Here is a 70,210-nt window from a genome sequence, read left to right on the forward strand (position 1 = left end):
TATCTTTTCTATAAATCCCACATACTGTTGCTGCATTTCAGGTTTTCTCTTCAGGGTCCGTTGCAGGCATGTGAAACGATTAACAACTTGTTCCTTATTGTTTGGCAAGGGCTGGCGTGGTTCTCTGAATGGTAAAGGAGCTACCCAGCTTTTGGGTAGATTGGTGCTACCGCATTCAGAGCATTTCACAGAAGACTTGCATTCCTTGGCAAGGTGAGAAACAGTACAACATTTGAAACCTATTCTTTTCTCCTTGAGGAAAGCCTTTCTGTCATTGAGGAGTTTGTTTCTGAATGTTCTGCATTTTTTCTGCATTTTTCATATTTTGTTAGGGTCATCACTGGTTGCACACACATCTGTTTTTTGAACTGTGATGGGTTTGTTGGTTTGGAAACTCTTTACCATGGATCTTTCTGGTTTCATAGTTGTCATAACACTGCTTTGATGCATAAAGCTAGGGTCATTTCGCTTCTTTGCTTCGCAGCACACAAAGTTAAAGAAATACTCAAAGGGAGGAAAGCGACCATGACTTTCTTCCTTGTACCATGACCCAGAAGTCACCCACATGTCCTAAAGCCCATATGGAAGGTTATCTACAATTGGTGCGATTCCACATGAAGTGTCAAGGTATGACAGACCTGTTAGATAACAGTCTTCTTAAGCACCTTGGATTTCCATAAGCTAATCCACGAGTAATTTAATGTGGTCTTTAGCTGAAATCCTTGGAAAACTGTCCAATAGCTGAAACAGTGACCTTTCAATGATTTCCGGTACAGCATAGCACTCACGTAGTCTTTCCCATGCTTTGTGTAAAGCAAGATTGGGGTTACTGACATGCACGGAGCGGGTCCACTTTCCGTTTCGCCAGATTCCTTTCCAAGGCCATTTAGTCATGAGGTCTAATTTCTGGGTTGCTGTGAGGTGAACTTCATGAGCTGCACTGGTGAATGAGGAATACCATGACCGATAATTTTCAGGCTTATCGTCAATTTGGTATAGTCCTGAACTAACGAGGTCTCGTCGAGCTAAATACTGTGTGTCAAAGGCTCTGCCTGAGGTGGTGTGCTAGCTGGAGGAATGTATTGAGCAAAGTAAGGCTTATCAGGTGTATTCATGATGGGGGTGGTCCTCCCAACTTCTGATTTAATCACACATCACGGGGAAGTCGTGGCCTAATGGTTAGAGGGTTGGACTCCCAATCGAAGGGTTGTGGGTTCTAGTCTCGGGCCGGACGGAATTGTGGGTGGGGGGAGTGCATGAACAGCTCTCTCTCCACCTTCAATACCACGACTTAGGTGCCCTTGAGCAAGGCATCGAACCCCCAACTGCTCCCCGGGCGCCGCAGCATAAATGGCTGCCCACTGCTCTGGGTGTGTGCGCACAGTGTGTGTGTGTGTTCACTGCTCTGTGTGTGTGCATTTCGGATGGGTTAAATGCAGAGCACAAATTCTGAGTATGGGTCACCATACTTGGCTGAATGTCACTTCACTCACACTTCACTCACACCTGAAGACATATCAGATACGTTTTTGCAGCTATGTGCATTTCACCATTTTCAGACTTTGGTTCATTTTTGATAGAATATGCTTGTGAAGTGTCTTTCGCAGCTGGACTCCATGTTACGAAGCTGGTATCAGAGTCAGCATGAAATGGAGGAGCGGCGGGTAAGGCTGATAAGAGTGGAGGGGGAGCACGATCCTGTAGGTTAATTTGAGAAATGACAAATTCACTGGTACGTTCAATTTTAACGTACTAGGGAAGTCGTGGCCTAATGGTTAGAGGGTTGGACTCCCAATCGAAGGGTTGTAGGTTCTAGCCTCGAGCCGGACGGAATTGTGGGTGGGGGTAGTGCATGTACAGTTCTCTCTCCACCTTCAATACCACGACTTAGGTGCCCTTGAGCAAGCATAAATGGCTGCCCACTGCTCCGGGTGTGTGCTCACAGTGTGTGTGTGTTCACTGCTCTGTTTGTGTGCATTTCGGATGGGTTAAATGTTCTGAGTATGGGTCACCTTACTTGGCTGAATGTCACTTCACTTTAACTTTCTCTGATTCAGATCCTCCTCTTTCAACTGCAGCATGCTTTGCTAATTCAGCATCTTCCAACACTTGTCAATCAATCAATCACCTTTATTTATATAGTGCTTTAAACAAAATACATTGCGTCAAAGCACTGAACAACATTCATTTGGAAAACAGTGTCTCAATAATGCAAAATGATAGTTAAAGGCAGTTCATCACTGAATTCAGTTATGTCATCTCTGTTCAGTTTAAATAGTGTCTGTTTTTATTTGCAATCAAGTCAATGATATCGCTCTAGATGAAGTGACCCCAACTAAGCAAGCCAGAGACGACAGCGGCAAGGAACCGAAACTCCATCGGTGACAGAATGGAGAAAAAAACCTTGGGAGAAACCAGGCTCAGTTGGGGGGCCAGTTCTCCTCTGACCAGACGAAACCAGTAGTTCAATTCCAGGCTGCAGCAAAGTCAGATTGTGCAGAAGAATCATCTGGTTTCTCTGGATAATGTTATATGAAGCACCATTACCTCAAACGAGTTATACTTGAAGTCTGCCCTCTGAGAGATCCTGAAAACGTTGTTATAAATTGAAGCAACTCCTCCCCCTTTGCCTTTTAGACGCGGCTCGTGTTTATAACAATAATCTTGGGGGGTGGACTCATTTAAAATAATGTAATCATCAGGTTTTAGCCAAGTTTCTGTCAAACAGAGCACATCTATATTATGATCAGTTATCATATTATTTACAAAAAGTGTTTTCGTAGAAATGGATCTGATATTCAATTAGCCAAGCTTTATCATTTGTTTATCCATATTGCATTTGTTTTTTATTTGTTGAACCTCAATTAAATTGTTAACCTTAACTTGGTTTGGATGTTTTTTGTATTTTCTAGTTTGGGGAACAGACACAGTCTCTATAGTGTGATATCTAGGTGAAAGAGTCTATGTGCTGAGAATTAACTGACCTCTGTGACGGGAGGCAGCTAGCAGACGGTCGGTTTAGCCAGTCTGTCTGCTTCCTGACCTGGGCCCCAGTTAGTCAAGTATAAACACTAAGACTATTTGCCATATTTCTAGACAGAAGAGTGGCGCCACCCCAGGAGGGATGAAGACCATCTCTTTTAAACAGGTCAGGTCTGCCCCAAAAGCTTGTCCAATTGTCTATGAAACCTATGTTATTCTGTGGGCACCACTTAGACATCCAGCCATTGAGTGATGACAATCTGCTATGCATCTCGTCACCACGGTAAGCAGGGAGGGGACCAGAGCATATTACAGTGTCTGACATCGTGCTTGCAAGTTCACACACCTCTTTAAAGTTATTTTTAGTGATCTCCGACTGGCGAAGTCGAACATCATTAGCGCCGGCATGAATAACAATCTTACTGTATTTACATTCAGCATTAGCCAGCATTTTTACATTTGCCAAGATGTCAAGTGCTCTGGCTCCCGGTAAACATTTGACTATGGTGGCTGGTGTCTCTATATTCACGTTCCGTACAATAGAATCACCAATAACTAGAGCACTTTCATCAGGTTTCTCAGTGGGTGCATCACTGAGTGGGGAGAACCTGTTTAATGTTTTGATCGGAACAGAAGAGCAGTGTTTTGACCCACGACTACGCTGCCTCACCGTCACCCAGTTGCCCTGCTGCAAGGGCTCTGCTGGAACCGGACAATGTACAGGAGTCCCTGAGCTAGACGCATCCAAAGCCGTATCTAGAGCCCTAACATTCTTACTGTCCTCAATTAAAGTTTGGATGCGTGTCTCTAATTCTGAAATCTTCTCTGTCAGCCTAACTATTTCCCTGCATTTATCACATGTGAATCCCTCATCAGCGACAGAGATAGATAAACTGTACATGTGGCAAGAGGTGAAATAACAATTGCAGGAGAAGCCATTACTCACCGTGCTTGATGAAATATTCTTACTGCGGTTGTTTGATGAACTTGTGAAAAACTGCAACGTGAGAGAGGAGAGGAGAAAAGAAAACGCTAATGACAAGCTAACGAGTGCTAACGCTTTGCAGGTGTACTGCAGTCACGGAAGAGTGAAGATCAAAGTTAATCTGAAAAGATTGATCGATAATATCAGAAATATGGTGTGAATTAAGTTATATTTTACAACTTAAAAAACAAACAAACAGACAGTGATAGTAAGAAAGATTATAGAGAAAAAATATAAAATAAAAACAGCTACACGGAGCTATGATTAGCTACAGAAGGCCAACAGGAAGTAGAGAAAACAGTAGAGAAAAACACTGTCCAACAGCGACACCAACCTTGTGCCTCCACAGCGGCTGCATCAGCTTCCCGTTGTAGTGTTAACACTTCCAACTCCGTGTCTATTCTTACTGTTTCCAGCTGATTTTGAGCTTCTCTTGTGGCCTTTCCCATTTTCAGTTTAGCCTCTTAGCTGGCATAAGATGCTCCCACTTTGGCGGCTTCAGCTCTGGCTCAGGCCCGGGCTGCTCTCGCCGATGACGCAGATGACTTGCCACTTCTTGCACTGCACACAGATGACTTGCTGCTTGTGGCCATCTTAACCACTTAACCATCAAATTATGCCTTTTCACTGTAGTGTTCTCATGCAGTGTGTTGAAACTCTGCCTAAACACCAAGTTAAACTGTAGCCAATTAAGACAAGAGTCGTAGTAAGGTTGATAATTTACGGTCACTCTTCCTCATTAACATTTGTGGTGAAAACTGTAATAAAACAATACAGCAATATTCAGTGTCCAGTGTCTTGACTAACATAGCATTATAAATGACTTTAACATAAGCATAAACTGCTGTTCTCTTTGTAGCAGCGATTTCAATGGCTATAACATTGCTGAGATCTTGTACACAATGGTAAACAACAATTTTTAGTAACTTATCAAAACATCTTTTTAACAAAATCATCACTAATATGTGATCCTCTGCCTTTCTAGTGTCATATTAATGAACTTACGGCATTGCCTCTATGATTCTTTTAAGTGGATGCAACGGATTATCAGAGAGAGCACACCATGTCTGTCTCATTGTTTTTCATGCAGAACTAACAGGAAGTGACTAAACAGGAAGTGACTTCATCACAAGAAGCAAAAAATATAATTTTTACAAATGAGTTAGACAAAGAAAAAGTAAATATGAACTTCACATTTTCACTTTAAAATATTTACCAAAAATAATTAAAGCTGATATTTGAAACTTAAATTTCTTAAAGGGCAACACAATTACTTTTTTTGAAGTAGCAGCCCAGACAGCAAGCAATTTCGGCCCAGAACCGGCCCACACGCAGGCCAAATGTGGACCACATCTGGGCCGAAATTGCTTGCTGTATGGCGGCCTATATGGTAGCCATGGAAAATTTATTAAAAAGGTAATTTTCCTAGATTATATTTCACATTTCTGATAAGAAAAATCAACTCATCATTCTCTCTTTTCCCCTCGACTCAGAATCATGAATTTATATCCAACACTTGGCTTTTTACCCCTCTCAGAATTGACACAACTGCAATCGTTGAGTTAAATTGAGTTGTGCAAAACAAGAGATATAAAGTTGCATTTGTGAGAAAAAAAAAGTCAGAATTGTGAGATAAAATAGGTTGCCTTAATGTTATAGGTTTAAATAGTCCATTTCATGCTGTAACTGCAGGGCTAATACAATATGTTCCCTATGAACTGCATGTGAATATTACTGTATAGCCCCTTTCACACTGCACGTCGGACCCGCAATATTCCCGTAACATTGCCTGGTCGCCTTCTGTGTGAAAGCAACCACGTCCCGGAATTGATAACCGAATTGAACCCGGGTCGGGGACCTAGTAACATTGCGGTAATCGATCCAGAACGAGCGCTGTGTGAACAAAAGCCAGATCTAATTCCGTATCGAAGTGATGACGCGCGTTATCGCGCGACTCTTTTACCGGCAGTTTTGAAGGAAGATCAACATTCGCGACGAAAACATATGTGCAAACTGTGATGAAGCAGAGATCAGTTAGTTCCTCACTTTCTGCGCTGACACCGAGATCGTTTGCTTGCTTCAGTTAAAGTATAACGTGCCAAGCATTGTCGACTCGTACATTACACGTCACGCGCTGATGTCACGTGTCGTTACAAGATCTTCAAGGGTTGTGTGTGAAAGCACGCACATATACCGGGTCATCACTGGCAGTGTGAAAGTGCCACATCTAGCGACCAATTACAAGAACACTTTACCCCTGTATTTGCCGGAATGGCAGTGTGAAAGGGGCTTAAGTAGGACGATTGTTTTAATCAAATTCATTATCTTACAATTACAAATTCATTATCTTCAAATGGCATCTTTGACAACAGTATTCTATAAAAAATATTTGCATTCTGATTCTGACATTCAAACTATGGACAGTATAGAAATAACTACAAATCAAGCTGCAATACCAAACAAGACCCCACGGAGACACAAACAGACCACTATACCAGTCACCTTAACCTGACTTTTTATACACCGATCCATTCCAAATTATTAAACGGAGCACAAAAATAAAAAAAACCTAATTTGTCAAACATTCTGATCTGAAGGCAGCTTGTCATCAACAGTGACCAGTACTCTATCAGAGCTAGTGTTATTGCTCATATGTATATAAACACCACTGACTGCAGCCAACTCCTATAATAGCACACTTCTTCAGGGAGTGTCCATTATAAAACACTTGCCAGACACACGACCATAATCAACTATACCCCCATTACAACCATCATCCATCTGAACTTTACTGGTTTGCTTTATTCAGCCTGTGCAAAAGGCTCATGACACTGATTTATAATGCAGATGCACAAAAGCATGCTCTTCTCCATCACTGGGAGTTTTAATTCAGAATTAATGAGATCCTGACCTCAGGCATTCATAGGCTTGTTTTAAGACAAAAAAAGGTTTGCAGAAGGTGCAGAAAACAGCTGGTGCCATTTGAGCCCCCATGACATGTGGTATATTTTGTCAAAAATTGTCTAATACTGCAAATGTCCAGGTCTCATGGAGAGGAACTTACACAAAGCACTGATGCCAGAACTGGGTTATGTGAGAAAGTCAAACACCACAACTTTCAAATAAAGCAATTTTCTTTTTATTTAAGGGAAGGAGACAGAGATAGACTTTCTGAAATGTTAGAGCAAAAAGGGAAAAATCCTTATGAACATAGCACTGAATTTCCCTGACCACATCACAGACCGCTTCCCTGACCAACTCCCTGTCCACTACCAGATCCCTGGCCATAGCCGCTTCCCTGACCGTAGCCACTTCCCTGACCAACTCCCTGTCCACTACCAGATCCCTGGCCGAAGCCACTTCCCTGACCAACTCCCTGTCCACTACCAGATCCCTGGCCATAGCCGCTTCCCTGACCGTAGCCGCTTCCCTGACCAACTCCCTGTCCACTACCAGATCCCTGGCCATAGCCACTTCCCTGACCGTAGCCGCTTCCCTGACCACTACCAGATCCCTGGCCGTAGCCGCTTCCCTGACCGTAGCCGCTTCCCTGACCACTACCAGATCCCTGGCCGTAGCCACTTCCCTGACCGTAGCCACTTCCCTGACCACTACCAGATCCCTGGCCGTAGCCGCTTCCCTGACCGTAGCCGCTTCCCTGACCACTACCAGATCCCTGGCCGAAGCCACTTCCCTGACCAACTCCCTGTCCACTACCAGATCCCTGGCCATAGCCGCTTCCCTGACCGTAGCCGCTTCCCTGACCAACTCCCTGTCCACTACCAGATCCCTGGCCATAGCCGCTTCCCTGACCGTAGCCGCTTCCCTGACCAACTCCCTGTCCACTACCAGATCCCTGGCCATAGCCGCTTCCCTGACCAAAACCAGTCCCCTGTCCGCTTCCCTGGCCGGCACCCTGGCCCTGTCCGCTTCCCTGGCCCTGTCCGGTGCCCTGTCCAGCACCCTGTCCGCTTCCCTTGCCCTGTCCTGCACCCTGTCCTGCACCCTGTCCGCTTCCCTGGCCCTGTCCAGCACCCTGTCCGCTTCCCTGGCCCTGTCCTGCACCCTGTCCGCTTCCCTGGCCCTGTCCGGCGCCCTGTCCGCTTCCCTGGCCCTGTCCTGCACCCTGGCCGCTTCCCTGGCCGGCACCCTGGCCCTGTCCGCTTCCCTGGCCCTGTCCGCTTCCCTGTCCTGCACCCTGTCCGCTTCCCTGGCCCTGTCCGGCGCCCTGTCCGCTTCCCTGGCCCTGTCCGGCGCCCTGTCCGCTTCCCTGGCCCTGTCCGGCGCCCTGTCCGCTTCCCTGGCCCTGTCCGGCGCCCTGTCCGCTTCCCTGGCCCTGTCCGGCGCCCTGTCCGCTTCCCTGGCCCTGTCCGCTTCCCTGGCCCTGTCCGGCACCCTGGCCCTGTCCGGCACCCTGGCCCTGTCCGGCGCCTTGTCCAGCACCCTGTCCGCTTCCCTGGCCCTGTCCTGCACCCGGTCCGCTTCCCTGGCCCTGTCCTGCACCCTGTCCGCTTCCCTGACCGGCGCCCTGTCCGGCACCCTGTCCGCTTCCCTGGCCCTGTCCTGCACCCTGTCCGCTTCCCTGACCGGCGCCCTGTCCGGCACCCTGTCCGCTTCCCTGACCGGCGCCCTGTCCGGCACCCTGTCCGCTTCCCTGGCCCTGTCCTGCACCCTGTCCGCTTCCCTGACCGGCGCCCTGTCCTGCACCCTGTCCGCTTCCCTGGCCCTGTCCTGCACCCTGTCCGCTTCCCTGACCGGCGCCCTGTCCGCTTCCCTGGCCCTGTCCGGCGCCCTGGCCCTGTCCTGCACCCTGTCCGCTTCCCTGGCCGGCACCCTGGCCCTGTCCGCTTCCCTGGCCCTGTCCGGCGCCTTGTCCAGCACCCTGTCCGCTTCCCTGGCCCTGTCCTGCACCCTGTCCGCTTCCCTGGCCCTGTCCTGCACCCTGTCCTGCACCCTGTCCTGCACCCTGTCCGCTTCCCTGGCCGGCACCCTGGCCCTGTCCGCTTCCCTGGCCCTGTCCGGCGCCCTGTCCTGCACCCTGTCCGCTTCCCTGGCCCTGTCCGGCGCCCTGTCCTGCGCCCTGTCCGCTTCCCTGACCGGCGCCCTGTCCGGCGCCCTGTCCGCTTCCCTGACCGGCGCCCTGTCCGGCGCCCTGTCCGCTTCCCTGACCGGCACCCTGTCCGCTTCCCTGGCCCTGTCCGGCGCCCTGTCCTGCACCCTGTCCGCTTCCCTGGCCGGCACCCTGGCCGGCACCCTGGCCGGCACCCTGGCCGGCACCCTGTCCTGCACCCTGTCCGCTTCCCTGGCCCTGTCCGGCACCCTGTCCGCTTCCCTGACCGGCGCCCTGTCCGGCACCCTGTCCGCTGCCCTGGCCGCTTCCCTTGCCCTGTCCGGCGCCCTGGCCCGTGTTCTGACAGCTTCCCTGGCCCTGTCGGCTTGGTTCACTGCATCCATGGCCACTGGTGGTTGGGCAACACTTCTGTGTGGCAGGACACTGACCATCATGGACACAGTTTTTAGCAGACAGTGGAATGTTCTTTGGGTCAGGACATTGACCGGGTTTCACTGCATGGACAAAGACAGTCAGCTTTAGTTCATGAGCATGGACTGTATGCCATGTCAATATACAGCAAAAGACTTATGCCACAGAGTGAATTTTATTCCAAGAATTATTCCAGTGTATTTTGTAAAGCCATCCAGGGTTTTAAACCATCCTAAAAAGGAGAAATTCAAACCTAAATCTAGACAAGAGTAACAGAAGGCAAAAATGTAACTTTCTAATCAAAAAAAAAAAAAAAAAACCCACACATGCATTAGATTTTTATTTATTTTTTTGGAGGACCCCTAGCATCGATTATAAACGGTAACTCACTTGAACCAGGCTGACTGGAAACAGGATCACATTGAAATCGAGAGCAGCCAGGTCTTTCAGAGCAGTATTGTCTTCCAGAGCAGGGTCTATCAGAAGAACATCCTCGATGGGATAGCAAGTCTTTCAGCCTCAGACCGCCAATACCTTAATACAACATTACATATTTATCTGCTTCAAATCAAGCATTTCAAAAGATCTACTACCCATTCCTTATCCTACACACAAGAAGGGTCACTTATTTTTTGGGTTTCTTCAGGCTGCGTAATGAAGTCAACAGATCACTCACCTAGAGTAGCATCTGTTATGTTCAAGTTTCCAAACAGACACAATAAAACCGCACCAAACGAGCAATACATTCGAGCGGTCATCCTCCCAGCCTACAATCTCACAATGGCCTCTGCTGGAAAATTGAATTGCTGAATTGGCGTGTCAGAAGAAGCAGATAGCTAAATACAGCCAAAGGGCATAAAACTAAAACAAATAAATGTGTTGTTGTTGTAACAGCCACTTCTGTAAATGGGGTTTTAAAGATCCAAGGAGATAAGGTCAACTCCAACCCTGATCAAACTCACCTGCCAGTAGCTTTCTAGTAACTGAATGGAAGGCCTTGATTAGCTTGTTCAGGTGTGTTTGATTGCGGTTGTATGAGGTGAGCTGCATTCAAACCATTCACGTTTTTGGTGTCTCTCTTATCTGATGCACACATTTGATGTCTTGGAGTTTTCACCAATGAGTTGATGAGTTAAATCAGGTGCATTTGAATAGAGAGACATCTAAAATGTGCAGTGTTGGAGGTTCTCCGGGACCAGAATTGGGAACCACTGGTATATAGCATGGAAAGAGCCCTCCCTTTAAATGTATTAAAAAAGGTCACTCTTTCATCACAACCTCACAAAGTTAACCAATGTGTCTACACAATGTGTTTTTACTCACTTAAAATGTCTACACATTGAAAGTTCTTTTTAATTCATTTTTTATGAAGTTATGAGCATGATTTAACTCAGGTTTCCAACCTAAATACAATGCTTTGTAGAAGTAAACAAACATGTCTGTGATTGGCTACTTTGCTGCCCTCTGTGAAAATGCTTCATAAAATCATATGACGCTTTCCAAAACAGAAGGGCAGATACACTGGATTAATTTCCAAATAGATTTCGTCATGCTATTATTACTAAGAAAACAGATCCTAGACCAGGAGTTATGGGCAGCTAAAAACAATCAGTTAGACTATTTTACACTATGAGTTAGACCAGTGGTCACCAACCTTTTCAAGCCCAAGATTACATCCAAAGTCCAAATGTAATCCGATCTACCACTTGCAAAAAATTATGAAAAAACAAGGCCACAATGTAAGTTCTACTTTGAGATTCTTTGTTGCCTGTTAGCACTAGCAAAATATTTAACTACACAAACTATCAACTATAATTGAACATTTTCAACAGTAAAATAACATTAAGTATTTCCACAGGCTTATTATTCATATATAAATTCAATAATCAGTCCATTACAGGCCTAAGCCAATAATGTACTGTTGCACATTCCCTTTTAAAACATATTTCATACACTTTAAAATGGAAATACTCAGGTTAGTGCAACTAACATACACAATATTATGACTCTTTAGTCCGGATGACATCGCGTCGCATTTTTCCAAAAAGAACTTCAAATTTTGATTCGTCTGACCACAGAACAGTTTTCCACTTGCCACAGTCCATTTTAAATGAGCCTTGGCCCAGAGAAAACAACTGCGCTTTTGGATCATGTTTAGATATTGCTTCTTTTTTGACCTATAGAGTTTTAGCTGGCAACGGTGAATGGCACGGTGGATTGTGTTCACCGACAATGTTTTCTGGAAGTATTCCTGAGCCCATGTTGTGATCTCCATTACAGTAGCGTTCCTGTATGTGATGCAGTGCTGTGTAAGGGCCCGAAGATCACGGGCATCCAGTCTGGTTTTCCGGCCTTGACCCTTACGCACAGAGATTGTTTCAGATTCTCTGAATCTTTGGATGATATTATGCACTCTAGATGATGATAACTTCAAATTCTTTGCAATTTTCTCTGAGAAACTCCTTTCTGATATTGCTCCACTATATTTCTCTGCAGCATTGGGGGAATTGGTGATCCTCTGCCTTTCTAGTGTCATATTAATGAATTTACGGCATTGCCTCTATGATTCTTTTAAGTGTATGCAACGGATTATCAGAGAGAGCACACCTGAGCTGTGTCCAAATTCAGGGTCTACATCCTTCAGAGGACGCATTTGAAGGATGTTACGTCACAGCGCCGCGACGAAGGCTGTCCAAATTCGTAGGATCCTTCAAATGCGGCCCACAAATGCGTCCTCCTTTTCCCCGAATTGGAAGGATGGGTGTGGTGGATCCTTTCACGTCCTACCTATCCCATGATTCTTTTCGGCAGGACGAAGCGAGCTGTAGCGGAGTGGGGAGGAGTATTATTTTCGATGTTTTTTAAAAACTGGCTTTTCAAAAATATATATTTTCAGTGGTTTTCTAGTTATTCAAATTATTAAACAGAGCGCAAAAATAAAAAACCCTAATTTGTCGAACATGCTGATCTGAAGGCAGCTTGTCATCAACAGTGACCAGTACTCTGTCAGAGCTAGTGTTATTGCTCATATGTATATAAACACCACTGACTGCAGCCAACTCCTATAATAGCACACTTCTTCAGGGAGTGTCCATTATAAAACACTTGCCAGACACACGACCATAATCAACTATACCCCCATTACAACCATCATCCATCTGAACTTTACTGGTTTGCTTTATTCAGCCTGTGCAAAAGGCTCATGACACTGATTTATAATGCAGATGCACAAAAGCATGCTCTTCTCCATCACTGGGAGTTTTAATTCAGAATTAATGAGATCCTGACCTCAGGCATTCATAGGCTTGTTTTAAGACAAAAAAAAAAAAAAAAAAAAGTTTGCAGAAGGTGCAGAAAACAGCTGGTGCCATTTGAGCCCCCATGACATGTGGTATATTTGGTCTCAAAAATTGTCTAATACTGCAAATATCCAGGTCTCATGGAGAGGAACTTACACAAAGCACTGACGCCAGAACTGGGTTATGTGAGAAAGTCAAACACCACAACTTTCAAATAAAGCAATTTTCTTTTTATTTAAGGGAAGGAGGCAGAGATGGTCTTTCTGAAATGTTAGAGCAAAAAGGGAAAAATCCTTATGAACATAGCACTGAATTTCCCTGACCACATCACAGACCGCTTCCCTGACCAACTCCCTGTCCACTACCAGATCCCTGGCCATAGCCGCTTCCCTGACCAACTCCCTGTCCACTACCAGATCCCTGGCCGAAGCCACTTCCCTGACCAACTCCCTGTCCACTACCAGATCCCTGGCCGAAGCCACTTCCCTGACCAACTCCCTGTCCACTACCAGATCCCTGGCCATAGCCGCTTCCCTGACCAACTCCCTGTCCACTACCAGATCCCTGGCCGTAGCCACTTCCCTGACCGTAGCCGCTTCCCTGTCCACTACCAGATCCCTGGCCGTAGCCACTTCCCTGACCGTAGCCGCTTCCCTGACCACTACCAGATCCCTGGCCGTAGCCGCTTCCCTGACCGTAGCCGCTTCCCTGACCACTACCAGATCCCTGGCCGTAGCCACTTCCCTGACCGTAGCCGCTTCCCTGACCACTACCAGATCCCTGGCCGTAGCCGCTTCCCTGACCGTAGCCGCTTCCCTGACCACTACCAGATCCCTGGCCGAAGCCACTTCCCTGACCAACTCCCTGTCCACTACCAGATCCCTGGCCATAGCCGCTTCCCTGACCGTAGCCGCTTCCCTGACCAACTCCCTGTCCACTACCAGATCCCTGGCCATAGCCGCTTCCCTGGCCGTAGCCGCTTCCTTGGCCAACTCCCTGTCCACTACCAGATCCCTGGCCATAGCCGCTTCCCTGACCAAAACCAGTCCCCTGTCCGCTTCCCTGGCCGGCACCCTGGCCCTGTCCGCTTCCCTGGCCCTGTCCTGCACCCTGTCCTGCACCCTGTCCGCTTCCCTGGCCCTGTCCTGCACCCTGTCCTGCACCCTGTCCGCTTCCCTGGCCCTGTCCTGCACCCTGTCCGCTTCCCTGGCCCTGTCCGGCGCCCTGTCCGCTTCCCTGGCCCTGTCCTGCACCCTGGCCGCTTCCCAGGCCGGCACCCTGGCCCTGTCCGCTTCCCTGGCCCTGTCCGGCGCCCTGTCCAGCACCCTGTCCGCTTCCCTGGCCCTGTCCTGCACCCTGTCCGCTTCCCTGGCCCCGTCCTGCACCCTGTCCGCTTCCCTGGCCCCGTCCTGCACCCTGTCCGCTTCCCTGGCCCTGTCCTGCACCCTGGCCCTGTCCGCTTCCCTGGCCCTGTCCGGCGCCTTGTCCAGCACCCTGTCCGCTTCCCTGGCCCTGTCCTGCACCCTGTCCGCTTCCCTGGCCCTGTCCTGCACCCTGGCCCTGTCCGCTTCCCTGGCCCTGTCCGGCGCCCTGTCCAGCACCCTGTCCGCTTCCCTGGCCCTGTCCTGCACCCTGTCCAGCACCCTGTCCGCTTCCCTGGCCCTGTCCTGCACCCTGTCCAGCACCCTGTCCGCTTCCCTGGCCCTGTCCTGCACCCTGTCCGCTTCCCTGTCCCTGTCCTGCACCCTGTCCGCTTCCCTGGCCCTGTCCTGCACCCTGTCCGCTTCCCAGGCCGGCACCCTGGCCCTGTCCGCTTCCCTGGCCCTGTCCGGCGCCTTGTCCAGCACCCTGTCCGCTTCCCTGGCCCTGTCCTGCACCCTGTCCGCTTCCCTGGCCCTGTCCGGCACCCTGTCCGCTTCCCTGGCCCTGTCCGGCGCCCTGGCCGCTTCCCTGGCCCTGTCCGGCGCCCTGGCCGCTTCCCTGGCCCTGTCCGGCGCCCTGGCCGCTTCCCTGGCCCTGTCCGGCGCCCTGGCCGCTTCCCTGGCCCTGTCCGGCGCCCTGGCCGCTTCCCTGGCCCTGTCCGGCGCCCTGGCCGCTTCCCTGGCCCTGTCCGGCGCCCTGGCCCTGTCCGCTTCCCTGGCCCTGTCCGGCGCCCTGGCCGCTTCCCTGGCCCTGTCCGGCGCCCTGGCCGCTTCCCTGGCCCTGTCCTGCACCCTGGCCGCTTCCCTGGCCGGCACCCTGGCCCTGTCCGCTTCCCTGGCCCTGTCCGCTTCCCTGGCCCTGTCCGGCGCCCTGTCCAGCACCCTGTCCGCTTCCCTGGCCCTGTCCGCTTCCCTGGCCCTGTCCGCTTCCCTGGCCCTGTCCGCTTCCCTGGCCCTGTCCGCTTCCCTGGCCCTGTCCGCTTCCCTGGCCCTGTCCGGCGCCTTGTCCAGCACCCTGTCCGCTTCCCTGGCCCTGTCCGGCACCCTGTCCGCTTCCCTGACCGGCGCCCTGTCCGGCACCCTGTCCTCTTCCCTGGCCCTGTCCGGCACCCTGTCCGCTTCCCTGACCGGCGCCCTGTCCGGCACCCTGTCCTCTTCCCTGGCCCTGTCCTGCACCCTGTCCGCTTCCCTGACCGGCGCCCTGTCCGGCACCCTGTCCGCTTCCCTGTCCGGCGCCCTGTCCGCTTCCCTGTCCGGCGCCCTGTCCGGCACCCTGTCCGCTTCCCTGACCGGCGCCCTGTCCGGCACCCTGTCCGCTTCCCTGACCGGCGCCCTGTCCGGCACCCTGTCCGCTTCCCTGACCGGCGCCCTGTCCGGCACCCTGTCCGCTGCCCTGGCCGCTTCCCTTGCCCTGTCCGGCGCCCTGGCCCGTGTTCTGACAGCTTCCCTGGCCCTGTCGGCTTGGTTCACTGCATCCATGGCCACTGGTGGTTGGGCAACACTTCTGTGTGGCAGGACACTGACCATCATGGACACAGTTTTTAGCAGACAGTGGAATGTTCTTTGGGTCAGGACATTGACCGGGTTTCACTGCATGGACAAAGACAGTCAGCTTTAGTTCATGAGCATGGACTGTATGCCATGTCAATATACAGCAAAAGACTTATGCCACAGAGTGAATTTTATTCCAAGAATTATTCCAGTGTATTTTGTAAAGCCATCCAGGGTTTTAAACCATCCTAAAAAGGAGAAATTCAAACCTAAATCTAGACAAGAGTAACAGAAGGCAAAAATGTAACTTTCTAATCAAAAAAAAAAAAAAAAACCCACACATGCATTAGATTTTTATTTATTTTTTTGGAGGACCCCTAGCATCGATTATAAACGGTAACTCACTTGAACCAGGCTGACTGGAAACAGGATCACATTGAAATCGAGAGCAGCCAGGTCTTTCAGAGCAGTATTGTCTTCCAGAGCAGGGTCTATCAGAAGAACATCCTCGATGGGATAGCAAGTCTTTCAGCCTCAGACCGCCAATACCTTAATACAACATTACATATTTATCTGCTTCAAATCAAGCATTTCAAAAGATCTACTACCCATTCCTTATCCTACACACAAAGATGAAGGGTCACTTATTTTTTGGGTTTCTTCAGGCTGCGTAATGAAGTCAACAGATCACTCACCTAGAGTAGCATCTGTTATGTTCAAGTTTCCAAACAGACACAATACAACCGCACCAAACGAGCAATACATTCGAGCGGTCATCCTCCCAGCCTACAATCTCACAATGGCCTCTGCTGGAAAATTGAATTGCTGAATTGGCGTGTCAGAAGAAGCAGATAGCTAAATACAGCCAAAGCGCATAAAACTAAAACAAATAAATGTGTTGTTGTTGTAACAGCCACTTCTGTAAATGGGGTTTTAAAGATCCAAGGAGATAAGGTCAACTCCAACCCTGATCAAACTCACCTGCCAGTAGCTTTCTAGTAACTAAATGGAAGGCCTTGATTAGCTTGTTCAGGTGTGTTTGATTGCGGTTGTATGAGGTGAGCTGCATTCAAACCATTCACGTTTTTGGTGTCTCTCTTATCTGATGCACACATTTGAGGTCTTGGAGTTTTCACCAATGAGTTGATGAGTTAAATCAGGTGCATTTGAATAGGGAGACATCTAAAATGTGCAGTGTTGGAGGTTCTCCGGGACCAGAATTGGGAACCACTGGTATATAGCATGGAAAGAGCGCTCCCTTTAAATGTATTAAAAAAGGTCACTCTTTCATCACAACCTCACAAAGTTAACCAATGTGTCTACACAATGTGTTTTTACTCACTTAAAATGTCTACACAATGAAAGTTTTTTTTTAATTCATTTTTTATGAAGTTATGAGCATGATTTAACTCAGGTTTCCAACCTAAATACAATGCTTTGTAGAAGTAAACAAACATGTCTGTGATTGGCTACTTTGCTGCCCTCTGTGAAAATGCTTCATAAAATCATATGACGCTTTCCAAAACAGAAGGGCAGATACACTGGATTAATTTCCAAATAGATTTCGTCATGCTATTATTACTAAGAAAACAGATCCTAGACCAGGAGTTATGGGCAGCTAAAAACAATCAGTTAGACTATTTTACACTATGAGTTAGACCAGTGGTCACCAACCTTTTCAAGCCCAAGATTACATCCAAAGTCCAAATGTAATCCGATCTACCACTTGCAAAAAATTATGAAAAAACAAGGCCACAATGTAAGTTCTACTTTGAGATTCTTTGTTGCCTGTTAGCACTAGCAAAATATTTAACTACACAAACTATCAACTATAATTCAACATTTTCAACAGTAAAATAACATTAAGTATTTCCACAGGCTTATTATTCATATATAAATTCAATAATCAGTCAATTACAGGCCTAAGCCAATAATGTACTGTTGCACATTCCCTTTTAAAACATATTTCAAACACTTCAAAATGGAAATACTCAGGTTAGTGCAACTAACATACACAATATTATGACTCTTTAGTCCGGATGACATCGCGTCGCATTTTTCCAAAAAGAACTTCAAATTTTGATTCGTCTGACCACAGAACAGCTTTCCACTTCGCCACAGTCCATTTTAAATGAGCCTTGGCCCAGAGAAAACACCTGCGCTTTTGGATCATGTTTAGATATTGCTTCTTTTTTGACCTATAGAGTTTTAGCTGGCAACGGTGAATGGCACGGTGGATTGTGTTCACCGACAATGTTTTCTGGAAGTATTCCTGAGCCCATGTTGTGATCTCCATTACAGTAGCGTTCCTGTATGTGATGCAGTGCTGTGTAAGGGCCCGAAGATCACGGGCATCCAGTCTGGTTTTCCGGCCTTGACCCTTATGCACAGAGATTGTTTCAGATTCTCTGAATCTTTGGATGATATTATGCACTCTAGATGATGATAACTTCAAATTCTTTGCAATTTTTCTCTGAGAAACTCCTTTCTGATATTGCTCCACTATATTTCTCTGCAGCATTGGGGGAATTGGTGATCCTCTGCCTTTCTAGTGTCATATTAATGAATTTACGGCATTGCCTCTAAGATTCTTTTAAGTGGATGCAACGGATTATCAGAGAGAGCACACCTGAGCTGTGTCCAAATTCAGGGTCTACATCCTTCGGAGGACGCATTTGAAGGATGTTACGTCACAGCGCCGCGACGAAGGCTGTCCAAATTCGTAGGATCCTTCAAATGCGGCCCACAAATGCGTCCTCCTTTTCCCCGAATTGGAAGGATGGGTGTGGTGGATCCTTTCACGTCCTACCTATCCCATGATTCTTTTCGGCAGGACGAAGCGAGCTGTAGCGGAGTGGGGGAGGAGTATTATTTTCGATGTTTTTTTAAAAACTGGCTTTTCAAAAATATATATTTTCAGTGGTTTTCTAGTTAGGCATTTTGTTTTAGCGTTAAGCTTTTTTTTTTTTTTTTTTACATTTGTACGTGTATATGTAAAAAAAAAAAAAGTTTACTTTCGTAAATTAGCTTCTTCCTTACTGCCTGTGTGAATATCCCCTTACACACAGCTTATTTGTTAGTGATTGAAGCTGTTTTTAACGCTTCTAAGGACGAAAGAGCAGACAGAAGTGTTTATAAAGCTCTGGGGAGAGTACGATGAGCTCTTCACCCGCGTCTTGCTTGGCGCTGTCACGGTTGCTAGGCGACGGAATATGAGCAACGGTTAAGGGAGGGAACTGAAAGAAGGGTAGGCTGTCCAAATTCACAAACACCGACTTCCGGTTTTTGCGTTCGTCGGAGGACCCATCCTCCTTCAACCGGGTAGGAAGGATCCTAAGGAGGATGCAGACCCTGAATTTGGACACAGCCCATGTCTGTCTCATTGTTTTAACTAACAGGAAGTGACTAAACAGGAAGTGACTTCATCACAAGAAACAAAAGATATAATTTTTACAAATGAGTTAGACAAAGAAAAGTAAATATGAACTTCACATTTTCACTTTAAAATATTTACCAAAAATAATTAAAGCTGATATTTGAAACTTACATTTCTTAAAGGGCAACACAAAGCCTTTTTTTTTGAAGTAGCAGCCCAGACAGCAAGCAATTTCGGCCCAGAACCGGCCCACACGCAGGCCAAATGTGGAACAGATCTGGGCCAAAATTGCTTGCTGTATGGCGGTCTATATGGTAGCCATGGAAAAAAAATTTAAAAAGGTAATTTTCCTAGATTATATTTCACATTTCTGATAAAATCAACTCATCATTCTCTCTTTTCCCCTCGACTCAGAATCTTGAATTTATATCCAACACTTGGCTTTTTACCCCTCTGAGAATTGACACAATTGCAATCGTTGAGTTAAATTGAGTTGTGCAAAACAAGAGATATAAACTTGCATTTGTGAGAAAAAAAAGTGTCAGAATTGTGAGATAAAATAGGTTGCCTTAATGTTATAGGTTTAAATAGTAGTCCATTTCATGCTGTAACTGCAGGGCTAATACAATATGTCCCCTATGAACTGCATGTGAATATTACAGTATGTAGGACGATTGTTTAAATCAAATTCATTAGCTTCTAATGGCATCTTTGACAACAGTATTCTATTAAAAAAATATTTGCATTCTGATTCTGACATTCAAACTATGGACAGTATAGAAATAACTACAAATCAAGCTGCAATACCAAACAAGACCACACAGAGACGCAAACAGACCACTATACCAGTCACCTTAACCTGACTTTTTATACACCGAGCCATTGCAAATTATTAAACAGAGCGCAAAAATAAAAAACCCTAATTTGTCGAACATGCTGATCTGAAGGCAGCTTGTCATCAACAGTGACCAGTACTCTGTCAGAGCTAGTGTTATTGCTCATATGTATATAAACACCACTGACTGCAGCCAACTCCTATCATAGCACACTTCTTCAGGGAGTGTCCATTATAAAACACTTGCCAGACACACGACCATAATCAACTATACCCCCATTACAACCATCATCCATCTGAACTTTACTGGTTTGCTTTATTCAGCCTGTGCAAAAGGCTCATGACACTGATTTATAATGCAGATGCACAAAAGCATGCTCTTCTCCATCACTGGGAGTTTTAATTCAGAATTAATGAGATCCTGACCTCAGGCATTCATAGGCTTGTTTTAAGACCAAAAAAAAAAAAAAAAAAAAAAAAAAAAAAGCTGTTTGCAGAAGGTGCAGAAAACAGCTGGTGCCATTTGAGCCCCAATGATATGTGGTATATTTTGGGTCAAAAATTGTCTAATACTGCAAATATCCAGGTCTCATGGAGAGGAACTTACACAAAGCACTGATGCCAGAACTGGGTTATGTGAGAAAGTCAAACACCACAACTTTCAAATAAAGCAATTTTCTTTTTATTTAAGGGAAGGAGGCAGAGATGGTCTTTCTGAAATGTTAGAGCAAAAAGGGAAAAATCCTTATGAACATAACACTGAATTTCCCTGACCACATCACAGACCGCTTCCCTGACCAACTCCCTGTCCACTACCAGATCCCTGGCCGAAGCCACTTCCCTGACCAACTCCCTGTCCACTACCAGATCCCTGGCCATAGCCGCTTCCCTGACCAACTCCCTGTCCACTACCAGATCCCTGGCCGAAGCCACTTCCCTGACCAACTCCCTGTCCACTACCAGATCCCTGGCCGTAGCCACTTCCCTGACCGTAGCCGCTTCCCTGACCACTACCAGATCCCTGGCCATAGCCGCTTCCCTGACCGTAGCCGCTTCCCTGACCAACTCCCTGTCCACTACCAGATCCCTGGCCGAAGCCACTTCCCTGACCAACTCCCTGTCCACTACCAGATCCCTGGCCGTAGCCACTTCCCTGACCGTAGCCGCTTCCCTGACCACTACCAGATCCCTGGCCGTAGCCACTTCCCTGACCGTAGCCGCTTCCCTGACCACTACCAGATCCCTGGCCATAGCCGCTTCCCTGACCGTAGCCGCTTCCCTGACCACTACCAGATCCCTGGCCGTAGCCACTTCCCTGACCGTAGCCGCTTCCCTGACCACTACCAGATCCCTGGCCATAGCCGCTTCCCTGACCGTAGCCGCTTCCCTGACCACTACCAGATCCCTGGCCGAAGCCACTTCCCTGACCAACTCCCTGTCCACTACCAGATCCCTGGCCATAGCCGCTTCCCTGACCGTAGCCGCTTCCCTGACCAACTCCCTGTCCACTACCAGATCCCTGGCCATAGCCGCTTCCCTGGCCGTAGCCGCTTCCTTGGCCAACTCCCTGTCCACTACCAGATCCCTGGCCATAGCCGCTTCCCTGACCAAAACCAGTCCCCTGTCCTGCACCCTGTCCGCTTCCCTGGCCCTGTCCTGCACCCTGTCCGCTTCCCTGACCAGCACCCTGTCCGCTTCCCTGGCCCTGTCCGGCGCCCTGTCCGCTTCCCTGGGCCCTGTCCGGCGCCCTGTCCGCTTCCCTGGCCGGCACCCTGGCCCTGTCCGCTTCCCTGGCCCTGTCCGGCGCCTTGTCCAGCACCCTGTCCGCTTCCCTGGCCCTGTCCTGCACCCTGTCCGCTTCCCTGACCAGCACCCTGTCCGCTTCCCTGGCCCTGTCCGGCGCCCTGTCCGCTTCCCTGGCCCTGTCCTGCACCCTGTCCGCTTCCCTGGCCGGCACCCTGGCCCTGTCCGCTTCCCTGGCCCTGTCCGGCGCCTTGTCCAGCACCCTGTCCGCTTCCCTGGCCCTGTCCTGCACCCTGTCCGCTTCCCTGGCCCTGTCCTGCACCCTGTCCTGCACCCTGTCCTGCACCCTGGCCCTGTCCGCTTCCCTGGCCCTGTCCTGCACCCTGTCCGCTTCCCTGGCCCTGTCCGCTTCCCTGGCCCTGTCCGGCGCCTTGTCCAGCACCCTGTCCGGTTCCCTGGCCCTGTCCTGCGCCCTGTCCGCTTCCCTGGCCGGCACCCTGGCCGGCACCCTGTCCGCTTCCCTGGCCGGCACCCTGTCCTGCACCCTGTCCGCTTCCCTGGCCCTGTCCGGCACCCTGTCCGCTTCCCTGACCGGCGCCCTGTCCGGCACCCTGTCCGCTGCCCTGGCCGCTTCCCTTGCCCTGTCCGGCGCCCTGGCCCGTGTTCTGACAGCTTCCCTGGCCCTGTCGGCTTGGTTCACTGCATCCATGGCCACTGGTGGTTGGGCAACACTTCTGTGTGGCAGGACACTGACCATCATGGACACAGTTTTTAGCAGACAGTGGAATGTTCTTTGGGTCAGGACATTGACCGGGTTTCACTGCATGGACAAAGACAGTCAGCTTTAGTTCATGAGCATGGACTGTATGCCATGTCAATATACAGCAAAAGACTTATGCCACAGAGTGAATTTTATTCCAAGAATTATTCCAGTGTATTTTGTAAAGCCATCCAGGGTTTTAAACCATCCTAAAAAGGAGAAATTCAAACCTAAATCTAGACAAGAGTAACAGAAGGCAAAAATGTAACTTTCTAATCAAAAAAAAAAAAAAAAAAAACCCACACATGCATTAGATTTTTATTTATTTTTTTGGAGGACCCCTAGCATCGATTATAAACGGTAACTCACTTGAACCAGGCTGACTGGAAACAGGATCACATTGAAATCGAGAGCAGCCAGGTCTTTCAGAGCAGTATTGTCTTCCAGAGCAGGGTCTATCAGAAGAACATCCTCGATGGGATAGCAAGTCTTTCAGCCTCAGACCGCCAATACCTTAATACAACATTACATATTTATCTGCTTCAAATCAAGCATTTCAAAAGATCTACTACCCATTCCTTATCCTACACACAAAGATGAAGGGTCACTTATTTTTTGGGTTTCTTCAGGCTGCGTAATGAAGTCAACAGATCACTCACCTAGAGTAGCATCTGTTATGTTCAAGTTTCCAAACAGACACAATAAAACCGCACCAAACGAGCAATACATTCGAGCGGTCATCCTCCCAGCCTACAATCTCACAATGGCCTCTGCTGGAAAATTGAATTGCTGAATTGGCGTGTCAGAAGAAGCAGATAGCTAAATACAGCCAAAGCGCATAAAACTAAAACAAATAAATGTGTTGTTGTTGTAACAGCCACTTCTGTAAATGGGGTTTTAAAGATCCAAGGAGATAAGGTCAACTCCAACCCTGATCAAACTCACCTGCCAGTAGCTTTCTAGTAACTAAATGGAAGGCCTTGATTAGCTTGTTCAGGTGTGTTTGATTGCGGTTGTATGAGGTGAGCTGCATTCAAACCATTCACGTTTTTGGTGTCTCTCTTATCTGATGCACACATTTGATGTCTTGGAGTTTTCACCAATGAGTTGATGAGTTAAATCAGGTGCATTTGAATAGGGAGACATCTAAAATGTGCAGTGTTGGAGGTTCTCCGGGACCAGAATTGGGAACCACTGGTATATAGCATGGAAAGAGCGCTCCCTTTAAATGTATTAAAAAAGGTCACTCTTTCATCACAACCTCACAAAGTTAACCAATGTGTCTACACAATGTGTTTTTACTCACTTAAAATGTCTACACAATGAAATTTTTTTTTAATTCATTTTTTATGAAGTTATGAGCATGATTTAACTCAGGTTTCCAACCTAAATACAATGCTTTGTAGAAGTAAACAAACATGTCTGTGATTGGCTACTTTGCTGCCCTCTGTGAAAATGCTTCATAAAATCATATGACGCTTTCCAAAACAGAAGGGCAGATACACTGGATTAATTTCCAAATAGATTTCGTCATGCTATTATTACTAAGAAAACAGATCCTAGACCAGGAGTTATGGGCAGCTAAAAACAATCAGTTAGACTATTTTACACTATGAGTTAGACCAGTGGTCACCAACCTTTTCAAGCCCAAGATTACATCCAAAGTCCAAATGTAATCCGATCTACCACTTGCAAAAAATTATGAAAAAACAAGGCCACAATGTAAGTTCTACTTTGAGATTCTTTGTTGCCTGTTAGCACTAGCAAAATATTTAACTACACAAACTATCAACTATAATTGAACATTTTCAACAGTAAAATAACATTAAGTATTTCCACAGGCTTATTATTCATATATAAATTCAATAATCAGTCAATTACAGGCCTAAGCCAATAATGTACTGTTGCACATTCCCTTTTAAAACATATTTCATACACTTCAAAATGGAAATACTCAGGTTAGTGCAACTAACATACACAATATTATGACTCTTTAGTCCGGATGACATCGCGTCGCATTTTTCCAAAAAGAACTTCAAATTTTGATTCGTCTGACCACAGAACAGTTTTCCACTTCGCCACAGTCCATTTTAAATGAGCCTTGGCCCAGAGAAAACAACTGCGCTTTTGGATCATGTTTAGATATTGCTTCTTTTTTGACCTATAGAGTTTTAGCTGGCAACGGTGAATGGCACGGTGGATTGTGTTCACCGACAATGTTTTCTGGAAGTATTCCTGAGCCCATGTTGTGATCTCCATTACAGTAGCGTTCCTGTATGTGATGCAGTGCTGTGTAAGGGCCCGAAGATCACGGGCATCCAGTCTGGTTTTCCGGCCTTGACCCTTACGCACAGAGATTGTTTCAGATTCTCTGAATCTTTGGATGATATTATGCACTCTAGATGATGATAACATCAAACATCGTATAGATTTTAAAATATTGCTTATTACTTATAAAGCCCTGAATGGTTTAGCACCTCAGTATTTGAATGAGCTCCTTTTACATTATACTCCTCTACGTCCGCTACGTTCTCAAAACTCAGGCAATTTGATAATACCTAGAATATCAAAATCAACTGCGGGCGGCAGATCCTTTTCCTATTTGGCGCCTAAACTCTGGAATAACCTACCTAACATTGTTCGGGAGGCAGACACACTCTTGCAGTTTAAATCTAGATTAAAGACCCATCTCTTTAACCTGGCATACACATAACATACTAATATGCTTTTAATATCCAAATCCGTTAAAGGATTTTTAGGCTGCATTAATTAGGTAAACTGGAACCGGAACACTTCACATAACACCGTACTTTCTACATCATTAGAAGAATGGCATCTACGCTAATATTTGTCTGTTTCTCTCTTATTCCGAGGTCACCGTGGCCACCAGATCCAGTCTGTGTCCAGATCAGAGGGTCACTGCAGTCACCCAGATCCAGTACGTATCCAGACCAGATGGTGGATCAGCACCTAGAAAGGACCTCTACTGCCCTGAAAGACAGCGGAGACCAGGACAACTAGAGCCCAGATACAGATCCCCTGTAAAGACCTTGTCTCAGAGGAGCACCAGGACAAGACCACAGGAAACAAATGATTATTCTGCACAATCTGACTTTGCTGCAGTCTGGAATTGAACTACTGGTTTCGTCTGGTCAGAGGAGAACTGGCCCCCCAACTGAGCCTGGTTTCTCCCAAGGTTTTTTTCTCCATTCTGTCACCGATGGAGTTTCGGTTCCTTGCCGCTGTCGCCTCTGGCTTGCTTAGTTGGGGTCACTTCATCTACAGCGATATCGTTGACTTGATTGCAAATAAATGCACAGACACTATTTCAACTGAACAGAGATGACATCAATGAATTCAATGATGAACTGCCTTTAACTATCATTTTGCATTATTGAGACACTGTTTTCCAAATGAATGTTGTTCAGTGCTTTGGCGCAATGTATTTTGTTTAAAGCACTATATAAATAAAGGTGATTGATTGATTGATGATAACTTCAAATTCTTTGCAATTGTTCTCTGAGAAACTCCTTTCTGATATTGCTCCACTATATTTCTCTGCAGCATTGGGGGAATTGGAGATCCTCTGCCTTTCTAGTGTCATATTAATGAATTTACGGCATTGCCTCTATGATTCTTTTAAGTGGATGCAACGGATTATCAGAGAGAGCACACCATGTCTGTCTCATTGTTTTAACTAACAGGAAGTGACTAAACAGGAAGTGACTTCATCACAAGAAACAAAAGATATAATTTTTACAAATGAGTTAGACAAAGAAAAAGTAAATATGAACTTCACATTTTCACTTTAAAATATTTACCAAAAATAATTAAAGCTGATATTTGAAACTTACATTTCTTAAAGGGCAACACAAAGCCTTTTTTTTTTGAAGTAGCAGCCCAGACAGCAAGCAATTTCGGCCCAGAACCGGCCCACACGCGGGCCAAATGTGGACCAGATCTGGGCCAAAATTGCTTGCTGTATGGCGGTCTATATGGTAGCCATGGAAAAAAAATTTAAAAAGGTAATTTTCCTAGATTATATTTCACATTTCTGATAAAATCAACTCATCATTCTCTCTTTTCCCCTCGACTCAGAATCATGAATTTATATCCAACACTTGGCTTTTTACCCCTCTGAGAATTGACACAATTGCAATCGTTGAGTTAAATTGAGTTGTGCAAAACAAGAGATATAAACTTGCATTTGTGAGAAAAAAAAGTGTCAGAATTGTGAGATAAAATAGGTTGCCTTAATGTTATAGGTTTAAATAGTAGTCCATTTCATGCTGTAACTGCAGGGCTAATACAATATGTCCCATATGAACTGCATGTGAATATTACAGTATGTAGGACGATTGTTTAAATCAAATTCATTAGCTTCTAATGGCATCTTTGACAACAGTATTCTATTAAAAAAATATTTGCATTCTGATTCTGACATTCAAACTATGGACAGTATAGAAATAACTACAAATCAAGCTGCAATACCAAACAAGACCACACAGAGACGCAAACAGACCACTATACCAGTCACCTTAACCTGACTTTTTATACACCGAGCCATTGCAAATTATTAAACAGAGCGCAAAAATAAAAAACCCTAATTTGTCGAACATGCTGATCTGAAGGCAGCTTGTCATCAACAGTGACCAGTACTCTGTCAGAGCTAGTGTTATTGCTCATATGTATATAAACACCACTGACTGCAGCCAACTCCTATCATAGCACACTTCTTCAGGGAGTGTCCATTATAAAACACTTGCCAGACACACGACCATAATCAACTATACCCCCATTACAACCATCATCCATCTGAACTTTACTGGTTTGCTTTATTCAGCCTGTGCAAAAGGCTCATGACACTGATTTATAATGCAGATGCACAAAAGCATGCTCTTCTCCATCACTGGGAGTTTTAATTCAGAATTAATGAGATCCTGACCTCAGGCATTCATAGGCTTGTTTTAAGACAAAAAAAAAAAAAAAAAAAAAAAAAAAAGTTTGCAGAAGGTGCAGAAAACAGCTGGTGCCATTTGAGCCCCAATGACATGTGGTATATTTTGGGTCAAAAATTGTCTAATACTGCAAATATCCAGGTCTCATGGAGAGGAACTTACACAAAGCACTGACGCCAGAACTGGGTTATGTGAGAAAGTCAAACACCACAACTTTCAAATAAAGCAATTTTCTTTTTATTTAAGGGAAGGAGGCAGAGATGGTCTTTCTGAAATGTTAGAGCAAAAAGGGAAAAATCCTTATGAACATAGCACTGAATTTCCCTGACCACATCACAGACCGCTTCCCTGACCAACTCCCTGTCCACTACCAGATCCCTGGCCATAGCCGCTTCCCTGACCAACTCCCTGTCCACTACCAGATCCCTGGCCGAAGCCACTTCCCTGACCAACTCCCTGTCCACTACCAGATCCCTGGCCGAAGCCCACTTCCCTGACCAACTCCCTGTCCACTACCAGATCCCTGGCCATAGCCGCTTCCCTGACCAACTCCCTGTCCACTACCAGATCCCTGGCCGTAGCCACTTCCCTGACCACTACCAGATCCCTGGCCATAGCCGCTTCCCTGACCGTAGCCGCTTCCCTGACCAACTCCCTGTCCACTACCAGATCCCTGGCCGTAGCCACTTCCCTGACCGTAGCCGCTTCCCTGACCACTACCAGATCCCTGGCCATAGCCGCTTCCCTGACCGTAGCCGCTTCCCTGACCACTACCAGATCCCTGGCCGTAGCCGCTTCCCTGACCGTAGCCGCTTCCCTGACCACTACCAGATCCCTGGCCGTAGCCGCTTCCCTGACCGTAGCCGCTTCCCTGACCACTACCAGATCCCTGGCCGAAGCCACTTCCCTGACCAACTCCCTGTCCACTACCAGATCCCTGGCCATAGCCGCTTCCCTGACCGTAGCCGCTTCCCTGACCAACTCCCTGTCCACTACCAGATCCCTGGCCATAGCCGCTTCCCTGGCCGTAGCCGCTTCCTTGGCCAACTCCCTGTCCACTACCAGATCCCTGGCCATAGCCGCTTCCCTGACCAAAACCAGTCCCCTGTCCGCTTCCCTGGCCGGTACCCTGGCCCTGTCCGCTTCCCTGGCCCTGTCCGGCGCCCTGTCCAGCACCCTGTCCGCTTCCCTGGCCCTGTCCTGCACCCTGTCCGCTTCCCTGGCCCTGTCCTGCACCCTGTCCGCTTCCCTGGCCCTGTCCGGCGCCCTGTCCGCTTCCCTGGCCCTGTCCTGCACCCTGGCCGCTTCCCAGGCCGGCACCCTGGCCCTGTCCGCTTCCCTGGCCCTGTCCGGCGCCCTGTCCAGCACCCTGTCCGCTTCCCTGGCCCTGTCCGGCGCCCTGTCCAGCACCCTGTCCGCTTCCCTGGCCCTGTCCTGCACCCTGTCCGCTTCCCTGGCCCTGTCCTGCACCCTGTCCGCTTCCCTGGCCCTGTCCTGCACCCTGTCCGCTTCCCTGGCCCTGTCCTGCACCCTGGCCCTGTCCGCTTCCCTGGCCCGGTCCGGCGCCTTGTCCAGCACCCTGTCCGCTTCCCTGGCCCTGTCCTGCACCCTGTCCGCTTCCCTGGCCCTGTCCAGCACCCTGTCCGCTTCCCTGGCCCTGTCCAGCACCCTGTCCGCTTCCCTGGCCCTGTCCAGCACCCTGTCCTGCACCCTGTCCACTTCCCTGGCCCTGTCCGGCGCCCTGTCCGCTTCCCTGGCCCTGTCCTGCACCCTGGCCGCTTCCCTGGCCGGCACCCTGGCCCTGTCCGCTTCCCTGGCCCTGTCCGGCGCCCTGTCCAGCCACCCTGTCCGCTTCCCTGGCCCTGTCCTGCACCCTGTCCGCTTCCCTGGCCCTGTCCTGCACCCTGTCCGCTTCCCTGGCCCTGTCCAGCACCCTGTCCGCTTCCCTGGCCCTGTCCTGCACCCTGTCCGCTTCCCTGGCCCTGTCCTGCACCCTGTCCGCTTCCCTGGCCCTGTCCTGCACCCTGTCCGCTTCCCTGGCCGGCACCCTGGCCCTGTCCGCTTCCCTGGCCCTGTCCGGCGCCCTGTCCTGCACCCTGTCCGCTTCCCTGGCCCTGTCCTGCACCCTGTCCGCTTCCCTGGCCCTGTCCTGCACCCTGTCCGCTTCCCTGGCCCTGTCCTGCACCCTGGCCCTGTCCTGCACCCTGGCCCTGTCCGGCGCCTTGTCCAGCACCCTGTCCGCTTCCCTGGCCCTGTCCTGCACCCTGTCCGCTTCCCTGGCCCTGTCCAGCACCCTGTCCGCTTCCCTGGCCCTGTCCAGCACCCTGTCCGCTTCCCTGGCCCTGTCCAGCACCCTGTCCTGCACCCTGTCCGCTTCCCTGGCCCTGTCCGGCGCCCTGTCCGCTTCCCTGGCCCTGTCCTGCACCCTGGCCGCTTCCCTGGCCGGCACCCTGGCCCTGTCCGCTTCCCTGGCCCTGTCCGGCGCCCTGTCCAGCACCCTGTCCGCTTCCCTGGCCCTGTCCTGCACCCTGTCCGCTTCCCTGGCCCTGTCCTGCACCCTGTCCGCTTCCCTGGCCCTGTCCTGCACCCTGTCCGCTTCCCTGGCCCTGTCCTGCACCCTGTCCGCTTCCCTGGCCGGCACCCTGGCCCTGTCCGCTTCCCTGGCCCTGTCCGGCGCCTTGTCCAGCACCCTGTCCGCTTCCCTGGCCCTGTCCGGCACCCTGTCCGCTTCCCTGGCCCTGTCCGGCACCCTGTCCGCTTCCCTGGCCCTGTCCGGCACCCTGTCCGCTTCCCTGGCCCTGTCCGGCACCCTGTCCGCTTCCCTGGCCCTGTCCGGCACCCTGTCCGCTTCCCTGGCCCTGTCCGGCACCCTGGCCGCTTCCCTGGCCCTGTCCTGCACCCTGGCCGCTTCCCTGGCCGGCACCCTGGCCCTGTCCGCTTCCCTGGCCCTGTCCGGCGCCCTGTCCAGCACCCTGTCCGCTTCCCTGGCCCTGTCCTGCACCCTGTCCGCTTCCCTGGCCCTGTCCGCTTCCCTGGCCCTGTCCGCTTCCCTGGCCCTGTCCGCTTCCCTGGCCCTGTCCGCTTCCCTGGCCCTGTCCGGCGCCTTGTCCAGCACCCTGTCCGCTTCCCTGGCCCTGTCCGGCACCCTGTCCGCTTCCCTGACCGGCGCCCTGTCCGGCACCCTGTCCTCTTTCCCTGGCCCTGTCCGGCACCCTGTCCGCTTCCCTGACCGGCGCCCTGTCCGGCACCCTGTCCTCTTCCCTGGCCCTGTCCGGCGCCCTGTCCGGCGCCCTGTCCGCTTCCCTGGCCGGCGCCCTGTCCGCTTCCCTGGCCGGCGCCCTGTCCGCTTCCCTGGCCGGCGCCCTGTCCGCTTCCCTGGCCGGCGCCCTGTCCGCTTCCCTGGCCCTGTCCGGCACCCTGTCCGCTTCCCTGACCGGCGCCCTGTCCGGCACCCTGTCCGCTTCCCTGACCGGCGCCCTGTCCGGCACCCTGTCCGCTTCCCTGGCCGGCACCCTGTCCGCTTCCCTGGCCGGCGCCCTGTCCGCTTCCCTGGCCCTGTCCGGCACCCTGTCCGCTTCCCTGGCCGGCGCCCTGTCCGGCACCCTGTCCGCTTCCCTGACCGGCGCCCTGTCCGGCACCCTGTCCGCTGCCCTGGCCCTGTCCGCTGCCCTGGCCGCTTCCCTTGCCCTGTCCGGCGCCCTGGCCCGTGTTCTGACAGCTTCCCTGGCCCTGTCGGCTTGGTTCACTGCATCCATGGCCACTGGTGGTTGGGCAACACTTCTGTGTGGCAGGACACTGACCATCATGGACACAGTTTTTAGCAGACAGTGGAATGTTCTTTGGGTCAGGACATTGACCGGGTTTCACTGCATGGACAAAGACAGTCAGCTTTAGTTCATGAGCATGGACTGTATGCCATGTCAATATACAGCAAAAGACTTATGCCACAGAGTGAATTTTATTCCAAGAATTATTCCAGTGTATTTTGTAAAGCCATCCAGGGTTTTAAACCATCCTAAAAAGGAGAAATTCAAACCTAAATCTAGACAAGAGTAACAGAAGGCAAAAATGTAACTTTCTAATCAAAAAAAAAAAAAAAAAAAAAACCCACACATGCATTAGATTTTTATTTATTTTTTTGGAGGACCCCTAGCATCGATTATAAACGGTAACTCACTTGAACCAGGCTGACTGGAAACAGGATCACATTGAAATCGAGAGCAGCCAGGTCTTTCAGAGCAGTATTGTCTTCCAGAGCAGGGTCTATCAGAAGAACATCCTCGATGGGATAGCAAGTCTTTCAGCCTCAGACCGCCAATACCTTAATACAACATTACATATTTATCTGCTTCAAATCAAGCATTTCAAAAGATCTACTACCCATTCCTTATCCTACACACAAAGATGAAGGGTCACTTATTTTTTGGGTTTCTTCAGGCTGCGTAATGAAGTCAACAGATCACTCACCTAGAGTAGCATCTGTTATGTTCAAGTTTCCAAACAGACACAATAAAACCGCACCAAACGAGCAATACATTCGAGCGGTCATCCTCCCAGCCTACAATCTCACAATGGCCTCTGCTGGAAAATTGAATTGCTGAATTGGCGTGTCAGAAGAAGCAGATAGCTAAATACAGCCAAAGGGCATAAAACTAAAACAAATAAATGTGTTGTTGTTGTAACAGCCACTTCTGTAAATGGGGTTTTAAAGATCCAAGGAGATAAGGTCAACTCCAACCCTGATCAAACTCACCTGCCAGTAGCTTTCTAGTAACTGAATGGAAGGCCTTGATTAGCTTGTTCAGGTGTGTTTGATTGCGGTTGTATGAGGTGAGCTGCATTCAAACCATTCACGTTTTTGGTGTCTCTCTTATCTGATGCACACATTTGAGGTCTTGGAGTTTTCACCAATGAGTTGATGAGTTAAATCAGGTGCATTTGAATAGGGAGACATCTAAAATGTGCAGTGTTGGAGGTTCTCCGGGACCAGAATTGGGAACCACTGGTATATAGCATGGAAAGAGCGCTCCCTTTAAATGTATTAAAAAAGGTCACTCTTTCATCACAACCTCACAAAGTTAACCAATGTGTCTACACAATGTGTTTTACTCACTTAAAATGTCTACACAATGAAAGTTTTTTTTAATTCATTTTTTATGAAGTTATGAGCATGATTTAACTCAGGTTTCCAACCTAAATACAATGCTTTGTAGAAGTAAACAAACATGTCTGTGATTGGCTACTTTGCTGCCCTCTGTGAAAATGCTTCATAAAATCATATGACGCTTTCCAAAACAGAAGGGCAGATACACTGGATTAATTTCCAAATAGATTTCGTCATGCTATTATTACTAAGAAAACAGATCCTAGACCAGGAGTTATGGGCAGCTAAAAACAATCAGTTAGACTATTTTACACTATGAGTTAGACCAGTGGTCACCAACCTTTTCAAGCCCAAGATTACATCCAAAGTCCAAATGTAAACCGATCTACCACTTGCAAAAAATTATGAAAAAACAAGGCCACAATGTAAGTTCTACTTTGAGATTCTTTGTTGCCTGTTAGCACTAGCAAAATATTTAACTACACAAACTATCAACTATAATTGAACATTTTCAACAGTAAAATAACATTAAGTATTTCCACAGGCTTATTATTCATATATAAATTCAATAATCAGTCAATTACAGGCCTAAGCCAATAATGTACTGTTGCACATTCCCTTTTAAAACATATTTCATACACTTCAAAATGGAAATACTCAGGTTAGTGCAACTAACATACACAATATTATGACTCTTTAGTCCGGATGACATCGCGTCGCATTTTTCCAAAAAGAACTTCAAATTTTGATTCGTCTGACCACAGAACAGTTTTCCACTTTGCCACAGTCCATTTTAAATGAGCCTTGGCCCAGAGAAAACAACTGCGCTTTTGGATCATGTTTAGATATTGCTTCTTTTTTGACCTATAGAGTTTTAGCTGGCAACGGTGAATGGCACGGTGGATTGTGTTCACCGACAATGTTTTCTGGAAGTATTCCTGAGCCCATGTTGTGATCTCCATTACAGTAGCGTTCCTGTATGTGATGCAGTGCTGTGTAAGGGCCCGAAGATCACGGGCATCCAGTCTGGTTTTCTGGCCTTGACTCTTACGCACAGAGATTGTTTCAGATTCTCTGAATCTTTGGATGATATTATGCACTCTAGATGATGATAACATCAAACATCGTATAGATTTTAAAATATTGCTTATTACTTATAAAGCCCTGAATGGTTTAGCACCTCAGTATTTGAATGAGCTCCTTTTACATTATACTCCTCTACGTCCGCTACGTTCTCAAAACTCAGGCAATTTGATAATACCTAGAATATCAAAATCAACTGCGGGCGGCAGATCCTTTTCCTATTTGGCGCCTAAACTCTGGAATAACCTACCTAACATTGTTCGGGAGGCAGACACACTCTTGCAGTTTAAATCTAGATTAAAGACCCATCTCTTTAACCTGGCATACACATAACATACTAATATGCTTTTAATATCCAAATCCGTTAAAGGATTTTTAGGCTGCATTAATTAGGTAAACTGGAACCGGAACACTTCACATAACACCGTACTTTCTACATCATTAGAAGAATGGCATCTACGCTAATATTTGTCTGTTTCTCTCTTATTCCGAGGTCACCGTGGCCACCAGATCCAGTCTGTGTCCAGATCAGAGGGTCACTGCAGTCACCCAGATCCAGTACGTATCCAGACCAGATGGTGGATCAGCACCTAGAAAGGACCTCTACTGCCCTGAAAGACAGCGGAGACCAGGACAACTAGAGCCCAGATACAGATCCCCTGTAAAGACCTTGTCTCAGAGGAGCACCAGGACAAGACCACAGGAAACAAATGATTATTCTGCACAATCTGACTTTGCTGCAGTCTGGAATTGAACTACTGGTTTCGTCTGGTCAGAGGAGAACTGGCCCCCCAACTGAGCCTGGTTTCTCCCAAGGTTTTTTTCTCCATTCTGTCACCGATGGAGTTTCGGTTCCTTGCCGCTGTCGCCTCTGGCTTGCTTAGTTGGGGTCACTTCATCTACAGCGATATCGTTGACTTGATTGCAAATAAATGCACAGACACTATTTCAACTGAACAGAGATGACATCAATGAATTCAATGATGAACTGCCTTTAACTATCATTTTGCATTATTGAGACACTGTTTTCCAAATGAATGTTGTTCAGTGCTTTGGCGCAATGTATTTTGTTTAAAGCACTATATAAATAAAGGTGATTGATTGATTGATGATAACTTCAAATTCTTTGCAATTGTTCTCTGAGAAACTCCTTTCTGATATTGCTCCACTATATTTCTCTGCAGCATTGGGGGAATTGGAGATCCTCTGCCTTTCTAGTGTCATATTAATGAATTTACGGCATTGCCTCTATGATTCTTTTAAGTGGATGCAACGGATTATCAGAGAGAGCACACCATGTCTGTCTCATTGTTTTAACTAACAGGAAGTGACTAAACAGGAAGTGACTTCATCACAAGAAACAAAAGATATAATTTTTACAAATGAGTTAGACAAAGAAAAAGTAAATATGAACTTCACATTTTCACTTTAAAATATTTACCAAAAATAATTAAAGCTGATATTTGAAACTTACATTTCTTAAAGGGCAACACAAAGCCTTTTTTTTTGAAGTAGCAGCCCAGACAGCAAGCAATTTCGGCCCAGAACCGGCCCACACGCGGGCCAAATGTGGACCAGATCTGGGCCAAAATTGCTTGCTGTATGGCGGTCTATATGGTAGCCATGGAAAAAAAATTTAAAAAGGTAATTTTCCTAGATTATATTTCACATTTCTGATAAAATCAACTCATCATTCTCTCTTTTCCCCTCGACTCAGAATCATGAATTTATATCCAACACTTGGCTTTTTACCCCTCTGAGAATTGACACAATTGCAATCGTTGAGTTAAATTGAGTTGTGCAAAACAAGAGATATAAACTTGCATTTGTGAGAAAAAAAAGTGTCAGAATTGTGAGATAAAATAGGTTGCCTTAATGTTATAGGTTTAAATAGTAGTCCATTTCATGCTGTAACTGCAGGGCTAATACAATATGTCCCATATGAACTGCATGTGAATATTACAGTATGTAGGACGATTGTTTAAATCAAATTCATTAGCTTCTAATGGCATCTTTGACAACAGTATTCTATTAAAAAATATTTGCATTCTGATTCTGACATTCAAACTATGGACAGTATAGAAATAACTACAAATCAAGCTGCAATACCAAACAAGACCACACAGAGACGCAAACAGACCACTATACCAGTCACCTTAACCTGACTTTTTATACACCGAGCCATTGCAAATTATTAAACAGAGCGCAAAAATAAAAAACCCTAATTTGTCGAACATGCTGATCTGAAGGCAGCTTGTCATCAACAGTGACCAGTACTCTGTCAGAGCTAGTGTTATTGCTCATATGTATATAAACACCACTGACTGCAGCCAACTCCTATCATAGCACACTTCTTCAGGGAGTGTCCATTATAAAACACTTGCCAGACACACGACCATAATCAACTATACCCCCATTACAACCATCATCCATCTGAACTTTACTGGTTTGCTTTATTCAGCCTGTGCAAAAGGCTCATGACACTGATTTATAATGCAGATGCACAAAAGCATGCTCTTCTCCATCACTGGGAGTTTTAATTCAGAATTAATGAGATCCTGACCTCAGGCATTCATAGGCTTGTTTTAAGACAAAAAAAAAAAAAAAAAAAAAAAAAAAAGTTTGCAGAAGGTGCAGAAAACAGCTGGTGCCATTTGAGCCCCAATGACATGTGGTATATTTTGGGTCAAAAATTGTCTAATACTGCAAATATCCAGGTCTCATGGAGAGGAACTTACACAAAGCACTGACGCCAGAACTGGGTTATGTGAGAAAGTCAAACACCACAACTTTCAAATAAAGCAATTTTCTTTTTATTTAAGGGAAGGAGGCAGAGATGGTCTTTCTGAAATGTTAGAGCAAAAAGGGAAAAATCCTTATGAACATAGCACTGAATTTCCCTGACCACATCACAGACCGCTTCCCTGACCAACTCCCTGTCCACTACCAGATCCCTGGCCATAGCCGCTTCCCTGACCAACTCCCTGTCCACTACCAGATCCCTGGCCGAAGCCACTTCCCTGACCAACTCCCTGTCCACTACCAGATCCCTGGCCGAAGCCACTTCCCTGACCAACTCCCTGTCCACTACCAGATCCCTGGCCATAGCCGCTTCCCTGACCAACTCCCTGTCCACTACCAGATCCCTGGCCGTAGCCACTTCCCTGACCACTACCAGATCCCTGGCCATAGCCGCTTCCCTGACCGTAGCCGCTTCCCTGACCAACTCCCTGTCCACTACCAGATCCCTGGCCGTAGCCACTTCCCTGACCGTAGCCGCTTCCCTGACCACTACCAGATCCCTGGCCATAGCCGCTTCCCTGACCGTAGCCGCTTCCCTGACCACTACCAGATCCCTGGCCGTAGCCGCTTCCCTGACCGTAGCCGCTTCCCTGACCACTACCAGATCCCTGGCCGTAGCCGCTTCCCTGACCGTAGCCGCTTCCCTGACCACTACCAGATCCCTGGCCGAAGCCACTTCCCTGACCAACTCCCTGTCCACTACCAGATCCCTGGCCATAGCCGCTTCCCTGACCGTAGCCGCTTCCCTGACCAACTCCCTGTCCACTACCAGATCCCTGGCCATAGCCGCTTCCCTGGCCGTAGCCGCTTCCTTGGCCAACTCCCTGTCCACTACCAGATCCCTGGCCATAGCCGCTTCCCTGACCAAAACCAGTCCCCTGTCCGCTTCCCTGGCCGGTACCCTGGCCCTGTCCGCTTCCCTGGCCCTGTCCGGCGCCCTGTCCAGCACCCTGTCCGCTTCCCTGGCCCTGTCCTGCACCCTGTCCGCTTCCCTGGCCCTGTCCTGCACCCTGTCCGCTTCCCTGGCCCTGTCCGGCGCCCTGTCCGCTTCCCTGGCCCTGTCCTGCACCCTGGCCGCTTCCCAGGCCGGCACCCTGGCCCTGTCCGCTTCCCTGGCCCTGTCCGGCGCCCTGTCCAGCACCCTGTCCGCTTCCCTGGCCCTGTCCGGCGCCCTGTCCAGCACCCTGTCCGCTTCCCTGGCCCTGTCCTGCACCCTGTCCGCTTCCCTGGCCCTGTCCTGCACCCTGTCCGCTTCCCTGGCCCTGTCCTGCACCCTGTCCGCTTCCCTGGCCCTGTCCTGCACCCTGTCCGCTTCCCTGGCCCTGTCCTGCACCCTGGCCCTGTCCGCTTCCCTGGCCCGGTCCGGCGCCTTGTCCAGCACCCTGTCCGCTTCCCTGGCCCTGTCCTGCACCCTGTCCGCTTCCCTGGCCCTGTCCAGCACCCTGTCCGCTTCCCTGGCCCTGTCCAGCACCCTGTCCGCTTCCCTGGCCCTGTCCAGCACCCTGTCCTGCACCCTGTCCGCTTCCCTGGCCCTGTCCGGCGCCCTGTCCGCTTCCCTGGCCCTGTCCTGCACCCTGGCCGCTTCCCTGGCCGGCACCCTGGCCCTGTCCGCTTCCCTGGCCCTGTCCGGCGCCCTGTCCAGCACCCTGTCCGCTTCCCTGGCCCTGTCCTGCACCCTGTCCGCTTCCCTGGCCCTGTCCTGCACCCTGTCCGCTTCCCTGGCCCTGTCCAGCACCCTGTCCGCTTCCCTGGCCCTGTCCTGCACCCTGTCCGCTTCCCTGGCCCTGTCCTGCACCCTGTCCGCTTCCCTGGCCCTGTCCTGCACCCTGTCCGCTTCCCTGGCCGGCACCCTGGCCCTGTCCGCTTCCCTGGCCCTGTCCGGCGCCCTGTCCTGCACCCTGTCCGCTTCCCTGGCCCTGTCCTGCACCCTGTCCGCTTCCCTGGCCCTGTCCTGCACCCTGTCCGCTTCCCTGGCCCTGTCCTGCACCCTGGCCCTGTCCTGCACCCTGGCCCTGTCCGGCGCCTTGTCCAGCACCCTGTCCGCTTCCCTGGCCCTGTCCTGCACCCTGTCCGCTTCCCTGGCCCTGTCCAGCACCCTGTCCGCTTCCCTGGCCCTGTCCAGCACCCCTGTCCGCTTCCCTGGCCCTGTCCAGCACCCTGTCCTGCACCCTGTCCGCTTCCCTGGCCCTGTCCGGCGCCCTGTCCGCTTCCCTGGCCCTGTCCTGCACCCTGGCCGCTTCCCTGGCCGGCACCCTGGCCCTGTCCGCTTCCCTGGCCCTGTCCGGCGCCCTGTCCAGCACCCTGTCCGCTTCCCTGGCCCTGTCCTGCACCCTGTCCGCTTCCCTGGCCCTGTCCTGCACCCTGTCCGCTTCCCTGGCCCTGTCCTGCACCCTGTCCGCTTCCCTGGCCCTGTTCCTGCACCCTGTCCGCTTCCCTGGCCGGCACCCTGGCCCTGTCCGCTTCCCTGGCCCTGTCCGGCGCCTTGTCCAGCACCCTGTCCGCTTCCCTGGCCCTGTCCGGCACCCTGTCCGCTTCCCTGGCCCTGTCCGGCACCCTGTCCGCTTCCCTGGCCCTGTCCGGCACCCTGTCCGCTTCCCTGGCCCTGTCCGGCACCCTGTCCGCTTCCCTGGCCCTGTCCGGCACCCTGGCCGCTTCCCTGGCCCTGTCCTGCACCCTGGCCGCTTCCCTGGCCGGCACCCTGGCCCTGTCCGCTTCCCTGGCCCTGTCCGGCGCCCTGTCCAGCACCCTGTCCGCTTCCCTGGCCCTGTCCTGCACCCTGTCCGCTTCCCTGGCCCTGTCCGCTTCCCTGGCCCTGTCCGCTTCCCTGGCCCTGTCCGCTTCCCTGGCCCTGTCCGGCGCCTTGTCCAGCACCCTGTCCGCTTCCCTGGCCCTGTCCGGCACCCTGTCCGCTTCCCTGACCGGCGCCCTGTCCGGCACCCTGTCCTCTTCCCTGGCCCTGTCCGGCACCCTGTCCGCTTCCCTGACCGGCGCCCTGTCCGGCACCCTGTCCTCTTCCCTGGCCCTGTCCGGCACCCTGTCCGCTTCCCTGACCGGCGCCCTGTCCGGCGCCCTGTCCGCTTCCCTGGCCGGCGCCCTGTCCGCTTCCCTGGCCGGCGCCCTGTCCGCTTCCCTGGCCGGCGCCCTGTCCGCTTCCCTGGCCCTGTCCGGCACCCTGTCCGCTTCCCTGACCGGCGCCCTGTCCGGCACCCTGTCCGCTTCCCTGACCGGCGCCCTGTCCGGCACCCTGTCCGCTTCCCTGGCCGGCGCCCTGTCCGCTTCCCTGGCCCTGTCCGGCACCCTGTCCGCTTCCCTGGCCGGCGCCCTGTCCGGCACCCTGTCCGCTTCCCTGACCGGCGCCCTGTCCGGCACCCTGTCCGCTGCCCTGGCCCTGTCCGCTGCCCTGGCCGCTTCCCTTGCCCTGTCCGGCGCCCTGGCCCGTGTTCTGACAGCTTCCCTGGCCCTGTCGGCTTGGTTCACTGCATCCATGGCCACTGGTGGTTGGGCAACACTTCTGTGTGGCAGGACACTGACCATCATGGACACAGTTTTTAGCAGACAGTGGAACGTTCTTTGGGTCAGGACATTGACCGGGTTTCACTGCATGGACAAAGACAGTCAGCTTTAGTTCATGAGCATGGACTGTATGCCATGTCAATATACAGCAAAAGACTTATGCCACAGAGTGAATTTTATTCCAAGAATTATTCCAGTGTATTTTGTAAAGCCATCCAGGGTTTTAAACCATCCTAAAAAGGAGAAATTCAAACCTAAATCTAGACAAGAGTAACAGAAGGCAAAAATGTAACTTTCTAATCAAAAAAAAAAAAAAAAAAAACCCACACATGCATTAGATTTTTATTTATTTTTTTGGAGGACCCCTAGCATCGATTATAAACGGTAACTCACTTGAACCAGGCTGACTGGAAACAGGATCACATTGAAATCGAGAGCAGCCAGGTCTTTCAGAGCAGTATTGTCTTCCAGAGCAGGGTCTATCAGAAGAACATCCTCGATGGGATAGCAAGTCTTTCAGCCTCAGACCGCCAATACCTTAATACAACATTACATATTTATCTGCTTCAAATCAAGCATTTCAAAAGATCTACTACCCATTCCTTATCCTACACACAAAGATGAAGGGTCACTTATTTTTTGGGTTTCTTCAGGCTGCGTAATGAAGTCAACAGATCACTCACCTAGAGTAGCATCTGTTATGTTCAAGTTTCCAAACAGACACAATAAAACCGCACCAAACGAGCAATACATTCGAGCGGTCATCCTCCCAGCCTACAATCTCACAATGGCCTCTGCTGGAAAATTGAATTGCTGAATTGGCGTGTCAGAAGAAGCAGATAGCTAAATACAGCCAAAGGGCATAAAACTAAAACAAATAAATGTGTTGTTGTTGTAACAGCCACTTCTGTAAATGGGGTTTTAAAGATCCAAGGAGATAAGGTCAACTCCAACCCTGATCAAACTCACCTGCCAGTAGCTTTCTAGTAACTGAATGGAAGGCCTTGATTAGCTTGTTCAGGTGTGTTTGATTGCGGTTGTATGAGGTGAGCTGCATTCAAACCATTCACGTTTTTGGTGTCTCTCTTATCTGATGCACACATTTGAGGTCTTGGAGTTTTCACCAATGAGTTGATGAGTTAAATCAGGTGCATTTGAATAGGGAGACATCTAAAATGTGCAGTGTTGGAGGTTCTCCGGGACCAGAATTGGGAACCACTGGTATATAGCATGGAAAGAGCGCTCCCTTTAAATGTATTAAAAAAGGTCACTCTTTCATCACAACCTCACAAAGTTAACCAATGTGTCTACACAATGTGTTTTTACTCACTTAAAATGTCTACACAATGAAAGTTTTTTTTAATTCATTTTTTATGAAGTTATGAGCATGATTTAACTCAGGTTTCCAACCTAAATACAATGCTTTGTAGAAGTAAACAAACATGTCTGTGATTGGCTACTTTGCTGCCCTCTGTGAAAATGCTTCATAAAATCATATGACGCTTTCCAAAACAGAAGGGCAGATACACTGGATTAATTTCCAAATAGATTTCGTCATGCTATTATTACTAAGAAAACAGATCCTAGACCAGGAGTTATGGGCAGCTAAAAACAATCAGTTAGACTATTTTACACTATGAGTTAGACCAGTGGTCACCAACCTTTTCAAGCCCAAGATTACATCCAAAGTCCAAATGTAAACCGATCTACCACTTGCAAAAAATTATGAAAAAACAAGGCCACAATGTAAGTTCTACTTTGAGATTCTTTGTTGCCTGTTAGCACTAGCAAAATATTTAACTACACAAACTATCAACTATAATTGAACATTTTCAACAGTAAAATAACATTAAGTATTTCCACAGGCTTATTATTCATATATAAATTCAATAATCAGTCAATTACAGGCCTAAGCCAATAATGTACTGTTGCACATTCCCTTTTAAAACATATTTCATACACTTCAAAATGGAAATACTCAGGTTAGTGCAACTAACATACACAATATTATGACTCTTTAGTCCGGATGACATCGCGTCGCATTTTTCCAAAAAGAACTTCAAATTTTGATTCGTCTGACCACAGAACAGTTTTCCACTTCGCCACAGTCCATTTTAAATGAGCCTTGGCCCAGAGAAAACAACTGCGCTTTTGGATCATGTTTAGATATTGCTTCTTTTTTGACCTATAGAGTTTTAGCTGGCAACGGTGAATGGCACGGTGGATTGTGTTCACCGACAATGTTTTCTGGAAGTATTCCTGAGCCCATGTTGTGATCTCCATTACAGTAGCGTTCCTGTATGTGATGCAGTGCTGTGTAAGGGCCCGAAGATCACGGGCATCCAGTCTGGTTTTCTGGCCTTGACTCTTACGCACAGAGATTGTTTCAGATTCTCTGAATCTTTGGATGATATTATGCACTCTAGATGATGATAACTTCAAATTCTTTGCAATTGTTCTCTGAGAAACTCCTTTCTGATATTGCTCCACTATATTTCTCTGCAGCATTGGGGGAATTGGTGATCCTCTGCCTTTCTAGTGTCATATTAATGAATTTACGGCATTGCCTCTATGATTCTTTTAAGTGGATGCAACGGATTATCAGAGAGAGCACACCATGTCTGTCTCATTGTTTTAACTAACAGGAAGTGACTAAACAGGAAGTGACTTCATCACAAGAAACAAAAGATATAATTTTTACAAATGAGTTAGACAAAGAAAAAGTAAATATGAACTTCACATTTTCACTTTAAAATATTTACCAAAAATAATTAAAGCTGATATTTGAAACGTACATTTCTTAAAGGGCAACACAAAGCCTTTTTTTTTGAAGTAGCAGCCCAGACAGCAAGCAATTTCGGCCCAGAACCGGCCCACACGCGGGCCAAATGTGGACCAGATCTGGGTCAAAATTGCTTGCTGTATGGCGGTCTATATGGTAGCCATGGAAAAAAAATTTAAAAAGGTAATTTTCCTAGATTATATTTCACATTTCTGATAAAATCAACTCATCATTCTCTCTTTTCCCCTCGACTCAGAATCATGAATTTATATCCAACACTTGGCTTTTTACCCCTCTGAGAATTGACACAATTGCAATCGTTGAGTTAAATTGAGTTGTGCAAAACAAGAGATATAAACTTGCATTTGTGAGAAAAAAAAGTGTCAGAATTGTGAGATAAAATAGGTTGCCTTAATGTTATAGGTTTAAATAGTAGTCCATTTCATGCTGTAACTGCAGGGCTAATACAATATGTCCCTATGAACTGCATGTGAATATTACAGTATGTAGGCCGATTGTTTAAATCAAATTCATTAGCTTCTAATGGCATCTTTGACAACAGTATTCTATTAAAAAAATATTTGCATTCTGATTCTGACATTCAAAACTATGGACAGTATAGAAATAACTACAAATCAAGCTGCAATACCAAACAAGACCACACAGAGACGCAAACAGACCACTATACCAGTCACCTTAACCTGACTTTTTATACACCGAGCCATTGCAAATTATTAAACCGAGCGCAAAAATAAAAAACCCTAATTTGTCGAACATGCTGATCTGAAGGCAGCTTGTCATCAACAGTGACCAGTACTCTGTCAGAGCTAGTGTTATTGCTCATATGTATATGAACACCACTGACTGCAGCCAACTCCTATAATAGCAGACTTCTTCAGGGAGTGTCCATTATAAAACACTTGCCAGACACACGACCATAATCAACTATACCCCCATTACAACCATCATCCATCTGAACTTTACTGGTTTGCTTTATTCAGCCTGTGCAAAAGGCTCATGACACGGATTTATAATGCAGATGCACAAAAGCATGCTCTTCTCCATCACTGGGAGTTTTAATTCAGAATTAATGAGATCCTGACCTCAGGCATTCATAGGCTTGTTTTAAGACAAAAAAAAAAAAAAAAAAGTTTGCAGAAGGTGCAGAAAACAGCTGGTGCCATTTGAGCCCCAATGACATGTGGTATATTTTGGGTCAAAAATTGTCTAATACTGCAAATATCCAGGTCTCATGGAGAGGAACTTACACAAAGCACTGACGCCAGAACTGGGTTATGTGAGAAAGTCAAACACCACAACTTTCAAATCAAGCAATTTTCTTTTTATTTAAGGGAAGGAGGCAGAGATGGTCTTCCTGAAATGTTAGAGCAAAAAGGGAAAAATCCTTATGAACATAGCACTGAATTTCCCTGACCACATCACAGACCGCTTCCCTGACCAACTCCCTGTCCACTACCAGATCCCTGGCCATAGCCGCTTCCCTGACCAACTCCCTGTCCACTACCAGATCCCTGGCCGAAGCCACTTCCCTGACCAACTCCCTGTCCACTACCAGATCCCTGGCCGAAGCCACTTCCCTGACCGTAGCCGCTTCCCTGACCACTACCAGATCCCTGGCCATAGCCGCTTCCCTGACCGTAGCCGCTTCCCTGACCACTACCAGATCCCTGGCCATAGCCGCTTCCCTGACCGTAGCCGCTTCCCTGACCAACTCCCTGTCCACTACCAGATCCCTGGCCGTAGCCGCTTCCCTGACCGTAGCCGCTTCCCTGACCACTACCAGATCCCTGGCCATAGCCGCTTCCCTGACCGTAGCCGCTTCCCTGACCAACTCCCTGTCCACTACCAGATCCCTGGCCGTAGCCACTTCCCTGACCGTAGCCGCTTCCCTGTCCACTACCAGATCCCTGGCCGTAGCCGCTTCCCTGACCGTAGCCGCTTCCCTGACCACTACCAGATCCCTGGCCGTAGCCACTTCCCTGACCGTAGCCGCTTCCCTGACCACTACCAGATCCCTGGCCGTAGCCGCTTCCCTGACCGTAGCCCGCTTCCCTGACCACTACCAGATCCCTGGCCGAAGCCACTTCCCTGACCAACTCCCTGTCCACTACCAGATCCCTGGCCATAGCCGCTTCCCTGACCGTAGCCGCTTCCTTGGCCAACTCCCTGTCCACTACCAGATCCCTGGCCATAGCCGCTTCCCTGACCAAAACCAGTCCCCTGTCCGCTTCCCTGGCCGGCACCCTGGCCCTGTCCGCTTCCCTGGCCCTGTCCGGCGCCCTGTCCAGCACCCTGTCCGCTTCCCTGGCCCTGTCCTGCACCCTGTCCTGCACCCTGTCCGCTTCCCTGGCCCTGTCCTGCACCCTGTCCTGCACCCTGTCCGCTTCCCTGGCCCTGTCCTGCACCCTGTCCGCTTCCCTGGCCCTGTCCGGCGCCCTGTCCGCTTCCCTGGCCCTGTCCTGCACCCTGGCCCTGTCCGGCGCCCTGTCCAGCACCCTGTCCGCTTCCCTGGCCCTGTCCTGCACCCTGTCCGCTGCCCTGGCCCTGTCCTGCACCCTGTCCGCTGCCCTGGCCCTGTCCTGCACCCTGGCCGCTTCCCTGGCCGGCACCCTGGCCCTGTCCGCTTCCCTGGCCCTGTCCGGCGCCCTGTCCAGCACCCTGTCCGCTTCCCTGGCCCTGTCCTGCACCCTGGCCGCTTCCCTGGCCGGCACCCTGGCCCTGTCCGCTTCCCTGGCCCTGTCCGGCGCCCTGTCCAGCACCCTGTCCGCTTCCCTGGCCCTGTCCGCTTCCCTGGCCCTGTCCTGCACCCTGTCCTGCACCCTGTCCGCTTCCCTGGCCCTGTCCGGCGCCCTGTCCGCTTCCCTGGCCCTGTCCTGCACCCTGTCCGCTTCCCTGGCCGGCACCCTGGCCCTGTCCGCTTCCCTGGCCCTGTCCGGCGCCTTGTCCAGCACCTTGTCCGCTTCCCTGGCCCTGTCCTGCACCCTGTCCGCTTCCCTGGCCGGCACCCTGGCCCTGTCCGCTTCCCTGGCCCTGTCCGGCGCCTTGTCCAGCACCCTGTCCGCTTCCCTGGCCCTGTCCTGCACCCTGTCCGCTTCCCTGGCCCTGTCCTGCACCCTGTCCGCTTCCCTGGCCCTGTCCTGCACCCTGTCCGCTTCCCTGGCCCTGTCCTGCACCCTGTCCGCTTCCCTGGCCCTGTCCTGCACCCTGGCCGCTTCCCTGGCCGGCACCCTGGCCCTGTCCGCTTCCCTGGCCCTGTCCGGCGCCCTGTCCAGCACCCTGTCCGCTTCCCTGGCCCTGTCCTGCACCCTGTCCTGCACCCTGTCCGCTGCCCTGGCCCTGTCCTGCACCCTGTCCGCTGCCCTGGCCCTGTCCTGCACCCTGGCCGCTTCCCTGGCCGGCACCCTGGCCCTGTCCGCTTCCCTGGCCCTGTCCGGCGCCCTGTCCAGCACCCTGTCCGCTTCCCTGGCCCTGTCCTGCACCCTGGCCGCTTCCCTGGCCGGCACCCTGGCCCTGTCCGCTTCCCTGGCCCTGTCCGGCGCCCTGTCCAGCACCCTGTCCGCTTCCCTGGCCCTGTCCGCTTCCCTGGCCCTGTCCTGCACCCTGTCCTGCACCCTGTCCGCTTCCCTGGCCCTGTCCGGCGCCCTGTCCGCTTCCCTGGCCCTGTCCTGCACCCTGTCCGCTTCCCTGGCCGGCACCCTGGCCCTGTCCGCTTCCCTGGCCCTGTCCGGCGCCTTGTCCAGCACCTTGTCCGCTTCCCTGGCCCTGTCCTGCACCCTGTCCGCTTCCCTGGCCGGCACCCTGGCCCTGTCCGCTTCCCTGGCCCTGTCCGGCGCCTTGTCCAGCACCCTGTCCGCTTCCCTGGCCCTGTCCTGCACCCTGTCCGCTTCCCTGGCCCTGTCCTGCACCCTGTCCGCTTCCCTGGCCCTGTCCTGCACCCTGTCCGCTTCCCTGGCCCTGTCCTGCACCCTGTCCGCTTCCCTGGCCCTGTCCTGCACCCTGGCCGCTTCCCTGGCCGGCACCCTGGCCCTGTCCGCTTCCCTGGCCCTGTCCGGCGCCCTGTCCAGCACCCTGTCCGCTTCCCTGGCCCTGTCCTGCACCCTGTCCGCTTCCCTGGCCCTGTCCTGCACCCTGTCCGCTTCCCTGGCCCTGTCCTGCACCCTGTCCGCTTCCCTGGCCCTGTCCTGCACCCTGTCCACTTCCCTGGCCCTGTCCGCTTCCCTGACCGGCGCCCTGTCCTCTTCCCTGGCCCTGTCCTGCACCCTGTCCGCTTCCCTGACCGGCGCCCTGTCCTGCGCCCTGACCGGCACCCTGTCCGGCACCCTGTCCGCTTCCCTGACCGGCACCCTGTCCGGCACCCTGTCCGCTTCCCTGACCGGCACCCTGTCCGCTGCCCTGGCCGCTTCCCTTGCCCTGTCCGGCACCCTGGCCCGTGTTCTGACAGCTTCCCTGGCCCTGTCGGCTTGGTTCACTGCATCCATGGCCACTGGTGGTTGGGCAACACTTCTGTGTGGCAGGACACTGACCATCATGGACACAGTTTTTAGCAGACAGTGGAATGTTCTTTGGGTCAGGACATTGACCGGGTTTCACTGCATGGACAAAGACAGTCAGCTTTAGTTCATGAGCATGGACTGTATGCCATGTCAATATACAGCAAAAGACTTATGCCACAGAGTGAATTTTATTCCAAGAATTATTCCAGTGTATTTTGTAAAGCCATCCAGGGTTTTAAACCATCCTAAAAAGGAGAAATTCAAACCTAAATCTAGACAAGAGTAACAGAAGGCAAAAATGTAACTTTCTAATCAAAAAAAAAAAAAAAAAAAAAAAAACCACACATGCATTAGTTTTTTTTTTTTTTTTTTGGAGGACCCCTAGCATCGATTATAAACGGTAACTCACTTGAACCAGGCTGACTGGAAACAGGATCACATTGAAATCGAGAGCAGCCAGGTCTTTCAGAGCAGTATTGTCTTCCAGAGCAGGGTCTATCAGAAGAACATCCTCGATGGGATAGCAAGTCTTTCAGCCTCAGACCGCCAATACCTTAATACAACATTACATATTTATCTGCTTCAAATCAAGCATTTTAAAAGATCTACTACCCATTCCTTATCCTACACACAAGAAGGGTCACTTATTTTTTGGGTTTCTTCAGGCTGCGTAATGAAGTCAACAGATCACTCACCTAGAGTAGCATCTGTTATGTTCAAGTTTCCAAACAGACACAATAAAACCGCACCAAACGAGCAATACATTCGAGCGGTCATCCTCCCAGCCTACAATCTCACAATGGCCTCTGCTGGAAAATTGAATTGCTGAATTGGCGTGTCAGAAGAAGCAGATAGCTAAATACAGCCAAAGGGCATAAAACTAAAACAAATAAATGTGTTGCTGTTGTAACAGCCACTTCTGTAAATGGGGTTTTAAAGATCCAAGGAGATAAGGTCAACTCCAACCCTGATCAAACTCACCTGCCAGTAGCTTTCTAGTAACTAAATGGAAAGCCTTGATTAGCTTGTTCAGGTGTGTTTGATTGCGGTTGTATGAGGTGAGCTGCATTCAAACCATTCACGTTTTTGGTGTCTCTCTTATCTGATGCACACATTTGATGTCTTGGAGTTTTCACCAATGAGTTGATGAGTTAAATCAGGTGCATTTGAATAGGGAGACATCTAAAATGTGCAGTGTTGGAGGTTCTCCGGGACCAGAATTGGGAACCACTGGTATATAGCATGGAAAGAGCGCTCCCTTTAAATGTATTAAAAAAGGTCACTCTTTCATCACAACCTCACAAAGTTAACCAATGTGTCTACACAATGTGTTTTTACTCACTTAAAATGTCTACACAATGAAAGTAGTGCTGTCAATCGATTAAAAAAAATTAACTAATTAATCGCACAATTTTTTTAAATTAATCGCGATTAATCGCGATTAATCACAATTAAAAGACTGAAACTTTTTGGATATGTAAATGTAAAATGTAAATAATTAATGTAAACTCAAGATAAAGAAACTATTTAAATTCAAAATATGATTGTTTATTGGAATTTTTGTTTAACTTGTAACACAGATTTTCTCATGTAAACAACATACCTGCAATAAACCATCAATATCCTCCAAATTAACTGTTGGCTTGAAAGCCATATTTATTACAGAAATAAAAACACAGGCATGTAAGTACCATTTGAATTTCAAAACAATCAATGCCAATAAAAAACAAAAATGATTTCCATGTTGAATTCTAAGTAGACTGCAAAAAAATTCCAAAGTATAGTCATTGCCAGTGCTTTAAGTGGGCCAGTATGCACCTGTACCGCCACTTCCAAATATAGCTCTTGAGCATACCGCCACCTCTCCGTGCGCCCAGAACGTGCTTGTAGCGTACTGGTACGCTCATTTGGACATCTGTTTTAATAGAGGTTTTAATCTTTTACCTGCACTGCCGATTTTCAGAGCGCCCTTCACAATGCAAGCTTCCTAATTCATCCCACCCAGAGCAGAAACTACATTACCCATTCACCCGTAAGTTACACAAGTGAATAGCGCATGTGTCGCTTTTCCCACTGTTAAGTGTCAACAACCCAACGTGGCCGGAGAAGGTGTGTGAAACTCGTTGTGAGTTATACTAAAGCAAAATCTTGAGTATTTATTGTCTGATAAACATTAAAAACTGTCTGTGGAGGTTGAGTCGTCCTGCAGCCCCCGCTGGCTGTTCATTGGCTGCAGCATCTTTTTTCTAAGTTCTAAAAAAATACCGTAGACGGCAAGGCACAAATTTAGATATTCATTTATCTAATTAATCAATAGCCTATGCACAAAGACAATATGATCTTTTTGTCCCCTTTTTGTTTTAAAGCTTGATGAAGAGAGAGAGCGCAACTTGCTGCAGCTGAGGAGGACAGTGATGCACGCGCACAGGAGTGATTGACAGTTCGCGGCACTGTGTACAAAAAATAGGGGAGACCGGGGATGGTTGTAACACGGGGAGAGTTGTAACACTACCAATTCCATGAATCAGGGGCAAGATAGGAGTCATGTGACAATTTCAGTTTCATCAGGCTTCCTTTACAATCCCACATGGAGGTTTTCCAGTCTGTGTTGCTATCTCTCCTGAAGCTACAGCAGAAAATCTAATTCTGAGGTTAGAAAGTAAAAAAAAATAACAAGATAATATTTTGTTTAGTACTTCTACCGTTGTAGATAATGTTGTATGAGTTATATCAGGTCAAACTGTAGTTTCTCTAGTAAAGAATGGTGTATCAACCTTCTGCCAATTTCAAAGCACCATGCTAATACAGCTTGCTAAACAATGGGTGACAGTGAAGGGGTAGGTTGTAACACATGTTTTGAAAGTGTTACAACCATCCCCTTACATACAACCAAGAACATTTTTGTGATTTTAACAATTCTACAGAATTACTAGAACTTGTGACTGGTAAAGAATGCATTTCATTTGTTCATTCTCTGGAGTGGGGATAAACATACGTCTGTTAATTTGCTCACACGCACACACACACAAACACACACACACACACACACACACACACACATTTTGTGAAAAGTGGGGACATCCCATAGGTGTATTGGTTTTTATACTGTGCAAACTGTATGTTCTATGGCCCTTCACCAACCCTACACCTAAACCTAACCCTCACAGGAAACTTTGTGCATTTTTAATTTCTCAAAAAAACTTTTTCTGTATGATTTATAAGTGTTTTGAAAAATGGGGACATGGGTTATGTCCTCATAAGTCACCCTCTCCTTGTAATACCTGTGTCATACACATGTCATTATACAGAGTTGTGTCCTGATATGACACAAAAACAAGAACACACACACACACACACACACATGAATGTGCACGTACAGACATGCACACACACAAAAGGCACACATGCACAAAAACACACAATATGCTCATACACTCCCCATATTCACACATATTTATTGTTGCAGTCATTCATTTAAAATAAAACTGTTTTTGTGTCAAATCACTTGGAGTACCCTTAGTTTTTGTATATTTTGTCTACCTGTTACAACTTACCCCAGTATGTGTTACAACCTACCCCAGTAGTGGGGTAGGTTGTAACAAAGGACCACCTTGTATTTGTCATCATCTCACAAAGTCTGTGATATAGTTGAATACATTTAAATTGTTGCCATTTGTAGTATAAACATGTGGGTACTTTGCCTAGAAGTTTTAGACTTGTAGCCAAAAGAAAAAGGTAATTTTAGGCGTTGAAGAAAAAAGTGTTACAACCATCCCCGGTCTCCCCTACTCCGCTACACAATTATTTCGTTATTTTCGTTTAAGCTTATTAACGTTAGCGTTACAGAAAGGTCTGATTTACGCACTGTTACAGTCATTGTTTTTTTTTTTGTTTTTTTTTTAAACAATGACATTTGAGTTCATGATTTTAATGTTGCTGTTTCTTGTGGCAGACTAAATGAAGAGTAATGTTTCTTGTGGCAGACTGAAGAGTAATCCGGCAGAGTTTTATACTGAAACTTTCCGTCTAAAAGACCTTCCTTGGTCTTATCCATATTTCTTTGCACGTTGAACACACATGGCCACAACCAGAAATAAAAAAAACTGCAACCGCGTTAATTGCGTTATTTTTTTTTAACGCGTTAAATATTTCAAATTAATCGAATGCGTTAACGCGCTAATTTTGACAGCACTAAATGAAAGTTTTTTTTAATTCATTTTTTATGAAGTTATGAGCATGATTTAACTCAGGTTTCCAACCTAAATACAATGCTTTGTAGAAGTAAACAAACATGTCTGTGATTGGCTACTTTGCTGCCCTCTGTGAAAATGCTTCATAAAATCATATGACGCTTTCCAAAACAGAAGGGCAGATACACTGGATTAATTTCCAAATAGATTTCGTCATGCTATTATTACTAAGAAAACAGATCCTAGACCAGGAGTTATGGGCAGCTAAAAACAATCAGTTAGACTATTTTACACTATGAGTTAGACCAGTGGTCACCAACCTTTTCAAGCCCAAGATTACATCCAAAGTCCAAATGTAAACCGATCTACCACTTGCAAAAAATTATGAAAAAACAAGGCCACAATGTAAGTTCTACTTTGAGATTCTTTGTTGCCTGTTAGCACTAGCAAAATATTTAACTACACAAACTATCAACTATAATTGAACATTTTCAACAGTAAAATAACATTAAGTATTTCCACAGGCTTATTATTCATATATAAATTCAATAATCAGTCAATTACAGGCCTAAGCCAATAATGTACTGTTGCACATTCCCTTTTTAAAACATATTTCATACACTTCAAAATGGAAATACTCAGGTTAGTGCAACTAACATACACAATATTATGACTCTTTAGTCCGGATGACATCGCGTCGCATTTTTCCAAAAAGAACTTCAAATTTTGATTCGTCTGACCACAGAACAGTTTTCCACTTTGCCACAGTCCATTTTAAATGAGCCTTGGCCCAGAGAAAACAACTGCGCTTTTGGATCATGTTTAGATATTGCTTCTTTTTTGACCTATAGAGTTTTAGCTGGCAACGGTGAATGGCACGGTGGATTGTGTTCACCGACAATGTTTTCTGGAAGTATTCCTGAGCCCATGTTGTGATCTCCATTACAGTAGCGTTCCTGTATGTGATGCAGTGCTGTGTAAGGGCCCGAAGATCACGGGCATCCAGTCTGGTTTTCTGGCCTTGACTCTTACGCACAGAGATTGTTTCAGATTCTCTGAATCTTTGGATGATATTATGCACTCTAGATGATGATAACTTCAAATTCTTTGCAATTGTTCTCTGAGAAACTCCTTTCTGATATTGCTCCACTATATTTCTCTGCAGCATTGGGGGAATTGGTGATCCTCTGCCTTTCTAGTGTCATATTAATGAATTTACGGCATTGCCTCTATGATTCTTTTAAGTGGATGCAACGGATTATCAGAGAGAGCACACCATGTCTGTCTCATTGTTTTAACTAACAGGAAGTGACTAAACAGGAAGTGACTTCATCACAAGAAACAAAAGATATAATTTTTACAAATGAGTTAGACAAAGAAAAAGTAAATATGAACTTCACATTTTCACTTTAAAATATTTACCAAAAATAATTAAAGCTGATATTTGAAACGTACATTTCTTAAAGGGCAACACAAAGCCTTTTTTTTTGAAGTAGCAGCCCAGACAGCAAGCAATTTCGGCCCAGAACCGGCCCACACGCGGGCCAAATGTGGACCAGATCTGGGCCAAAATTGCTTGCTGTATGGCGGTCTATATGGTAGCCATGGAAAAAAAATTTAAAAAGGTAATTTTCCTAGATTATATTTCACATTTCTGATAAAATCAACTCATCATTCTCTCTTTTCCCCTCGACTCAGAATCATGAATTTATATCCAACACTTGGCTTTTTACCCCTCTGAGAATTGACACAATTGCAATCGTTGAGTTAAATTGAGTTGTGCAAAACAAGAGATATAAACTTGCATTTGTGAGAAAAAAAAGTGTCAGAATTGTGAGATAAAATAGGTTGCCTTAATGTTATAGGTTTAAATAGTAGTCCATTTCATGCTGTAACTGCAGGGCTAATACAATATGTCCCCTATGAACTGCATGTGAATATTACAGTATGTAGGCCGATTGTTTAAATCAAATTCATTAGCTTCTAATGGCATCTTTGACAACAGTATTCTATTAAAAAAATATTTGCATTCTGATTCTGACATTCAAACTATGGACAGTATAGAAATAACTACAAATCAAGCTGCAATACCAAACAAGACCACACAGAGACGCAAACAGACCACTATACCAGTCACCTTAACCTGACTTTTTATACACCGAGCCATTGCAAATTATTAAACAGAGCGCAAAAATAAAAAACCCTAATTTGTCGAACATGCTGATCTGAAGGCAGCTTGTCATCAACAGTGACCAGTACTCTGTCAGAGCTAGTGTTATTGCTCATATGTATATGAACACCACTGACTGCAGTCAACTCCTATAATAGCAGACTTCTTCAGGGAGTGTCCATTATAAAACACTTGCCAGACACACGACCATAATCAACTATACCCCCATTACAACCATCATCCATCTGAACTTTACTGGTTTCCTTTATTCAGCCTGTGCAAAAGGCTCATGACACGGATTTATAATGCAGATGCACAAAAGCATGCTCTTCTCCATCACTGGGAGTTTTAATTCAGAATTAATGAGATCCTGACCTCAGGCATTCATAGGCTTGTTTTAAGACAAAAAAAAAAAAAAAAAGTTTGCAGAAGGTGCAGAAAACAGCTGGTGCCATTTGAGCCCCAATGACATGTGGTATATTTTGGGTCAAAAATTGTCTAATACTGCAAATATCCAGGTCTCATGGAGAGGAACTTACACAAAGCACTGACGCCAGAACTGGGTTATGTGAGAAAGTCAAACACCACAACTTTCAAATAAAGCAATTTTCTTTTTATTTAAGGAAGGAGGCAGAGATGGTCTTCCTGAAATGTTAGAGCAAAAAGGGAAAAATCCTTATGAACATAGCACTGAATTTCCCTGACCACATCACAGACCGCTTCCCTGACCAACTCCCTGTCCACTACCAGATCCCTGGCCATAGCCGCTTCCCTGACCAACTCCCTGTCCACTACCAGATCCCTGGTCGAAGCCACTTCCCTGACCAACTCCCTGTCCACTACCAGATCCCTGGCCGAAGCCACTTCCCTGACCAACTCCCTGTCCACTACCAGATCCCTGGCCATAGCCGCTTCCCTGACCGTAGCCGCTTCCCTGACCAACTCCCTGTCCACTACCAGATCCCTGGCCGTAGCCACTTCCCTGACCGTAGCCGCTTCCCTGACCACTACCAGATCCCTGGCCATAGCCGCTTCCCTGACCGTAGCCGCTTCCCTGACCACTACCAGATCCCTGGCCGTAGCCACTTCCCTGACCGTAGCCGCTTCCCTGACCACTACCAGATCCCTGGCCGTAGCCGCTTCCCTGACCGTAGCCGCTTCCCTGACCACTACCAGATCCCTGGCCATAGCCGCTTCCCTTACCGTAGCCGCTTCCCTGACCAACTCCCTGTCCACTACCAGATCCCTGGCCATAGCCGCTTCCCTGACCGTAGCCGCTTCCCTGACCAACTCCCTGTCCACTACCAGATCCCTGGCCATAGCCGCTTCCCTGGCCGTAGCCGCTTCCTTGGCCAACTCCCTGTCCACTACCAGATCCCTGGCCATAGCCGCTTCCCTGACCAAAACCAGTCCCCTGTCCACTTCCCTGGCCGGCACCCTGGCCCTGTCCGCTTCCCTGGCCCTGTCCGGCGCCCTGTCCAGCACCCTGTCCGCTTCCCTGGCCCTGTCCTGCACCCTGTCCTGCACCCTGTCCGCTTCCCTGGCCCTGTCCGGCGCCCTGTCCGCTTCCCTGGCCCTGTCCGGCGCCCTGTCCGCTTCCCTGGCCCTGTCCTGCACCCTGGCCGCTTCCCAGGCCGGCACCCTGGCCCTGTCCGCTTCCCTGGCCCTGTCCGGCGCCCTGTCCGCTTCCCTGGCCGGCACCCTGGCCCTGTCCGCTTCCCTGGCCCTGTCCGGCGCCTTGTCCAGCACCCTGTCTGCTTCCCTGGCCCTGTCCTGCACCCTGTCCGCTTCCCTGGCCCTGTCCTGCACCCTGCCCTGCACCCTGTCCGCTTCCCTGGCCCTGTCCTGCACCCTGTCCGCTTCCCTGGCCCTGTCCTGCACCCTGTCCGCTTCCCTGGCCCTGTCCTGCACCCTGTCCGCTTCCCTGGCCGGCACCCTGGCCCTGTCCGCTTCCCTGGCCCTGTCCGGCGCCTTGTCCAGCACCCTGTCCGCTTCCCTGGCCCTGTCCTGCACCCTGTCCGCTTCCCTGGCCCTGTCCGGCGCCCTGTCCGCTTCCCTGGCCCTGTCCGGCGCCCTGTCCAGCACCCTGTCCGCTTCCCTGGCCCTGTCCTGCACCCTGTCCGCTTCCCTGGCCCTGTCCTGCACCCTGTCCGCTTCCCTGGCCGGCACCCTGGCCCTGTCCGCTTCCCTGGCCCTGTCCGGCGCCTTGTCCAGCACCCTGTCCGCTTCCCTGGCCCTGTCCTGCACCCTGTCCGCTTCCCTGGCCCTGTCCTGCACCCTGTCCGCTTCCCTGGCCCTGTCCTGCACCCTGTCCGCTTCCCTGACCGGCGCCCTGTCCGCTTCCCTGACCGGCGCCCTGTCCGCTTCCCTGACCGGCGCCCCTGTCCGGCACCCTGTCCGCTTCCCTGACCGGCGCCCTGTCCGGCACCCTTTCCGCTTCCCTGACCGGCGCCCTGTCCGGCACCCTGTCCGCTTCCCTGGCCCTGTCCTGCACCCTGTCCGCTTCCCTGGCCGGCGCCCTGTCCTGCACCCTGTCCGCTTCCCCTGGCCCTGTCCTGCACCCTGTCCGCTTCCCTGACCGGCGCCCTGTCCGCTTCCCTGACCGGCGCCCTGTCCGCTGCCCTGGCCGCTTCCCTTGCCCTGTCCGGCGCCCTGGCCCGTGTTCTGACAGCTTCCCTGGCCCTGTCGGCTTGGTTCACTGCATCCATGGCCACTGGTGGTTGGGCAAACACTTCTGTGTGGCAGGACACTGACCATCATGGACACAGTTTTTAGCAGACAGTGGAATGTTCTTTGGGTCAGGACATTGACCGGGTTTCACTGCATGGACAAAGACAGTCAGCTTTAGTTCATGAGCATGGACTGTATGCCATGTCAATATACAGCAAAAGACTTATGCCACAGAGTGAATTTTATTCCAAGAATTATTCCAGTGTATTTTGTAAAGCCATCCAGGGTTTTAAACCATCCTAAAAAGGAGAAATTCAAACCTAAATCTAGACAAGAGTAACAGAAGGCAAAAAAGTAACTTTCTAATCAAAAAAAAAAAAAAACCACACATGCATTAGATTTTTATTTATTTTTTTGGAGGACCCCTAGCATCGATTATAAATGGTAACTCACTTGAACCAGGCTGACTGGAAACAGGATCACATTGAAATCGAGAGCAGCCAGGTCTTTCAGAGCAGTATTGTCTTCCAGAGCAGGGTCTATCAGAAGAACATCCTCGATGGGATAGCAAGTCTTTCAGCCTCAGACCGCCAATACCTTAATACAACATGACATATTTATCTGCTTCAAATCAAGCATTTCAAAAGATCTACTACCCATTCCTTATCCTACACACAAAGATGAAGGGTCACTTATTTTTTGGGTTTCTTCAGGCTGCGTAATGAAGTCAACAGATCACTCACCTAGAGTAGCATCTGTTATGTTCAAGTTTCCAAACAGACACAATAAAACCGCACCAAACGAGCAATACATTCGAGCGGTCATCCTCCCAGCCTACAATCTCACAATGGCCTCTGCTGGAAAATTGAATTGCTGAATTGGCGTGTCAGAAGAAGCAGATAGCTAAATACAGCCAAAGGGCATAAAACTAAAACAAATAAATGTGTTGTTGTTGTAACAGCCACTTCTGTAAATGGGGTTTTAAAGATCCAAGGAGATAAGGTCAACTCCAACCCTGATCAAACTCACCTGCCAGTAGCTTTCTAGTAACTAAATGGAAAGCCTTGATTAGCTTGTTCAGGTGTGTTTGATTGCGGTTGTATGAGGTGAGCTGCATTCAAACCATTCACGTTTTTGGTGTCTCTCTTATCTGATGCACACATTTGATGTCTTGGAGTTTTCACCAATGAGTTGATGAGTTAAATCAGGTGCATTTGAATAGGGAGACATCTAAAATGTGCAGTGTTGGAGGTTCTCCGGGACCAGAATTGGGAACCACTGGTATATAGCATGGAAAGAGCCCTCCCTTTAAATGTATTAAAAAAGGTCACTCTTTCATCACAACCTCACAAAGTTAACCAATGTGTCTACACAATGTGTTTTTACTCACTTAAAATGTCTACACAATGAAATTTTTTTTTAATTCATTTTTTATGAAGTTATGAGCATGATTTAACTCAGGTTTCCAACCTAAATACAATGCTTTGTAGAAGTAAACAAACATGTCTGTGATTGGCTACTTTGCTGCCCTCTGTGCAAATGCTTCATAAAATCATATGACGCTTTCCAAAACAGAAGGGCAGATACACTGGATTAATTTCCAAATAGATTTCGTCATGCTATTATTACTAAGAAAACAGATCCTAGACCAGGAGTTATGGGCAGCTCAAAACAATCAGTTAGACTATTTTACACTATGAGTTAGACCAGTGGTCACCAACCTTTTCAAGCCCAAGATTACATCCAAAGTCCAAATGTAATCCGATCTACCACTTGCAAAAAAATTATGAAAAAACAAGGCCACAATGTAAGTTCTACTTTGAGATTCTTTGTTGCCTGTTAGCACTAGCAAAATATTTAACTACACAAACTATCAACTATAATTGAACATTTTCAACAGTAAAATAACATTAAGTATTTCCACAGGCTTATTATTCATATATAAATTCAATAATCAGTCAATTACAGGCCTAAGCCAATAATGTACTGTTGCACATTCCCTTTTAAAACATATTTCATACACTTTAAAATGGAAATACTCAGGTTAGTGCAACTAACATACACAATATTATGACTCTTTAGTCCGGATGACATCGCGTCGCATTTTTCCAAAAAGAACTTCAAATTTTGATTCGTCTGACCACAGAACAGTTTTCCACTTCGCCACAGTCCATTTTAAATGAGCCTTGGCCCAGAGAAAACAACTGCGCTTTTGGATCATGTTTAGATATTGCTTCTTTTTTGACCTATAGAGTTTTAGCTGGCAACGGTGAATGGCACGGTGGATTGTGTTCACCGACAATGTTTTCTGGAAGTATTCCTGAGCCCATGTTGTGATCTCCATTACAGTAGCGTTCCTGTATGTGATGCAGTGCTGTGTAAGGGCCCGAAGATCACGGGCATCCAGTCTGGTTTTCCGGCCTTGACCCTTACGCACAGAGATTGTTTCAGATTCTCTGAATCTTTGGATGATATTATGCACTCTAGATGATGATAACTTCAAACATCGTATAGATTTTAAAATATTGCTTATTACTTATAAAGCCCTGAATGGTTTAGCACCTCAGTATTTGAATGAGCTCCTTTTACATTATACTCCTCTACGTCCGCTACGTTCTCAAAACTCAGGCAATTTGATAATACCTAGAATATCAAAATCAACTGCGGGCGGCAGATCCTTTTCCTATTTGGCGCCTAAACTCTGGAATAACCTACCTAACATTGTTCGGGAGGCAGACACACTCTTGCAGTTTAAATCTAGATTAAAGACCCATCTCTTTAACCTGGCATACACATAACATACTAATATGCTTTTAATATCCAAATCCGTTAAAGGATTTTTAGGCTGCATTAATTAGGTAAACTGGAACCGGAACACTTCACATAACACCGTACTTTCTACATCATTAGAAGAATGGCATCTACGCTAATATTTGTCTGTTTCTCTCTTATTCCGAGGTCACCGTAGCCACCAGATCCAGTCTGTGTCCAGATCAGAGGGTCACTGCAGTCACCCAGATCCAGTACGTATCCAGACCAGATGGTGGATCAGCACCTAGAAAGGACCTCTACTGCCCTGAAAGACAGCGGAGACCAGGACAACTAGAGCCCAGATACAGATCCCCTGTAAAGACCTTGTCTCAGAGGAGCACCAGGACAAGACCACAGGAAACAAATGATTATTCTGCACAATCTGACTTTGCTGCAGTCTGGAATTGAACTACTGGTTTCGTCTGGTCAGAGGAGAACTGGCCCCCCAACTGAGCCTGGTTTCTCCCAAGGTTTTTTTCTCCATTCTGTCACCGATGGAGTTTCGGTTCCTTGCCGCTGTCGCCTCTGGCTTGCTTAGTTGGGGTCACTTCATCTACAGCGATATCGTTGACTTGATTGCAAATAAATGCACAGACACTATTTCAACTGAACAGAGATGACATCAATGAATTCAATGATGAACTGCCTTTAACTATCATTTTGCATTATTGAGACACTGTTTTCCAAATGAATGTTGTTCAGTGCTTTGGCGCAATGTATTTTGTTTAAAGCACTATATAAATAAAGGTGATGATTGATTGATGATAACTTCAAATTCTTTGCAATTTTTCTCTGAGAAACTCCTTTCTGATATTGCTCCACTATATTTCTCTGCAGCATTGGGGGAATTGGAGATCCTCTGCCTTTCTAGTGTCATATTAATGAATTTACGGCATTGCCTCTATGATTCTTTTAAGTGGATGCAACGGATTATCAGAGAGAGCACACCATGTCTGTCTCATTGTTTTAACTAACAGGAAGTGACTAAACAGGAAGTGACTTCATCACAAGAAACAAAAGATATAATTTTTACAAATGAGTTAGACAAAGAAAAAGTAAATATGAACTTCACATTTTCACTTTAAAATATTTACCAAAAATAATTAAGCTGATATTTGAAACTTACATTTCTTAAAGGGCAACACAAAGCCTTTTATTTGAAGTAGCAGCCCAGACAGCAAGCAATTTCGGCCCAGAACCGGCCCACACGTGGGCCAAATGTGGACCAGATCTGGGCCAAAATTGCTTGCTGTATGGCGGTCTATATGGTAGCCATGGAAAAAAAATTTAAAAAGGTAATTTTCCTAGATTATATTTCACATTTCTGATAAAATCAACTCATCATTCTCTCTTTTCCCCTCGACTCAGAATCATGAATTTATATCCAACACTTGGCTTTTTACCCCTCTGAGAATTGACACAATTGCAATCGTTGAGTTAAATGGAGTTGTGCAAAACAAGAGATATAAACTTGCATTTGTGAGAAAAAAAAGTGTCAGAATTGTGAGATAAAATAGGTTGCCTTAATGTTATAGGTTTAAATAGTAGTCCATTTCATGCTGTAACTGCAGGGCTAATACAATATGTCCCCTATGAACTGCATGTGAATATTACAGTATGTAGGACGATTGTTTAAATCAAATTCATTAGCTTCTAATGGCATCTTTGACAACAGTATTCTATTAAAAAAATATTTGCATTCTGATTCTGACATTCAAACTATGGACAGTATAGAAATAACTACAAATCAAGCTGCAATACCAAACAAGACCACACAGAGACGCAAACAGACCACTATACCAGTCACCTTAACCTGACTTTTTATACACCGAGCCATTGCAAATTATTAAACAGAGCGCAAAAATAAAAAACCCTAATTTGTCGAACATGCTGATCTGAAGGCAGCTTGTCATCAACAGTGACCAGTACTCTGTCAGAGCTAGTGTTATTGCTCATATGTATATAAACACCACTGACTGCAGCCAACTCCTATAATAGCACACTTCTTCAGGGAGTGTCCATTATAAAACACTTGCCAGACACACGACCATAATCAACTATACCCCATTACAACCATCATCCATCTGAACTTTACTGGTTTGCTTTATTCAGCCTGTGCAAAAGGCTCATGACACTGATTTATAATGCAGATGCACAAAAGCATGCTCTTCTCCATCACTGGGAGTTTTAATTCAGAATTAATGAGATCCTGACCTCAGGCATTCATAGGCTTGTTTTAAGACAAAAAAAAAAAAAAAAAAAAAAAAAGTTTGCAGAAGGTGCAGAAAACAGCTGGTGCCATTTGAGCCCCCATGACATGTGGTATATTTGGTCTCAAAAATTGTCTAATACTGCAAATATCCAGGTCTCATGGAGAGGAACTTACACAAAGCACTGACGCCAGAACTGGGTTATGTGAGAAAGTCAAACACCACAACTTTCAAATCAAGCAATTTTCTTTTTATTTAGGGAAGGAGGCAGAGATGGTCTTTCTGAAATGTTAGAGCAAAAGGGAAAAATCCTTATGAACATAGCACTGAATTTCCCTGACCACATCACAGACCGCTTCCCTGACCAACTCCCTGTCCACTACCAGATCCCTGGCCACAGCCGCTTCCCTGACCAACTCCCTGTCCACTACCAGATCCCTGGCCGAAGCCACTTCCCTGACCAACTCCCTGTCCACTACCAGATCCCTGGCCGAAGCCACTTCCCTGACCAACTCCCTGTCCACTACCAGATACCTGGCCATAGCCGCTTCCCTGACCAACTCCCTGTCCACTACCAGATCCCTGGCCGTAGCCACTTCCCTGACCGTAGCCGCTTCCCTGACCACTACCAGATCCCTGGCCATAGCCGCTTCCCTGACCGTAGCCGCTTCCCTGACCAACTCCCTGTCCACTACCAGATCCCTGGCCGTAGCCACTTCCCTGACCGTAGCCGCTTCCCTGACCACTACCAGATCCCTGGCCATAGCCGCTTCCCTGACCGTAGCCGCTTCCCTGACCACTACCAGATCCCTGGCCGTAGCCACTTCCCTGACCGTAGCCGCTTCCCTGACCACTACCAGATCCCTGGCCGTAGCCGCTTCCCTGACCGTAGCCGCTTCCCTGACCACTACCAGATCCCTGGCCGAAGCCACTTCCCTGACCAACTCCCTGTCCACTACCAGATCCCTGGCCATAGCCGCTTCCCTGACCGTAGCCGCTTCCCTGACCAACTCCCTGTCCACTACCAGATCCCTGGCCATAGCCGCTTCCCTGGCCGTAGCCGCTTCCTTGGCCAACTCCCTGTCCACTACCAGATCCCTGGCCATAGCCGCTTCCCTGACCAAAACCAGTCCCCTGTCCACTTCCCTGGCCGGCACCCTGGCCCTGTCCGCTTCCCTGGCCCTGTCCGGCGCCCTGTCCAGCACCCTGTCCGCTTCCCTGGCCCTGTCCTGCACCCTGTCCTGCACCCTGTCCGCTTCCCTGGCCCTGTCCTGCACCCTGTCCGCTTCCCTGGCCCTGTCCGGCGCCCTGTCCGCTTCCCTGGCCCTGTCCTGCACCCTGGCCGCTTCCCAGGCCGGCACCCTGGCCCTGTCAGCTTCCCTGGCCCTGTCCGGCGCCCTGTCCAGCACCCTGTCCGCTTCCCTGGCCCTGTCCTGCACCCTGTCCGCTTCCCTGGCCCTGTCCTGCACCCTGTCCGCTTCCCTGGCCCTGTCCTGCACCCTGTCCGCTTCCCTGGCCCCGTCCTGCACCCTGGCCCTGTCCGCTTCCCTGGCCCTGTCCGGCGCCTTGTCCAGCACCCTGTCCGCTTCCCTGGCCCTGTCCTGCACCCTGTCCGCTTCCCTGGCCCTGTCCAGCACCCTGTCCGCTTCCCTGGCCCTGTCCAGCACCCTGTCCTGCACCCTGTCCGCTTCCCTGGCCCTGTCCGGCGCCCTGTCCGCTTCCCTGGCCCTGTCCTGCACCCTGGCCGCTTCCCTGGCCGGCACCCTGGCCCTGTCCGCTTCCCTGGCCCTGTCCGGCGCCCTGTCCAGCACCCTGTCCGCTTCCCTGGCCCTGTCCTGCACCCTGTCCGCTTCCCTGTCCCTGTCCTGCACCCGGTCCGCTTCCCTGGCCCTGTCCTGCACCCTGTCCGCTTCCCTGGCCGGCACCCTGGCCCTGTCCGCTTCCCTGGCCCTGTCCGGCGCCTTGTCCAGCACCCTGTCCGCTTCCCTGGCCCTGTCCGGCACCCTGTCCGCTTCCCTGGCCCTGTCCGGCACCCTGTCCGCTTCCCTGGCCCTGTCCGGCACCCTGTCCGCTTCCCTGGCCCTGTCCGGCACCCTGTCCGCTTCCCTGACCGGCGCCCTGTCCGGCACCCTGTCCGCTTCCCTGACCGGCGCCCTGTCCGGCACCCTGTCCGGCGCCCTGTCCGCTTCCCTGACCGGCGCCCTGTCCGCTTCCCTGACCGGCGCCCTGTCCGGCACCCTGTCCGGCACCCTGTCCGGCACCCTGTCCGGCGCCCTGTCCGGCGCCCTGTCCGCTTCCCTGACCGGCGCCCTGTCCGGCACCCTGTCCGCTTCCCTGGCCGGCGCCCTGTCCGCTTCCCTGGCCCTGTCCGGCACCCTGTCCGCTTCCCTGACCGGCGCCCTGTCCGCTTCCCTGACCGGCGCCCTGTCCGGCACCCTGTCCGCTTCCCTGACCGGCGCCCTGTCCGGCACCCTGTCCGCTGCCCTGGCCCTGTCCGCTGCCCTGGCCGCTTCCCTTGCCCTGTCCGGCGCCCTGGCCCATGTTCTGACAGCTTCCCTGGCCCTGTCGGCTTGGTTCACTGCATCCATGGCCCACTGGTGGTTGGGCAACACTTCTGTGTGGCAGGACACTGACCATCATGGACAGTTTTTAGCAGACAGTGGAATGTTCTTTGGGTCAGGACATTGACCGGGTTTCACTGCATGGACAAAGACAGTCAGCTTTAGTTCATGAGCATGGACTGTATGCCATGTCAATATACAGCAAAAGACTTATGCCACAGAGTGAATTTTATTCCAAGAATTATTCCAGTGTATTTTGTAAAGCCATCCAGGGTTTTAAACCATCCTAAAAAGGAGAAATTCAAACCTAAATCTAGACAAGAGTAACAGAAGGCAAAAATGTAACTTTCTAATCAAAAAAAAAAAAAAAAAACCCACACATGCATTAGATTTTTATTTATTTTTTTGGAGGACCCCTAGCATCGATTATAAACGGTAACTCACTTGAACCAGGCTGACTGGATTAATTTCCAAATAGATTTCGTCATGCTATTATTACTAAGAAAACAGATCCTAGACCAGGAGTTATGGGCAGCTAAAAACAATCAGTTAGACTATTTTACACTATGAGTTAGACCAGTGGTCACCAACCTTTTCAAGCCCAAGATTACATCCAAAGTCCAAATGTAATCCGATCTACCACTTGCAAAAAATTATGAAAAAACAAGGCCACAATGTAAGTTCTACTTTGAGATTCTTTGTTGCCTGTTAGCACTAGCAAAATATTTAACTACACAAACTATCAACTATAATTCAACATTTTCAACAGTAAAATAACATTAAGTATTTCCACAGGCTTATTATTCATATATAAATTCAATAATCAGTCCATTACAGGCCTAAGCCAATAATGTACTGTTGCACATTCCCTTTTAAAACATATTTCAAACACTTCAAAATGGAAATACTCAGGTTAGTGCAACTAACATACACAATATTATGACTCTTTAGTCCGGATGACATCGCGTCGCATTTTTCCAAAAAGAACTTCAAATTTTGATTCGTCTGACCACAGAACAGCTTTCCACTTCGCCACAGTCCATTTTAAATGAGCCTTGGCCCAGAGAAAACAACTGCGCTTTTGGATCATGTTTAGATATTGCTTCTTTTTTGACCTATAGAGTTTTAGCTGGCAACGGTGAATGGCACGGTGGATTGTGTTCACCGACAATGTTTTCTGGAAGTATTCCTGAGCCCATGTTGTGATCTCCATTACAGTAGCGTTCCTGTATGTGATGCAGTGCTGTGTAAGGGCCCGAAGATCACGGGCATCCAGTCTGGTTTTCCGGCCTTGACCCTTACGCACAGAGATTGTTTCAGATTCTCTGAATCTTTGGATGATATTATGCACTCTAGATGATGATAACTTCAAATTCTTTGCAATTTTTCTCTGAGAAACTCCTTTCTGATATTGCTCCACTATATTTCTCTGCAGCATTGGGGGAATTGGTGATCCTCTGCCTTTCTAGTGTCATATTAATGAATTTACGGCATTGCCTCTATGATTCTTTTAAGTGTATGCAACGGATTATCAGAGAGAGCACACCTGAGCTGTGTCCAAATTCAGGGTCTACATCCTTCGGAGGACGCATTTGAAGGATGTTACGTCACAGCGCCGCGACGAAGGCTGTCCAAATTCGTAGGATCCTTCAAATGCGGCCCACAAATGCGTCCTCCTTTTCCCCGAATTGGAAGGATGGGTGTGGTGGATCCTTTCACGTCCTACCTATCCCATGATTCTTTTCGGCAGGACGAAGCGAGCTGTAGCGGAGTGGGGGAGGAGTATTATTTTCGATGTTTTTTTAAAAACTGGCTTTTCAAAAATATATATTTTCAGTGGTTTTCTAGTTAGGCATTTTGTTTTAGCGTTAAGCTTTTTTTTTTTTTTTTTTACATTTGTACGTGTATATGTAAAAAAAAAAAGTTTACTTTCGTAAATTAGCTTCTTCCTTACTGCCTGTGTGAATATCCCCTTACACACAGCTTATTTGTTAGTGATTGAAGCTGTTTTTAACGCTTCTAAGGACGAAAGAGCAGACAGAAGTGTTTATAAAGCTCTGGGGAGAGTACGATGAGCTCTTCACCCGCGTCTTGCTTGGCGCTGTCACGGTTGCTAGGCGACGGAATATGAGCAACGGTTAAGGGAGGGAACTGAAAGAAGGGTAGCCTGTCCAAATTCACAAACACCGACTTCCGGTTTTTGCGTTCGTCGGAGGACCCATCCTCCTTCAACCGGGTAGGAAGGATCCTAAGGAGGATGCAGACCCTGAATTTGGACACAGCCCATGTCTGTCTCATTGTTTTAACTAACAGGAAGTGACTAAACAGGAAGTGACTTCATCACAAGAAACAAAAGATATAATTTTTACAAATGAGTTAGACAAAGAAAAAGTAAATATGAACTTCACATTTTCACTTTAAAATATTTACCAAAAATAATTAAAGCTGATATTTGAAACTTACATTTCTTAAAGGGCAACACAAAGCCTTTTTTTTGAAGTAGCAGCCCAGACAGCAAGCAATTTCGGCCCAGAACCGGCCCACACGCGGGCCAAATGTGGACCAGATCTGGGCCAAAATTGCTTGCTGTATGGCGGTCTATATGGTAGCCATGGAAAAAAAATTTAAAAAGGTAATTTTCCTAGATTATATTTCACATTTCTGATAAAATCAACTCATCATTCTCTCTTTTCCCCTCGACTCAGAATCATGAATTTATATCCAACACTTGGCTTTTTACCCCTCTGAGAATTGACACAATTGCAATCGTTGAGTTAAATTGAGTTGTGCAAAACAAGAGATATAAACTTGCATTTGTGAGAAAAAAAAGTGTCAGAATTGTGAGATAAAATAGGTTGCCTTAATGTTATAGGTTTAAATAGTAGTCCATTTCATGCTGTAACTGCAGGGCTAATACAATATGTCCCCTATGAACTGCATGTGAATATTACAGTATGTAGGACGATTGTTTAAATCAAATTCATTAGCTTCTAATGGCATCTTTGACAACAGTATTCTATTAAAAAAATATTTGCATTCTGATTCTGACATTCAAACTATGGACAGTATAGAAATAACTACAAATCAAGCTGCAATACCAAACAAGACCACACAGAGACGCAAACAGACCACTATACCAGTCACCTTAACCTGACTTTTTATACACCGAGCCATTGCAAATTATTAAACAGAGCGCAAAAATAAAAAACCCTAATTTGTCGAACATGCTGATCTGAAGGCAGCTTGTCATCAACAGTGACCAGTACTCTGTCAGAGCTAGTGTTATTGCTCATATGTATATAAACACCACTGACTGCAGCCAACTCCTATAATAGCACACTTCTTCAGATAGTGTCCATTATAAAACACTTGCCAGACACACGACCATAATCAACTATACCCCCATTACAACCATCTGAACTTTACTGGTTTGCTTTATTCAGCCTGTGCAAAAGGCTCATGACACTGATTTATAATGCAGATGCACAAAAGCATGCTCTTCTCCATCACTGGGAGTTTTAATTCAGAATTAATGAGATCCTGACCTCAGGCATTCATAGGCTTGTTTTAAGACAAAAAAAAAAAAAAAAAAAAAAAAAAAGTTTGCAGAAGGTGCAGAAAACAGCTGGTGCCATTTGAGCACCCATGACATGTGGTATATTTGGTCTCAAAAATTGTCTAATACTGCAAATATCCAGGTCTCATGGAGAGGAACTTACACAAAGCACTGACGCCAGAACTGGGTTATGTGAGAAAGTCAAACACCACAACTTTCAAATAAAGCAATTTTCTTTTTATTTAAGGGAAGGAGGCAGAGATGGTCTTTCTGAAATGTTAGAGCAAAAAGGGAAAATCCTTATGAACATAGCACTGAATTTCCCTGACCACATCACAGACCGCTTCCCTGACCAACTCCCTGTCCACTACCAGATCCCTGGCCATAGCCGCTTCCCTGACCAACTCCCTGTCCACTACCAGATCCCTGGCCGAAGCCACTTCCCTGACCAACTCCCTGTCCACTACCAGATCCCTGGCCGAAGCCACTTCCCCTGACCAACTCCCTGTCCACTACCAGATCCCTGGCCATAGCCGCTTCCCTGACCAACTCCCTGTCCACTACCAGATCCCTGGCCGTAGCCACTTCCCTGACCGTAGCCGCTTCCCTGTCCACTACCAGATCCCTGGCCGTAGCCACTTCCCTGACCGTAGCCGCTTCCCTGACCACTACCAGATCCCTGGCCATAGCCGCTTCCCTGACCGTAGCCGCTTCCCTGACCACTACCAGATCCCTGGCCGTAGCCGCTTCCCTGACCGTAGCCGCTTCCCTGACCACTACCAGATCCCTGGCCGTAGCCGCTTCCCTGACCGTAGCCGCTTCCCTGACCACTACCAGATCCCTGGCCGAAGCCACTTCCCTGACCAACTCCCTGTCCACTACCAGATCCCTGGCCATAGCCGCTTCCCTGACCGTAGCCGCTTCCCTGACCAACTCCCTGTCCACTACCAGATCCCTGGCCATAGCCGCTTCCCTGGCCGTAGCCTCTTCCTTGGCCAACTCCCTGTCCACTACCAGATCCCTGGCCATAGCCGCTTCCCTGACCAAAACCAGTCCCCTGTCCGCTTCCCTGGCCGGCACCCTGGCCCTGTCCGCTTCCCTGGCCCTGTCCGGCGCCCTGTCCAGCACCCTGTCCGCTTCCCTGGCCCTGTCCTGCACCCTGTCCTGCACCCTGTCCGCTTCCCTGGCCCTGTCCTGCACCCTGTCCTGCACCCTGTCCGCTTCCCTGGCCCTGTCCGGCGCCCTGTCCGCTTCCCTGGCCCTGTCCTGCACCCTGGCCGCTTCCCAGGCCGGCACCCTGGCCCTGTCCGCTTCCCTGGCCCTGTCCGGCGCCCTGTCCAGCACCCTGTCCGCTTCCCTGGCCCTGTCCGCTTCCCTGGCCCTGTCCTGCACCCTGTCCGCTTCCCTGGCCCTGTCCTGCACCCTGGCCCTGTCCGCTTCCCTGGCCCTGTCCGGCGCCTTGTCCAGCACCCTGTCCGCTTCCCTGGCCCTGTCCAGCACCCTGTCCGCTTCCCTGGCCCTGTCCAGCACCCTGTCCGCTTCCCTGGCCCTGTCCAGCACCCTGTCCTGCACCCTGTCCGCTTCCCTGGCCCTGTCCAGCACCCTGTCCGCTTCCCTGGCCCTGTCCAGCACCCTGTCCGCTTCCCTGGCCCTGTCCAGCACCCTGTCCGCTTCCCTGGCCCTGTCCAGCACCCTGTCCGCTTCCCTGGCCCTGTCCAGCACCCTGTCCGCTTCCCTGGCCCTGTCCAGCACCCTGTCCGCTTCCCTGGCCCTGTCCAGCACCCTGTCCGCTTCCCTGGCCCTGTCCAGCACCCTGTCCGCTTCCCTGGCCCTGTCCAGCACCCTGTCCTGCACCCTGTCCGCTTCCCTGGCCCTGTCCGGCGCCCTGTCCGCTTCCCTGGCCCTGTCCTGCACCCTGGCCGCTTCCCTGGCCCTGTCCTGCACCCTGGCCGCTTCCCTGGCCCTGTCCTGCACCCTGGCCCTGTCCGCTTCCCTGGCCCTGTCCGGCGCCCTGTCCAGCACCCTGTCCGCTTCCCTGGCCCTGTCCTGCACCCTGTCCGCTTCCCTGGCCCTGTCCTGCACCCTGTCCGCTTCCCTGGCCCTGTCCTGCACCCTGTCCGCTTCCCTGGCCCTGTCCTGCACCCTGTCCCTGTCCGCTTCCCTGGCCCTGTCCGGCGCCTTGTCCAGCACCCTGTCCGCTTCCCTGGCCCTGTCCTGCACCCTGTCCGCTTCCCTGGCCCTGTCCAGCACCCTGTCCGCTTCCCTGGCCCTGTCCTGCACCCTGTCCGCTTCCCTGGCCCTGTCCTGCACCCTGTCCTGCACCCTGTCCGCTTCCCTGGCCCTGTCCGGCGCCCTGTCCGCTTCCCTGGCCCTGTCCTGCACCCTGGCCGCTTCCCTGGCCGGCACCCTGGCCCTGTCCGCTTCCCTGGCCCTGTCCGGCGCCCTGTCCAGCACCCTGTCCGCTTCCCTGGCCCTGTCCTGCACCCTGTCCGCTTCCCTGACCGGCGCCCTGTCCGGCACCCTGTCCTCTTCCCTGGCCCTGTCCGGCACCCTGTCCGCTTCCCTGACCGGCGCCCTGTCCGGCACCCTGTCCTCTTCCCTGGCCCTGTCCTGCACCCTGTCCGCTTCCCTGACCGGCGCCCTGTCCAACACCCTGTCCGCTTCCCTGACCGGCGCCCTGTCCGCTTCCCTGACCGGCGCCGTGTCCAGCACCCTGTCCGCTTCCCTGACCGGCGCCCTGTCCGGCACCCTGTCCGCTTCCCTGTCCGGCACCCTGTCCGGCACCCTGTCCGGCACCCTGTCCTGCACCCTGTCCGGCACCCTGTCCGGCACCCTGTCCGGCACCCTGTCCGCTTCCCTGACCGGCGCCCTGTCCGGCACCCTGGCCGCTGCCCTGGCCGCTTCCCTTGCCC

General features: G+C 49.0%; 4 protein-coding genes and 4 pseudogenes across 4 annotated transcripts; all 8 read right to left on the reverse strand.

The window, feature by feature from the left end:
- Positions 1–7,610: 7,610 nt before the first annotated feature.
- On the reverse strand, positions 7,611–10,394 carry LOC113052827 (hornerin-like; annotated as a pseudogene).
- A 2,562-nt stretch (positions 10,395–12,956) lies between these two features.
- Positions 12,957–16,602, reverse strand: LOC113052828 (hornerin-like; annotated as a pseudogene).
- A 4,969-nt stretch (positions 16,603–21,571) lies between these two features.
- LOC113052830 (hyphally-regulated protein-like) lies at positions 21,572–23,267 on the reverse strand (the record flags this gene model as incomplete). Its single annotated transcript, XM_026217279.1, has 3 exons — positions 23,034–23,267; positions 22,759–22,887; positions 21,572–22,434 (listed from the first exon to the last, which is right to left on the reverse strand). Coding segments are annotated over exons 1-3 (1,074 nt in total), but the record flags the coding sequence as incomplete, so codon positions are not given.
- A 4,302-nt stretch (positions 23,268–27,569) lies between these two features.
- On the reverse strand, positions 27,570–32,031 carry LOC113052808 (annexin B11-like). Its single transcript, XM_026217265.1, has 4 exons — positions 31,800–32,031; positions 31,510–31,653; positions 30,944–31,198; positions 27,570–27,601 (listed from the first exon to the last, which is right to left on the reverse strand). The coding sequence occupies exons 1-4, from the start codon at positions 31,879–31,881 to the stop codon at positions 27,570–27,572; spliced, it is 513 nt and encodes a 170-aa protein (XP_026073050.1). The 5' UTR covers positions 31,882–32,031.
- A 4,278-nt stretch (positions 32,032–36,309) lies between these two features.
- Positions 36,310–40,786, reverse strand: LOC113052831 (fibroin heavy chain-like; annotated as a pseudogene).
- A 5,508-nt stretch (positions 40,787–46,294) lies between these two features.
- LOC113052832 (hyphally-regulated protein-like) lies at positions 46,295–48,049 on the reverse strand (the record flags this gene model as incomplete). The annotated part of the gene is made up of 4 exons (XM_026217280.1): positions 47,826–48,049; positions 47,555–47,683; positions 46,663–47,226; positions 46,295–46,596 (listed from the first exon to the last, which is right to left on the reverse strand). Coding segments are annotated over exons 1-4 (1,077 nt in total), but the record flags the coding sequence as incomplete, so codon positions are not given.
- An 8,050-nt stretch (positions 48,050–56,099) lies between these two features.
- On the reverse strand, positions 56,100–57,136 carry LOC113052833 (perlwapin-like). The gene is made up of 3 exons (XM_026217282.1): positions 56,904–57,136; positions 56,614–56,757; positions 56,100–56,310 (listed from the first exon to the last, which is right to left on the reverse strand). Exons 1-3 carry the CDS (start codon positions 56,983–56,985, stop codon positions 56,186–56,188), a joined length of 351 nt encoding a protein of 116 aa, XP_026073067.1. The 5' UTR covers positions 56,986–57,136; the 3' UTR covers positions 56,100–56,185.
- Positions 57,137–67,761: 10,625 nt separating this feature from the next.
- LOC113052809 (fibroin heavy chain-like) overlaps positions 67,762–70,210 on the reverse strand; it is a 3,470-nt pseudogene continuing 1,021 nt past the window's right edge.

The sequence above is a fragment of the Carassius auratus genome, chromosome 33 (assembly GCF_003368295.1).
Source record: "Carassius auratus strain Wakin chromosome 33, ASM336829v1, whole genome shotgun sequence".
Lineage (NCBI taxonomy): Eukaryota > Metazoa > Chordata > Actinopteri > Cypriniformes > Cyprinidae > Carassius > Carassius auratus.

Coding starts and splice junctions, on each gene's coding strand:
- LOC113052808 (XM_026217265.1), bottom strand. CDS start 31,881: ATGACCGCTCGAATGTATTGCTCGTTTGGTGCGGTTTTATTGTGTCTG. Junction 31,654..31,799: donor CATAACAGATGCTACTCTAG/GTGAGTGATCTG, acceptor TGTTGTATTAAG/GTATTGGCGGTCTGAGGCTG. Junction 27,602..30,943: donor ACAGGGCGCCGGTCAGGGAA/GCGGACAGGGTG, acceptor CTAACATTTCAG/AAAGACCATCTCTGCCTCCT.
- LOC113052833 (XM_026217282.1), bottom strand. CDS start 56,985: ATGACCGCTCGAATGTATTGCTCGTTTGGTGCGGTTTTATTGTGTCTG. Junction 56,758..56,903: donor CATAACAGATGCTACTCTAG/GTGAGTGATCTG, acceptor TGTTGTATTAAG/GTATTGGCGGTCTGAGGCTG. Junction 56,311..56,613: donor TTCCAGTCAGCCTGGTTCAA/GTGAGTTACCAT, acceptor TTGTCCATGCAG/TGAAACCCGGTCAATGTCCT.